Source organism: Natrix helvetica, assembly GCF_964273705.1.
Source record: "Natrix helvetica genome assembly, chromosome: 1".
Taxonomy (NCBI): Eukaryota; Metazoa; Chordata; class Lepidosauria; order Squamata; family Natricidae; genus Natrix; species Natrix helvetica.
Window position 1 is genome coordinate 1,890,336 of NC_138548.1, and position 70,072 is coordinate 1,960,407.

General features: G+C 49.5%; 3 protein-coding genes across 8 annotated transcripts in view; 2 read left to right on the forward strand and 1 right to left on the reverse strand.

Moving 5' to 3' along the window:
* The first annotated feature begins 20,707 nt into the window (after positions 1-20,707).
* Positions 20,708-40,304, forward strand: ACER1 (alkaline ceramidase 1). The gene is made up of 7 exons (XM_081936399.1): positions 20,708-20,876; positions 27,895-28,044; positions 32,063-32,177; positions 32,877-33,015; positions 34,777-34,914; positions 35,264-35,401; positions 35,938-40,304. Exons 2-7 carry the CDS (start codon positions 27,952-27,954, stop codon positions 36,104-36,106), a joined length of 792 nt encoding a protein of 263 aa, XP_081792525.1. The 5' UTR covers positions 20,708-20,876; positions 27,895-27,951; the 3' UTR covers positions 36,107-40,304.
* Positions 40,305-52,787: 12,483 nt separating this feature from the next.
* On the forward strand, positions 52,788-56,939 carry PRR22 (proline rich 22; the record flags this gene model as incomplete). The annotated part of the gene is made up of 3 exons (XM_081938409.1): positions 52,788-52,917; positions 53,986-54,042; positions 55,789-56,939. The coding sequence occupies 3 exons, from the start codon at positions 52,788-52,790 to the stop codon at positions 56,937-56,939; spliced, it is 1,338 nt and encodes a 445-aa protein (XP_081794535.1).
* Positions 56,940-60,546: 3,607 nt separating this feature from the next.
* Positions 60,547-70,072, reverse strand: part of RFX2 (regulatory factor X2) — a 49,883-nt gene continuing 40,357 nt past the window's right edge. For all 6 annotated transcript variants that reach the window (XM_081936281.1, XM_081936284.1, XM_081936285.1 and 3 more), the window contains 9 exons: positions 69,892-70,010; positions 69,594-69,712; positions 68,677-68,828; positions 66,120-66,217; positions 64,414-64,563; positions 63,111-63,319; positions 62,401-62,554; positions 61,194-61,236; positions 60,547-61,083 (listed from right to left, as the gene is read on the reverse strand). In XM_081936281.1, the coding sequence (XP_081792407.1) occupies positions 60,986-61,083; positions 61,194-61,236; positions 62,401-62,554; positions 63,111-63,319; positions 64,414-64,563; positions 66,120-66,217; positions 68,677-68,828; positions 69,594-69,712; positions 69,892-70,010 (1,142 nt within the window). In that variant the 3' untranslated portion in view covers positions 60,547-60,985. The remainder of the gene's footprint in view (positions 61,084-61,193; positions 61,237-62,400; positions 62,555-63,110; positions 63,320-64,413; positions 64,564-66,119; positions 66,218-68,676; positions 68,829-69,593; positions 69,713-69,891; positions 70,011-70,072) is intronic.

The window sequence follows — 70,072 nt, forward strand, 5'->3', positions numbered from 1 at the left end:
CAAGGACAAAACACCCAGGCACACACTGAGCAGCCTGGCCAATGCAGGACAATGCAGCGAGCCCTGTGCTGGTCTGGGCATTGGGGAAACAAAACAGCCACTTCACCAACACATGGCACAACATGGGAGAAGAAACCCATCAGGACTAGATTCAGCAGATTCCGTCTGCATTTAAGAGACAAAGGCCACGCATTTCAAGACAGCAGAGTCCACATGTCACGGCCCGGCGTTCGTCTTGAATGCAACCAGAGAGTCAGTTTGTTTGGTGAAAAACTTTATCTAATATTACGTGATAACCAGCACTGAATGACAATGATACGAAGGTAAGGAAATCCAAGTCAGTTCTAACCAAGTTAACACCATCACCCAAATATATGTATATACCATTACCCTACCCAGCTCCACCCACAACTCCACCCAGATGACACCCACCCACCATCCCCAATCCCCATGGCCCTCAGCCACACCCCCACTCAGGGTCACCAGAGCCTCCTCCCTGGTCAGCCACAGAAGAGTTACGTCAGAGTAGGCAGTTGCACCTGAGCAGAAGAGTTACTTCGGAGGAGGCTCTGAAGTGCAGCTGTGCTCCAGGAGGAGAGCCTGCAGAGTAGTGAGGGAAGCGTGGTGGCGTGTCAGCATGGCCGAGCGGGTGTGGCGATGGACGGGCTCCCCCCTGAATGGCAGCCTGAGGGCTGGCAGCACATCTTTGGACTGCTTGTTTGAAAGAGGGGTCAAAGAGGTCATCTATGTCAAACTTAGACAGGCCTCCCTCTACAAAGCGGGAGGGATGCAACATCAGCTCCCTCCCATCTACAACACAGTCCTTTCAACAGCTCCAAGGAGGCCCCAGCCCCATTTACCCCACTCAGGCGACCCTGAGGACACCGACCAGGCAACCTCCAGGAGTCCTTAAAAGAATCCAAGTGACCAGCTTTGTCTGAAAGGAGCAGACACCCTTCCCTTCCCCACTAGGCAGTCAGAACTGAAGAAGCTTCTTGGATGAGAAGCAAAATGTCTTCAAAGAAAAACAAAGGAAGTCCAGTTGCCTCTTGGGGAAAAAAAAGCACCTTTGGGGCAACCCCCCCCCCAGCCCCCATGGCTGTGAATCTCCATCAACAGTTATCAAATCTCTAAAGCGTTTCCCCCTCTTTAATCAGCAGGGGGAGCCAACCTCTGGAGGAGGATGGAGAAGTGGCTGCAGTGTCCTTAAAAACCTCTAGTGAGCACCCACAACCTCTGGTGACAAGCAGTTCCACTGGTTAATTGTTCTCACTGTCAGGACATGTCTCCTCAGTTCTAAGTTGCTTCTCTCCTTGATTAGTTTCCACCCATTGCTTCTTGTTCTGCCCTCAGGTGCCTTGGATAATAGCTTGACTCCCTCTTCTTTGGGGCAGCCCCTGAGATATTGGAAGACTGCTATCATGTCTCCCCTAGTCCTTCTTTCTCTTAAGCTAAACATACCCAGTTCCTGCAACCGTTCTTCATATGTTTTAGTCTCCAGTCCCCTAATCCTCTTTGTTGCTCTTCTCTGCACTCTTTCTAGAGTCTCCACATCTTTTTTACATCGTGGCGACCAGAACTGAATGCCGGATTCCAAGTGTGGCCTTACCAAGGCCTTATAAAGTGGTATTAAAGCTTTATTTGATCTTGATTCTATCCCTCTGTTGATGCAGCCTAGAACTGTGTTGGCTTTTTTGGCAGCTGCTGCACACGGCTGGCTCCTATTTAAATGGTTGTCCACTAGGACTCCAAGATCCCTCTCTTAGTTACTGCTATTGAACCAAGCGTGGTCAAAGCTGTCTCTGTTGAGAGGTCAGAAGCACTGAAGGCCAACAAGAGCAAGATGGAGTGGATCCACAGACAGAAGAGCAGAGCAGAGCTGAGCAGAATAGAATAGAATAGAATAACAGAGTTGGAAGGGACCTTGGAGGTTTTCTAGTCCAACTCCCTGCTCAGGCAGGAAACCCTATAGCATTTCAGACAAGTAGTTTTCCAATCTCTTCTTAAAAACTTCTGGTGTTGGAGTATTTACTACTTCTGGGCGTTAATAGTCCTCACTGTCAGGAAGTTTCTCCTCAGTTCTAAGTTGCTTCTTTTCTTGATTAGTTTCCACCCATTGCTTCTTGTTCTACCCTCAGGTGCCTTGGAAAATAGTTTGACTCCCTCTTCTTTGTGGCAACCCCTGAGATATTGAAACGGCTGCTCTCCTGTCTCCCCTAGTCCTTCTTTCTCTTAAGCTAAACATACCCAGTTCCTGCAACCGTTCTTCATATGTTTTAGTCTCCAGTCCCCTAATCATCTTTGTTGCTCTTCTCTGCACTCTTTCTAGAGTCTCCACATCTTTTCTACATCGTGGCGACCAGAACTGAATGCAGTATTCCAGGTGTGGCCTTACCAAGGCATTATAAAGTGGTATTAACCCTTCACGTGATCTTGATTCTCTCCCTCTGTTGATGCAGCCTAGGACTGTGTTGGCTTTTTTGGCAGCTGCTGCACACGGCTGGCTCATGTTTAAGGGATTGTCCACTAGGACTCCTTTTACGACAGTTTGTTTACTGATCGTTCACAGTTACAACAGCAACTGAGAAAAGGGACCCTTTTCCACACACGTACCACAGATGCAGCATCCCTATCCAAATTCAGACCCTGGGCAACTGTCTCCTCTTTACGACGGTCGCAGTGTCCCCGGACTCACGGGATCCGCTTTTGCAACCTTCTGACGAGCAACGTCCACAGGGAAAGCCAGGTTCACTTAACAACCTCGTGACTAACTTAACCACTGCAGCGATTCGCCTAACGACGGTGGCAAGAAAGGTTACAAAACGGGGTGAGACTCATTTAATGTCTGCCTTGCTCAGCAACAGGACTTTCGGGCTGAGTAGTGGTCGTAAGTCAAGAGCTGCCTGTATTTCCCACCCGGCTCCTGCGAGTGGAGGATTTGTTCTGGTGGGCAATGCGTTTTCCCGCGCCTCTTAGCTTCTGGGTGCAATGCAGGCGTTAATTCCACCGGTAGAGACACACAGACGCCAGAGGGAGGCAGACAAGTTTCATTCTCACCGTCCTGGAGCTTGCTTTCCCCGTCTGATTGTGGAAAAGATCTGGGGGCAAGTTGACAAAGTTGCATTTTTCTTTTTCCAGGGGCTTTTGAGTGCCAGAGAAGAATGGCGGCCTAGCAGGATAACCAAAAATGCAGCTCCTTGTTTGGAGTTTTTTTTTGTACAATCCACGCCCCCTTTTCCTTGTCCAGAGCACCCGATGTTCCATGCTTGCAAATACATGGACTTCAACATGAATGGAGCATGGTTTTCTTAAATCAAAGAATCAGGGAATTGTGTGGGCGGAAGAGGGAACCCAGGGATCATCTAGCCCAACCCTCTGCAATGCAGCATCTTAATTAAGGCACCGGGCTAGAAACTAGGAGACGCTGAGTTCTATTCACAGCTGAGGGACGAAAACCAGCTGGGGAACTTTGGGCCACTCACCAGGAGATGGGGAATTCTAGTCCCCCCTTAGGCATGGAAGCTGGCTGAGAGACTTTGGACCAATCATCAGGAGACAGGGAGTTCTAGTCCCACGTTAGGCACGGAAGCTGGATGAGAGACTTTGGGGCCAATCACAGGGTGACAGGGAGTTCTATTTTCACCTTAGGCACGGAAGCTGGCTGAGGGACTTTGGCCAATCACTGGGAGACAGGGAGTTCTAGTTCCTTAAATATGGAATCTGGCTGAGGGACTTTGGGCCAATCACTGGGAGACAGGGAGTTCTAGTCCCGCCTTAAGCATGGAAGCCGGCTGAGGGACTGGGCCAATCACTGGGAGACAGGGAGTTCTAGTCCCGCCTTAAGCATGGAAGCTGGCTGAGGGACTTTGGCCAATCACTGGGAGACAGGGAGTTCTAGTTCCTTAAATATGGAATCTGGCTGAGGGACTTTGGGCCAATCACTGGGAGACAGGGAGTTCTAGTCCCGCCTTAAGCATGGAAGCCGGCTGAGGGACTGGGCCAATCACTGGGAGACAGGGAGTTCTAGTCCCACGTTAGGCACGGAAGCTGGATGAGAGACTTTGGGGCCAATCACAGGGTGACAGGGAGTTCTATTTTCACCTTAGGCACGGAAGCTGGCTGAGGGACTTTGGCCAATCACTGGGAGACAGGGAGTTCTAGTTCCTTAAATATGGAATCTGGCTGAGGGACTTTGGGCCAATCACTGGGAGACAGGGAGTTCTAGTCCCGCCTTAAGCATGGAAGCCGGCTGAGGGACTGGGCCAATCACTGGGAGACAGGGAGTTCTAGTCCCCCCTTAGGCATGGAAGCTGGCTGAGAGACTTTGGACCAATCATCAGGAGACAGGGAATTCTAGTCCCCCCTTAGGCATGGAAGCTGGCTGAGAGACTTTGGACCAATCATCAGGAGACAGGGAGTTCTAGTCCCACGTTAGGCACGGAAGCTGGATGAGAGACTTTGGGGCCAATCACAGGGTGACAGGGAGTTCTATTTTCACCTTAGGCACGGAAGCTGGCTGAGGGACTTTGGCCAATCACTGGGAGACAGGGAGTTCTAGTTCCTTAAATATGGAATCTGGCTGAGGGACTTTGGGCCAATCACTGGGAGACAGGGAGTTCTAGTCCCGCCTTAAGCATGGAAGCCGGCTGAGGGACTGGGCCAATCACTGGGAGACAGGGAGTTCTAGTCCCGCCTTAAGCATGGAAGCCGGCTGAGGGACTGGGCCAATCACTGGGAGACAGGGAGTTCTAGTCCCCCCTTAGGCACGGAAGCTGGCTGAGGGACTTTGGCCAATCACTGGGAGACAGGGAGTTCTAGTTCCTTAAATATGGAATCTGGCTGAGGGACTTTCGGCCAATCACTGGGAGACAGGGAGTTCTAGTCCCGCCTTAAGCATGGAAGCCGGCTGAGGGACTGGGCCAATCACTGGGAGACAGGGAGTTCTAGTCCCGCCTTAAGCATGGAAGCCGGCTGAGGGACTGGGCCAATCACTGGGAGACAGGGAGTTCTAGTCCCCCCTTAGGCATGGAAGCTGGCTGAGAGACTTTGGACCAATCATCAGGAGACAGGGAGTTCTAGTCCCCCCTTAGGCATGGAAGCTGGCTGAGAGACTTTGGACCAATCATCAGGAGACAGGGAGTTCTAGTCCCACGTTAGGCACGGAAGCTGGATGAGAGACTTTGGGGCCAATCACAGGGTGACAGGGAGTTCTATTTTCACCTTAGGCACGGAAGCTGGCTGAGGGACTTTGGCCAATCACTGGGAGACAGGGAGTTCTAGTTCCTTAAATATGGAATCTGGCTGAGGGACTTTGGGCCAATCACTGGGAGACAGGGAGTTCTAGTCCCGCCTTAAGCATGGAAGCCGGCTGAGGGACTGGGCCAATCACTGGGAGACAGGGAGTTCTAGTCCCCCCTTAGGCATGGAAGCTGGCTGAGAGACTTTGGACCAATCATCAGGAGACAGGGAGTTCTAGTCCCCCCTTAGGCATGGAAGCTGGCTGAGAGACTTTGGACCAATCATCAGGAGACAGGGAGTTCTAGTCCCACGTTAGGCACGGAAGCTGGATGAGAGACTTTGGGGCCAATCACAGGGTGACAGGGAGTTCTATTTTCACCTTAGGCACGGAAGCTGGCTGAGGGACTTTGGCCAATCACTGGGAGACAGGGAGTTCTAGTTCCTTAAATATGGAATCTGGCTGAGGGACTTTGGGCCAATCACTGGGAGACAGGGAGTTCTAGTCCCGCCTTAAGCATGGAAGCCGGCTGAGGGACTGGGCCAATCACTGGGAGACAGGGAGTTCTAGTCCCCCCTTAGGCATGGAAGCTGGCTGAGAGACTTTGGACCAATCATCAGGAGACAGGGAGTTCTAGTCCCCCCTTAGGCATGGAAGCTGGCTGAGAGACTTTGGACCAATCATCAGGAGACAGGGAGTTCTAGTCCCACGTTAGGCACGGAAGCTGGATGAGAGACTTTGGGGCCAATCACAGGGTGACAGGGAGTTCTATTTTCACCTTAGGCACAGAAGCTGGCTGAGGGACTTTGGCCAATCACTGGGAGACAGGGAGTTCTAGTTCCTTAAATATGGAATCTGGCTGAGGGACTTTGGGCCAATCACTGGGAGACAGGGAGTTCTAGTCCCGCCTTAAGCATGGAAGCCGGCTGAGGGACTGGGCCAATCACTGGGAGACAGGGAGTTCTAGTCCCCCCTTAGGCATGGAAGCTGGCTGAGAGACTTTGGACCAATCATCAGGAGACAGGGAGTTCTAGTCCCCCCTTAGGCATGGAAGCTGGCTGAGAGACTTTGGACCAATCATCAGGAGACAGGGAGTTCTAGTCCCACGTTAGGCACGGAAGCTGGATGAGAGACTTTGGGGCCAATCACAGGGTGACAGGGAGTTCTATTTTCACCTTAGGCACGGAAGCTGGCTGAGGGACTTTGGCCAATCACTGGGAGACAGGGAGTTCTAGTTCCTTAAATATGGAATCTGGCTGAGGGACTTTGGGCCAATCACTGGGAGACAGGGAGTTCTAGTCCCGCCTTAAGCATGGAAGCCAGCTGAGGGACTGGGCCAATCACTGGGAGACAGGGACTTCTAGTCCCGCCTTAAGCATGGAAGCCGGCTGAGGGACTGGGCCAATCACTGGGAGACAGGGAGTTCTAGTCCCGCCTTAAGCATGGAAGCCGGCTGAGGGACTGGGCCAATCACTGGGAGACAGGGAGTTCTAGTCCCCCCTTAGGCATGGAAGCTGGCTGAGAGACTTTGGACCAATCATCAGGAGACAGGGAGTTCTAGTCCCGCCTTAAGCATGGAAGCCGGCTGAGGGACTGGGCCAATCACTGGGAGACAGGGAGTTCTAGTCCCGCCTTAAGCATGGAAGCCGGCTGAGGGACTTTGGCCAATCACAGGGAGACAGGGAGTTCTAGTCCCGCCTTAAGCATGGAAGCCGGCTGAGGGACTTTGGCCAATCACTGGGAGACAGGGAGTTCTAGTCCCGCCTTAAGCATGGAAGCCGGCTGAGGGACTGGGCCAATCACTGGGAGACAGGGAGTTCTAGTCCCGCCTTAAGCATGGAAGCCGGCTGAGGGACTTTGGCCAATCACTGGGAGACAGGGAGTTCTAGTCCCGCCTTAAGCATGGAAGCCGGCTGAGGGACTTTGGCCAATCACTGGGAGACAGGGAGTTCTAGTCCCGCCTTAAGCATGGAAGCCGGCTGAGGGACTGGGCCAATCACTGGGAGACAGGGAGTTCTAGTTCCGCCTTAAGCATGGAAGCCGGCTGAGGGACTTTGGCCAATCACTGGGAGACAGGGAGTTCTAGTCCCGCCTTAAGCATGGAAGCCGGCTGAGGGACTGGGCCAATCACTGGGAGACAGGGAGTTCTAGTCCCCCCTTAGGCATGGAAGCCGGCTGAGGGACTGGGCCAATCACTGGGAGACAGGGAGTTCTAGTCCCCCCTTAGGCATGGAAGCTGGCTGAGAGACTTTGGACCAATCATCAGGAGACAGGGAGTTCTAGTCCCGCCTTAAGCATGGAAGCCGGCTGAGGGACTGGGCCAATCACTGGGAGACAGGGAGTTCTAGTCCCGCCTTAAGCATGGAAGCCGGCTGAGGGACTTTGGCCAATCACTGGGAGACAGGGAGTTCTAGTCCCGCCTTAAGCATGGAAGCCGGCTGAGGGACTTTGGCCAATCACTGGGAGACAGGGAGTTCTAGTCCCGCCTTAAGCATGGAAGCCGGCTGAGGGACTGGGCCAATCACTGGGAGACAGGGAGTTCTAGTCCCGCCTTAAGCATGGAAGCCGGCTGAGGGACTGGGCCAATCACTGGGAGACAGGGAGTTCTAGTCCCCCCTTAGGCATGGAAGCTGGCTGAGAGACTTTGGACCAATCATCAGGAGACAGGGAGTTCTAGTCCCGCCTTAAGCATGGAAGCCGGCTGAGGGACTGGGCCAATCACTGGGAGACAGTGAGTTCTAGTCCCGCCTTAAGCATGGAAGCCGGCTGAGGGACTTTGGCCAATCACTGGGAGACAGGGAGTTCTAGTCCCGCCTTAAGCATGGAAGCCGGCTGAGGGACTTTGGCCAATCACTGGGAGACAGGGAGTTCTAGTCCCGCCTTAAGCATGGAAGCCGGCTGAGGGACTTTGGCCAATCACTGGGAGACAGGGAGTTCTAGTCCCGCCTTAAGCATGGAAGCCGGCTGAGGGACTTTGGCCAATCACTGGGAGACAGGGAGTTCTAGTCCCGCCTTAAGCATGGAAGCCGGCTGAGGGACTTTGGGCCAATCACTGGGAGACAGGGAGTTCTAGTCCCGCCTTAAGCATGGAAGCCGGCTGAGGGACTGGGCCAATCACTGGGAGACAGGGAGTTCTAATCCCGCCTTAAGCATGGAAGCCGGCTGAGGGACTTTGGCCAATCACTGGGAGACAGGGAGTTCTAGTCCCGCCTTAAGCATGGAAGCCGGCTGAGGGACTTTGGCCAATCACTGGGAGACAGGGAGTTCTAGTCCCGCCTTAAGCATGGAAGCCGGCTGAGGGACTTTGGGCCAATCACTGGGAGACAGGGAGTTCTAGTCCCGCCTTAAGCATGGAAGCCGGCTGAGGGACTTTGGCCAATCACTGGGAGACAGGGAGTTCTAGTCCCGCCTTAAGCATGGAAGCCGGCTGAGGGACTTTGGGCCAATCACTGGGAGACAGGGAGTTCTAGTCCCGCCTTAAGCATGGAAGCCGGCTGAGGGACTTTGGCCAATCACTGGGAGACAGGGAGTTCTAGTCCCGCCTTAAGCATGGAAGCCGGCTGAGGGACTGGGCCAATCACTGGGAGACAGTCACCCACTCCCTGCCCAGTTCACCTTGCAGGGTTGTTGTTGTTGTGGGGAAAAGAGGAGAAAGGAGGATCGGGTGGGGTGTTTACATAAAAAAACTAAAGGTAGGATATGAAATGGGCAGGAAATCTCCCCAACCACCCCTAAGAGGTATCACCCCAGCCCCTTCCTGGAAGCCTCCAGAGGTGGACTTCCCCAGAGAGGCTCTTCCTTTGTGATACCGATCGGCCCCTGGAAGTGGTTATGTCGTCTTTGTGCTCCTGGTTTCTGGGGCAAAGCAATTGTTATGAACGAATGAATGAACGAACGGACGGATGTTATTCTATTCTAATTGAGACTCCCCTCCATCCTCCTGTCTCCATCTGGACCAGCCCAAGTTCCAGGATGGTTCTGAGTGCCTCCATTGGAGCAGCGTAGCCCAAATCTCAGCAGCTCCTTGCAGCCCACAAGAGCTCAGTGGAGCCTGGCGCTTGGAAATGCGGCTCCCGAAACAAGCGTGCTGGATCGGCCCCAGGGAGTCCTGGGTTCTAGTTCCTCTTGAGCCCTCTTTCAGAGTGGCTCCGTCTGAACCAAGCTTACGTTGAGAGGGTAGGCCTCTGCGGAAGCAGCACTGAGGAGGTGGCTCTAAGGTCCTCTAAGGAAAGATGGGAAGGAAGGAAGGAAGGAAGGATGGGAGGAAGGGGGGAGGAAGAAGGGAGGAAGGAAATAGGGGAAGGATGGAAGCAAAGGAAGGGAGGGGGAGGAAGGAAGGAAGGTAGAAAAAAGGTAGTAAGAGAAGGAAAGAGGGAGAAAATGAGAGTAAAAGGTGAGAAGGATTGAGAGAAAAAAGGAGGAAGAGAGGGAGGAAGAGAGGGAGAAAAAGCGAAGAAAAAAAGGGAGGGGGTAAAGGAAAAGAAGGAGAGAGTGGTAAGGAAGGGAAGGAGGAAGAAATAAATGAGAGAGTAAAAGGAAGGATGGAGAAAAAATAAGGGAGGAACAGAGGGAGGGAGGGAGAAGAAGCAAGGAAGGAAAAGAAAAGAAAGAAGGGAGGGAAAAGAAGGAAGATGGCAACAGAAGGAAGGGAAGGAGGGAAAATGAGAGAATAAAAGGAAGGACTGAGAGAAAAAAGAAGGGAGGAGCAGAAAGAGGGAGAGAGGGAGAAGAAGCAAGGAACAAAAAGAAAGGAGGAAGGAAGAAGGACAGAGGGAAAAGAAAGGAGGGAGGAAAAGGAAGAAAGGGAGGGAGGGAGAAGAACTAAGCCAAAGGAAGAGTAGATTTTAGAACATGGTGAGCACAGAAATACCGAGCGTTGCGTGAGTTTCCCACTTGTCGTCTCCAGCAAAAAGTGACTCCAGACAGTTTCCCTTCCAGGCTAAATATATGCACAGAAGCTGCCTCCATCAGTAGATGCAGATGTGAACGTCTATGGATGGAGATATTGCAAGCGACTGTAAGAAAATGAGAGTCAGTGAGAAAAGACTAATAACAATGGATTAAAATTAATTGCCTGTACACGTAAGATCACGTCTGCAAAATTGTTGCTCTGGAGCTGCACTTTCCAAGCCTTCTCTTGCACGCAGGAAACGTGGCCCTTTTGTAACCATTTCTGAAGGAGGAGGAGGAGGAGGAGGAGATGGAGGAAATGGAGGAGGGGGAAAAGACAGGGATGGAGTAACAGATGGAGAAGACTGGAAGTCTTTAAGAAGATGCAGGATAGCCATTTGTCTGGAACGGTATAGGGTTTCCTGCCTAGGCAGGGGGTTGGACTAGAAGACCTCCATGGTCCCTTCCAACTCTACTATTGTATTATTGTTAAGATGGAGAAGAAGGAAAAAGAGGTGGAGAAGACAGAGACGGAGAAGGACAAAGTGGAGGCAAGAAGGCATGATGCAGATGGAGTAGAGCAGGGGTGTCCAAACTTGGGAACTTTAAGACTTGTGGACTTCAACTCTCGGAATTCTGGGAGTTGAAGTCCACAAGTCTTAAAGTTCCCAAGTTTGGACACCCCTGGAGTAGAGCAAGGGAAAGGAGGAAGGGAGGAACAAAACAGATCAGAGATGAGGGAAGAGATCACCGAAGAAGGAAGGAAAGAAGAAAGAAACACCTTGTTTAGAGATGACACCAAGGATCAAGACGCAGCAAGCCAGCATCCCTTCCCAAACCATCTTCAAAAGGACTTATGGGCTCAATAATGTTCTTTCTACTCCTCCTGGTGAGTGATTTTCAACCAGGCCTGGTCTTCTCCAGACGGAAGACGACCTTGCTCATCCAACTGATGGTTAATTTGAAGGGCTTATTTGGGGTCAATGTAGTCCTTGAGTCTCTGACTGCTGACGGTTGGCACCGTGGGCACCTCCTGCAACTGAGGCAATGGTGTATGTGTGTGTCTATCAGCTTTGGAAGAGGCTGCATCCATGGGGAGGGGCCTTGGCTCATCCCTAGGGACTGGAGGCATCTAGTCCAACCCTCTGCTCAGGGAGGAGAGCCTATCCCATTTCAGACAGGTGGTTGTCCAGTCTCTTCTTAAAAACCTCCAGGGATGGAGCACCCACAACTTCTGGTGGCAAGCAGTTCCACTGGTTAATTGTCCTCCCTGTCAGGGAATTTCTCTTTAATTCCAGGTTGCTTTTCTCCTTGATTGGTTTCCATCCATTGTTTCTTGTGCTGCCCCTCTATGCTTTAGTTGCTCTTCTCTGCACTTTTTCCAAAGTCTCAGCATCTTTTTTGCAATGCGGTAATCAAAACTGGATGTAGTATTCCAGATGTGGTCTTACCAAGGCTTTATAAAGGGGTACTAAGCGTCCACATTATTTGGATTCTATGCCTCTGTTTATACAACCAAGGATTGTATGACCATATTTTTTGGACTATAAGACACACTTTTTTGTCTCCCAAAAGCGGTGAAAATGTCTGTGCATTTTATAGACCGAATATTGCCGAAGCCCCTCCAGCCACCGGCCATTTTTTGGCCTCTGCACGACCCTTTTTTCGGATCAATTTTTGGCTTTTTTCAGCCCATTTGGGGGGATTTTTTTGGCCTGTTTTCGAGGATATTTTAGCCCATTTTTGAAGCTTTTTTGGCCCATTTCTTTGTGGGGGAAAGCCAAAATAACCCTCGAAAACAGGCCAAATGAATCCCCCAAAATGGCCCAAAAAGCATTGAAAAGGGGCTGAAAAAAGCCTCGGGAATGGGTAGAAAGAAGGCTGGAAAAGGGCAGACACCCCCCCCCCAAAAAGGGCCAAAAATGCAGCGCTTGGAGGCCAAGAACCTTTTTTTGTTGTTGTTTCCCTCTTCTAAATTTAGGTGCGTTTTATAATTATAATAAAAGTACGGTAGCTTTTTGGGCTGCTGCCGCACGCGGCTGGCCGGTGTTTAAGGGGACTCCCCGGTCCCTCTCCCAGTGACTGTTTTTGGGCTAGTTCTGGCCTCATCCGTCCTTCTTCCTTTGGCTTTTTCCTGCCTAGGGGTCAAACCTCTGTGTGCAAGGGTTGGGGCTGCAGAGGTTGAGGGGGAGGGGGCATTCCAGCAGCCGTGGGGAGGGCACCAGGCTCTGGCAGTCGGGGTGTGTGTCTGTGTGTGTGTGTTAGGCAGCCCTCTGGAGCCATGATGGCTGGGGAGCCTCTTCCCACCGACGACGACGGGAGCCTTGATCCGTCTCATTTCCCTTTCTGCCCTGCCAGCGTTTCTCCTTCCGCGTGTGGGTTGATGCCTTGCGCTGGCAGACTGCTGCCTGGGCAGATTGGTGGGAACTGCTTGCCACGCACTTGGCACTTCTCACCCGCCGCTAATCCGGATGTGCTGGAGATGCAGCATCTCCTGCTCTGCTCAGCCCTTCAAGGTTGCCCCCCCCCCGCATTTTTTCTCCCGAGGGCTGATGGTGCTGGCCACTGCCGCTTACAGACACAGATTAACAGAGTGGAAGGGACCTCGTAGCTCATCTAGTCCAACCCCCTGCCCAAGCAGGAGATCCTACCCCCATTTCTGACAGATGGCAGTCCAGTCTCTTCTTGAAAGCCTCCAGGGATGAAGCCCCCACAACTTCCGAAGGCAACTTCTCTTCCATCGCTTGATGGTTCTCCCTGTCAGGAAATTCCTCCTTATTTCCAGGTTGAATCTCTCTCCTTGGTCAGTTTCCATCCATTGTTCCTTCTCTGGCCTTCGGGTGCTTTGGAAAATAGCTTGACCCCTTCCTCTCTGGGGCAGCCCCCCCAAATATTGGAAGATGCTCTGATGTTTCCCCTGGTCCTTCTCTTCACTAGACTAGACAGGCCCAGTTCCTGCAACTATTCATCGTATTTTATTTATTAAATTTATTTATTAAATTTGTTAGCCGCTCCCTCTCCACAAAGGGACTCGGGGCGGCGTACAATAAATAAAACACATATTATAAAATTACACATTGTACGGAGGAGGTATAAAACACAATACAATCATTATAATAACATAGAAATATTAAAATAAGTTAAAATTAAAACCCCAATGGAAATTACAAGTTTAAAAATTGCCAGGAGGAATAAAATGGAGCTATGGTTGAGCCAGGCCTGCTAGTTGAAAAAGGTGGGTCTTGAGTTTTGAACGGAAGGAGCGGAGGTCGGTGGTAATCCTAATATCCGGGGGGAGGTCATTCCAGAGGGCTGGGCCCATCACAGAGAAGGCCCTACTCCTGGGCGCCGCCCTCTGGCACTGCTTAGTGAACGGCACCCGGAGAAGTCCCTCTCTGTGAGAGCGAATTGGTCGTAGGGATGTATGGGGCAGGATGCGATCCCGCAGGTAGCTAGGTCCTGTGCCATGGAGCGCTTTGAAGATGGTAATCAATAGCTTGAAACGCACCCGATAGACCACAGGAAGCCAGTGCAGCTCACGCAGGAGAGGTGTTATATGGGAGTATCTCGTACTCCCCATAATCACCCGCGCGGCCGCGTTCTGGACCAGCTGCAGTCTTCGAGTGCATCTCAAGGGAAGCCCCATGTAGAGAGCATTACAGTAGTCTAGGTGGGACGTCACCAGCGCGTGAGTGACTGTGCGAAGGGCATCCCAGTCCAATAGGGGGCGCAATTGGCGCACCAGGCGAACCTGGTGGAACACCCCCCTCGCCATGGCTGCCACATGGTCAGCCATGGACAGCCGGGCATCCAGGAGGACGCCCAAATTGCGCGCCCGTTCCATGGGGGGCAGTTGTTCGCCCCCAATGGCCAGTGTTGGAATTAGCTGGTTGAACCGGGGGGCCAGAAGCCACAGCCACTCCATCTTGGAGGGGTTGAGTTTGAGTCGGTTGTCACCCATCCAGACCCGTACGGCTTCTAAACACCGGGACATCATTTCGACGGCCTCGTTGGGGTGGTTCGGGGTGGAGATGTACAGCTGTGTATCATCAGTGTACAGATGATATCCCACCCCAAAACCACGGATGATCTCACCCAGCGGTTTCATATATGTGTTGAACAGGAGAGGCGAGAGGACTGACCCCTGCGGCACCCCACAAGTGAGAGGCCTCAGGGACGACCTCTGCTCTCCTGCCAACACACGCTGCGTCCGGTCGGAGAGGTAGGAGCAGAACCACCGTAGAACGGTGCCCCTTACCCCCAGCCCCTCCAGCCGGTTCAGGAGGATACCATGGTCGATGGTATCAAAAGCCGCTGAGAGATCTAATAGGACCAGGATAGAGGAACAACCCCTATCCCTGGCCCTCCAGAGATCATCTACCAACGCGACCAAGGCGTCTCTGTGCTGTGCCCGGGTCGGAAGCCGGACTGGCGCGGGTCTAGATAATCATTCTCCTCCAGGTGACGTGGGAACTGTTGGGCCACCACACTCTCTACAACCTTCGCTAAGAAAGGAAGGTTGGAGACAGGACGGTAATTGGCTAGCTCCGTTGGGTCCAGGGAAGGCTTCTTGAGTAAGGGTCTCACAACCGCCTCTTTCAAGGCAGCCGGTAAGAACCCCTCGCCCAATGAAGTATTCACTAGCACCAAGAGCCAGTCTCGTGTAACCTCCCAGGATGCCAGTACAAGCCAGGAGGGACACGGGTCCAATGAACATGTGGTGGCTCGTAGTCGCCCGCGTAACCTGTCCAAATCCTCGATGGCAACCGAGTCAAACTCCTCCCAGAATGGTCTCTCAAGATTCGCCTGGGGCATCCCTCCTGGCCCACTGAGGGGGACCCATTCCCTCCGGATTTGAGCGATTTTATCCTGCAGATATTTCCCAAATTCCTCTGCCCTGCCCTGTAAAGGGGCTTCCCGCGGTCTCTGCGAAAGAAGAGAGCGGGTCACCCGAAACAGGGCGGCAGGGCGGTTATCTGCGGATGCAATAAGGGCGGCACAATGTCGACGTTTGGCCGCTCTTATTGCCACAAGGTATGTCCTTAAGTAGGTTCGTACCTGTGTTCGGTCAAGTTCGGAACGGGAGGATCTCCATCGGCTCTCTAGGCGTCTCTTGTGGCGTTTCATCACCCTCAGCTCCTCGGTAAACCAAGGGGCCAGGGTGGTTCGTTGCCGCAGGAGAGGCCGCAAAGGCGCCACCCGGTCTAAGGCCCCGGCAGCCGCATTATTCCAGGCGGCTACTAGGTCCTCTATCCGGGGGCGGGTCAGGTCTACAGGAGGTGGCCCAAGCTCCGTCTGGAACCTTTCCGGTTCCATCAGGCGCCTGGGGCGGAACCACCTAGGATATTCCGGTTCCGCCTCCCCGCGGCGGGGGGTAGCACCAGGGAAGTCAAGTCGGAGAAGTGAGTGGTCTGACCATGTTATGTTTGTTTGTTCGTATGTTTTAGCCTCCAGGCCTTTGATAATCATAGATAGATTCAGATTAACAGAGTTGGAAGGGACCTTGAAGGTCATCTAGTCCAACCCCCCTGCCCAAGCTGGAGACCTTGACAAATGGCAGTCCAGTCTCTTCTTGAAAGCCTCCAGGGATGAAGCTCCCACAACTTCCGAAGGCAACTTCTGTTCCACGGGTCGATTGTTCTCCCTGTCAGGAAATTCCTCCTTATTTCCAGGTTGAAGCTCTGCTTGACCAATTATTCCTTGTCTATTTTGGAGACCAGCTTGATCCCCTCCTCTCTGTGGCAGCCCCTCAAATATTGGAAGGCTGATATCCTGTCTCCCCTGGTCCTTCACTAGACCAGCCATTCCCAGTTCCTGCAACTGTTCATTGTATGTTTTAGTCTCCAGTCCCCTAATCCTCTTGGTTGCTCTTCTCTGCCCTCTTTCTAGAGTCTCAAACTCTTTTCTATAGTGTGGTGACCAAAACTGGATGCCGTATTCAAAGTGTGGCCTTACCAAGGCTTTATAGAGAGGTATTAGTCCCTCCCTTGATCTTGATTGTACCTTAATGCAGTTTGGGCCAAGGGTGGGCTCTGGCACTCCCGACGGAGAAATGGTTTGGGGACATGGCATGCCTGGGCCGCTGCTGGTTCTAGCGACCCAGGCCCCCAAATCACTACCAGTTCGGCCGAACCAGTCCAAACCGGTAGGAAGCCACCACTGGTTTGTCTCCCCCCCCCCAAACTTTCAGATAAGTTTTGGAACTTTTGGACAAAACTTTGAGACTTCCATGCCCAGCATTCATCCGTGGAGGTTTTTAAGAAGAGACTGCACAGGCGCTTGTCTGAAAGGGTAGAGGGTGTCCTGCATGAGCAGGGGGCTGGACTAGAAGACCTCCAAGGTCCCTTCCAGCTCTATTCCGATTCTGATTCAGTTAGAGACAGGCTAGGGAATTCTGGGAGATGAAGTCCATTCATCTAAGATTAGGCTTTGACCTACAGCACTACAGTACTTGACTTGCGACAGTTCATTTAGGGACCGCTCAAAGTCACAACGGCACTGAAAAAAGTGACTCACGACCACTTTTCACACTTACGACCGTGAACCGCAGCATCCCCAGAAGTGATCCAAACTCAGATGCTGATGGGACTTTTATGACGGCCGCAAGTGTCACACGGTCCTCTTTTTTGACCTTCTGACGAAGCAAACCCGTGGGGAAGCTTCACTTAACGTGTGACTCACTTAACAACTGCGGCAAGGAAGGTTGTAAAATAGGGCAAAGCTCACTTAACAATGGTTTCTCTTCTCACACAGATAATTTGGGCTGAGTTGTGGTCGTAAGGCGAGGATCACCCTGAAAATTTGCAACCTTCCCGTTGCATAAACTCACCTGCAGGCTTTGGCTTCTGGGGTTGGCCTTGAGGGGTTCTGGCCCGCCTCCCCTCGAGTTATGGGGCTCAGTGAGGAGAGTCCCCCCTGCAAATCCTGGTGGATGTAAGGTCGGCCAGCCTCTGATGCCCTCCAGATGCCCGAGCGGTTAGCAAGCTGATTTGGGGGTTGTTGTTTTTTTAAAAAATATTTTTTTATTTTAAAACAAACAAAAACATACATATAACATAAAAAATATCATCAATTACATATCTATTTAGCATGTTATTTGGTCACAAACATTTGTGCATCACCACTTTCAGTTGCATATAAAATCAACAGTTTTCAACCCAATATACATTAATACATTGATTATTATTATAAATCATATATATTCAGTTTACTCTTATAATTTCTTCCTTTTAAACATATATTTTAAAGATTGTATTCATATGTATGCTAGCTATCTGTTACATCATTGTAAATCTATTTAATAATAACATATCTTTATGGTGTCATCTATCTTATTCTGGTATTTCTTGCAGTATATAAAAAAAAGGTTTACCAACATTTTATATTTGTGTATCATTACTTTCAGTTAAATGTAAAATCATAAAATATCTATCAAATGCATATAAATACATCTTTATCATTGTATCTCATATAATCAACTACAATTATTGTTTCTTCATTTTAAACAAAATATTCTAAATATTCCATTCATATATATATATATATACCAATAATCCATTACTTTGTTATAAATCTATAGAATCTATATATTCAATTCATATATATACCAATATCTATACAGTCTATATAAAAGTAATATGTCTTTATAGTATCTCCTATCACATTTTATTATTACAATTCAAAATTATGGTAATTGTATCCATTGATAAAACAAGTCCCAAATCTTATAAAATTGTTCGTCTTCTTGTTCTCTGATTTCAAATGTCAATTTACTCATTTCAGCACATTCCATTGTTTTTCGAATAACTTCCTCCTGCATTGGTATTTTCTTATTTTTCCAATTTTTTGCAAATACAATTCGGGCTGCCGTTAAAATATTTAAGATCAAATATTTCAAGTCTTTATTGTATGTATCTGGTATAATACGCAATAAAAAAGTCTCTGGTTTAAAGTCTATGCGTTTCTGTGTCATTTTCTCCAACCACATGTGGATTTTAGTCCAATACATTTTAGCTTCTGTGCAAGTCCACCACATGTGGTAGTATGATCCTGGTGTCTGATGACATTTCCAACATTTTTCCGATTTGTTTTTGGAGATTCTTGCTATTCTTGTTGGAGATAGGTGCCACCTGTAAAACATCTTATACAAATTTTCCTTATAAGCTGTTGACATCATCATTTTATAATTTTGGGACCACAATTTCTGCCATTTCTCTAGTTCAATCCCATGTCCAAAATTTCCCCCTCCCCCAGCTATCATAGATTCTTTAACTTGTTCTTCTTTTAGCTTAACCTCTAGTAAATGTCCATATAGTTTTTAAATTACTTTTTCATCAGTACCGGTCAAAATTTTATCTAACTCAGGTTTTTTAATCATAAAAACCTTCCATTTTACAGTCTTTATCATATCTAGATTGTATTTGCACACATGAAAACCAATTCATTTCAATTCCTTCCTGTTTCAGCTCTTGCATAGATTTGAGTTTACCCTCTGCATTCAATATTTCACCATATCTAACCGTTTGTTCCTTTTTGTATATTATTGGATATGAAAAGGCTTCCATAGTTGATAGCCAGACTGGTATTTTTAGGTAATATTGCTTTATAATCTTCTCCCAATTCAATAACAAAGCCTCCCTTAAGTAATGTCTTCTAAAATAACCCCGTGTTTTGGTTCCTTTATACCATAAAAAAGCATGCCATCCCAACAATAGGTCATATCCTTCTAAGGTCAATAGTCTGGAATTCCTTACTGTTATCCACTCCTTAACCCACATCAAGCTAGTTGCCTGGTGATATAATTCCCAATTGGGTATGCCTCCTCTTGTTCTAGCATCTTGTAACGACTTTAATTTTATTCTTGCTTTCCCCCCCTACCAAATGAACTTCAATGCTATTTTATTTAATTCATCAAAATAATTTTTCCCTAGTCTAATTGGGATTGTCTGGAACAGATATAAAATTCTAGGTAAAATGTTCATTTTGATTGTAGAAATTCTCCCTATCATTGATAATTGTAAATTTTCCCATTTGTTTTGGGGGTTGTTGATGTTTTAAGACATGGGTTCGAAAGTGGCGGGACGTGTGTTCGAGTCCTGCCTTAGGCGCCCAGCTGACGCTTTCAGCCCCATTCTGAAAATATTGCCAAGAAAAACGGCAGGGGCTTCTCTGTGGGGTCACCCCTGCTTTGAAGGTGTTCCCCAAAAGATGCTAAAGTTGAAGTCCAGAATGTGGAGATTCATTCAGCCACCCAGGTCCCGATTGTCCCAAAGGTGCTTTCTTTTTTTCCCCAAGAAGCAATTCGACTTCCTGGTTTTTCTTTGAAGACGTTTCACTTCTCATCCAAGAAGCTTCTTCAGCTCTGACTGTCTCCTAGAGCTGAAGAAGCTTCTTGGATGAGAGGCGAAACCTCTTCAAAGAAAAACCTCAAAGTTTGGAAGTCTGAAAGTGGCCAAAGTTGAGAAATGCTATGCTAAAAATCACTTAGGGTCTCTCTCTCTCTCTCTCTCTCTTCTCTCCCTTCCCCCCACCTCCAAAATGAGCTCTAGGGATCCCCGCATCCAGAGTTGGGGCAGTTTTGCAGCTGTCCATCCCTGATCCCCACTCCTGGCCTGCGGGGATGGAGGAAGAAAATGGGGAAAGGCATCGGCTATGGGTTCAAAGGCAGATTATTCTCCCGGATTGGGTTCGCCCCAAATGGGCACCTGAGGGCAGAACAAGAAGCAATGGGTGGAAACTAATCAAGGAGAGAAGCAACCTAGAACTGAGGAGAAACTTCCTGACAGTTAGAACAATTAATCAGTGGAACAGAAGTTGCCTCCAGAAGTTGTGAATGCCCCAACACTGGAAGTCTTTAAGAAGATATTGGATAGCCATTTGACTGAAACGGTATAGGGTTTCCTGCCTAGGCAGGGGGTTGGACTAGAAGAGTTACGTCCTTATTACGTCCTTTCTCGTTCACCATGGCTAAGCGAACCGCTACTGTTATTAAGCAAGAAACACCACCATTAAGTGAATCCACCTTCCCTGTAGACCTCGCTTGTCCGAAGGTCACCAAAGGGGACCCTATGACCACCACCACCATTCAGAGACACTGCGACCGTCATAAATACGAGTCGGTTGGCCAGCGTCCAAACACAACGGCGAAGAAAACAGCAGCGAGTCCCCTTTTGCGGCGCCCTGGTCCCTTTGAACGGTCACTAAATAAACAGTCGCAAGTCAAGGCCTGCCTCTAACTTGCCCGAAAGAGGGCGAGCCACCTGCCGTCAGCTGCAAAGCTTTAGCTGGCACACAGCCCTTCGTAGCTTCGGGGCAGCAGAGAAGATTCAGCCCGGTGTGACGAAATGAAACTCCCCGAACGGGTCGGGGTGCGAGGAGGAAGGAATCGCTACCTCAGCGGCTGGAGGAAAGATGCTGCTTCAGAGGACGGGGAGGGGGCCCTCCTGCCACCCCCCCAACCCTCCACCCCACCCCCCCGTGATGAGGGCCACCAGTCCTCCCCTCCCCTCGCGCCCAGAGGTGGATTTATTTAAATCATTTCTGGCACCTGCTGAAAGAGCCAGCCTTAGTGGTAACAGCCCGGCTGTGCTCTCGGCTGCCTCAGTTTCCCCTTTGACCTCCTCGGGGCCGGTTCCTTCCATCCCCAGGTGGCAAAACAGGTTGGAAGGGTGAGGTGCCTCTGAACACCTGCCGGCACAGGGGACAATACTCCAAGGCGACGGTTGGGAAGAAAGCGGAGACTCCAAGAGAGGTAGGAAAGAAGGGGAATTCTCCACCGGTCCTCCTTGGGCTGCAAGGTTTGTGGGGTGATGTCTTTTTTCCCCTTTTCTGATCTCTGTGCATGCTCAGGGGCACTGCTGTGGCTGCGCCCGAGAAGCCAAAACTCAGGACTTGCCTGGCAGGGGGTGGCTGCTCACCCTTGGCATTCCCCTGGCACAAACTTCTCAAGCGTTGTCGCAACTCTGCCTCTGATGCAAGAAATGGCTAAATGGACAAGGAAGGATGGAAGTTGGAGAGAGTCACACTGTTTGTGTGTCTCTGTGTGTGTCTGTGTGTGTGTGTCTGTGGAGAAAGGAAGTGAGGGAGGGGACAGATGGCAAGCCCCATATCAATTAACCGGCTCCGTGAAAAACCCTGTATGTTTTTTTGAGAAAATCAGACACAAGTAACTGGTGGAACTGCTTGCCACCAGAAGTTGTGAGTGCTCCATCAGCGGAGGTTTTTAAGAAGAGACTGGATAGCCACCTGTCTGAAATGGAATAGGGATTTCTGTCTGAGCAGAGGGTTGGACTAGGAGACCTTCAAGGTACCTTCCAACTCTGTTCTTCCCTCCTCTCCTCTTCTATCTTCTCCACTCCTCTCTTCTCCTCTTCTCTTCTTGTCTATTCTCTTCTATCTTCTCCTCTCCTCTTCTATCTTCTCCTCTCTTTTCCTCTTCTATCTTCTCCTCTCCTCTTCTATCTTCTCCTCTTCTCTCCTCTTTTATCTTCTCCTCTTCTCTTCTTGTCTATTCTCTTCTATCTTCTCCTCTCTCCTCTTCTCCTCTTCTATCTTCTCCTCTCTTTTCCTCTTCTATCTTCTCCTCTCCTCTTCTATCTTCTCCTCTCTTTTCCTCTTCTATCTTCTCCTCTCCTCTTCTATCTTCTCCTCTCCTCTTCTATCTTCTCCTCTCTTCTCCTCTCTTCTCCTCTCCTCTTCTTGTCTATTCTCTTCTATCTTCTCCTCTCCTCTTCTATCTTCTCTTCTCCTCTTTTTTCTCTTCTCTTCTATCTTCTCCTCCTCCCCTCTCCTCTTTTATCTTCTCCTCTCTCCTCTTCTCCTCTTCTATCTTCTCTTCTCCTCTTTTTTCTCTTCTCTTCTATCTTCTCTTCTTTTCTCTTCTCTTCTATCTTCTCCTCCTCCCCTCTCCTCTTTTATCTTCTCATCTTCTCCTCTTCTATCTTCTCTTCTCCTCTTTTTTCTCTTCTCTTCTATCTTCTCTTCTTTTCTCTTCTCTTCTATCTTCTCCTCCTCCCCTCTCCTCTTTTATCTTCTCATCTTCTCCTCTTCTATCTTCTCTTCTCCTCTTTTTTCTCTTCTCTTCTATCTTCTCTTCTTTTCTCTTCTCTTCTATCTTCTCCTCCTCCCCTCTCCTCTTTTATCTTCTCCTCTCTCCTCTTCTCCTCTTCTATCTTCTCTTCTCCTCTTTTTTCTCTTCTCTTCTATCTTATCTTCTTTTCTCTTCTATCCTCTCCTCTCATCTTCTATCGTCTCCTCTCTTCTCTTCTATCTTTTCCCCTCCTCTCCTAGCTCTTCTTCTCCTCTTCTATCTCCTCTTCTCCTCTTCTATCTCCGCTTCTCCTATCTTCTCCTCTCCTCTTCTTCTGTCTTCTCTTCTCCTCTTCTATCTCCTCTTCTCCTATCTTCTCTCCTCTTCTTCTATCTTCTCCTCTTCTATCTCCTCTTCTCCTCTTCTATCTCCGCTTCTCCTATCTTCTCCTCTCCTCTTCTTCTGTCTTCTCTTCTCCTCTTCTATCTCCTCTTCTCCTATCTTCTCCTCTCCACTTCTTCTATCTTCTCCTCTTCTATCTCCTCTTCTCCTCTTCTATCTCCGCTTCTCCTATCTTCTCCTCTCCTCTTCTTCTGTCTTCTCTTCTCCTCTTCTATCTCCTCTTCTTCTATCTTCTCCTCTCCTCTCCTCTGTTGTGTGAACCTGCTTCATTCGGGAAACCCTCCTTTCCCCTCGGTGGATAATGACAAGGAAAGAACCGATGACGATTTTTAGAGTAAGAAAGATGGTTAGGGGACTGGAGGTTAAAACATATCAAGAACGGTTGCTGGCATTGGCTTTAAGGAAAAGGACCAGGGGGGAAATGATAGCCGTCTTTCAATACTTGAGGGGTTGCCACAAAGGAAGGGGAGGAGGCGTGTACCCAGTGGTGGGATTCAGCCAGTTGGCATCACTTTGAGAGAACCGGTTGTTAACTTTCCGAGCAGTTTGGTGAACTGGTTGTTGGCAGAAACCATTAGGCCAGAGAACCAGTTGTGAAATTATTTGAATCCCACCAGTGGGTCCACCTGTCCTCCAAAGCCCCCGAGGGCAGGACAAGAAGCAACGGATGGAAACAAGGAGAGAAGCAACTGGGAATTAAGGAGGAATTTCCTAACAGTGAGGATAATTAATTCACCAGTGGAACAGCTTGCCACCAGACGTTGTAAGGTTTTCAAGAAGAGACTGAACAGGCACTTATTTGAAATGGTATAGGGTCTCCTGCTTGAGTAGTGGGCTGGACTAGAAGACCTCCAAGGTCTCTTTCAGCTCTATTCTGTTCTATTCTATTCTAAATTCTCTTCTCTTCCCCTCTTCTCTTCCCTTTTGTTCCCTTCCATTCTACTCTAAACTCTCTCCTCTCCTCTCCTCTCCTCTCCTCTCCTCTCCGTTTCCCTTCCCTTTTATTCTATTCCTGTCCCAGAAGCTGTGAGCTTTCAAACTCCTGATGATCCTTGATCGACTTCCCCAGCCACCTTTTCTTTTACATAGCTAAGAGGAGAGGTCTCTGCCCCCAACCTCTCAATTTTTATAATCTACTAATGCAGTCAAAAGGCAAGCTGGAATGAACCACGAAAGGCGTAACCCTCGTTTGAAGGACGGAAAGCCCGGAGGTCTGAGGGATGGCATCTTTGAAAAGTACAAAAAGCAGATTGAAAGCAATCCTCTCTACTCAAGCAGGAGATTGCATACCAAGACAAATGACTGTCCATTCTCTTCTTAAAAACCTCCAGTGATGCAGCATCCACAGCTTCTGGTGGCAAGCAGTTCCACTGATTGTCCTCTCTGTCAGGAAGTTTCTCCTGAATTCCAGGTTGCTTCTCTCCTTGATTAGTTTCCACCCATTGCTTCTTGTTCTGCCCTCAGGTGCCTTGGAGGATAGTTTGACTCCCTCTTCTTTGTGGCAACCCCTGAGATATTGGAACAATGCTATCATGTCTCCCCTAGTCCTTCTTTCTCTTAAGCTAAACATACCCAGTTCCTGCAACCGTTCTTCCTATGTTTTAGTCTCCAGTCCCCTAATCATCTTTGTTGCTCTTCTCTGCACTCTTTCTAGAGTCTCCACATCTATTTTATAGTTGGTGACCAAAACTGGATGCAGTATTCTAGGTGTGGCCTTACTAAGGCTTTATAGAGTGGCATTAGTACCTCCCTTGAATATAAAATAGAATAACAGAGTTGGAAGAGACCTTGGAGGTCTTCTAGTCCAGCCCCCCACTCAGGCAGGAAACTCTATATCATTTTGGACAAATTTCTATCCAATCTCTTCTTAAAAACTTCCGGTGTTAGAATAGAATAGAATAATAGAGTTGGAAGGGACCTTGGAGGTCTTCTAGTCCACCCCCCTGGCCTAGGCAGGAAACCCTACACCATTTCAGACAAATTTCTATCCAATCTCTTCTTAAAAAACTTCCAGTGTTGGGGCATTCACAACTTCTGGAGGCAACTTCTGTTCCACTTATTAATTGTTCTGACAGTCAGGAAATTTCTCCTTAGTTCTAAGTTGCTTCTCTCCTTGATTAGTTTCCACCCATTGCTTCTTGTTCTACCCTCAGGTGCTTTAGAGAATAGAATAATAGAGCTGGAAGGGACCTTGGAGGTCTTGTAGTCCAACCCCTAGCCCACGCAGGAGCCCCTGTACCAGTGGTGGTTAACCTTTTTGGCAAAACTGGAGTGCATGAGTGAATTCAATTCAATTCAATTTCAATTTATTTGTGCTTCTAGACCGCCCCCTCTCCCAGAAGGGACTCGGGGCGGTGTACAGTCCATAGAGAATATCACAAAAATACAATAAAAAATTAAATATGTACAGTTTGGAGGAGGTTAAAATGCAATTAAAAGAACTGTACAAAGCTAAATAAATATATATTTTTTTAAAATCCCTAAAACAGACACAACAGATTAAAAAACCCTAAAATAACCAGATAATAATACATGCTCCAAAGCACCAGAACCTGGAAGAGCAGCTGGCAACTGCGCCCATGCGCACGGAGAAGGCTCTGGGTGCCACTTCTGGCACATGTACCATGGGTTCGCTATCACGGCCCTCTACTGTTTCAGGAAAATGGCTGTCCAGTCTACTCACCCAAGTAGGTGACATTGTCTGAGTTAGAAGGGAGTGAGGTTTACTCTCTGTTTAGATACAGGTGGGTTGCCCTGTCAGTGTAGGTACGCTAGGAGTATTGGTTTCTTCTCAGTAGTTCCTAGGAGAGACCAAAATACGCTAGAGAATTGTGTGAGACTCAGACAAACCAGCCATCAACTGGCACAGAGAGATAAACAGCGTGTACCCACCATTGGAAAAGCTAACATGGAAACCACAAGACCGAAAGGGGGATTCTGGGAGTTGGAAGCCCACCCACGTTAAAGTAGCTGAGACTGAGAAACCCCGCCAGGGCAAGAACCTGCATTTCGGTACCTTTCGAACCTCTGGTGGCAAGCGGTTCCACTGGTTTATCGTTCTCACGGTCAGGAAATTTCTCCCTAGTTCTAGGTTGGATTTCTCTTTGATAAACTTCCATCTGCTACTTCTTGTTCTGCCCTCGGGTGCTTCGGAACATAGGCTGATCCCTGTGTGCACACGTGTGTGTGTGTGTGTGTGTGTGTGTGAGAGAGAGAGAGAGAGAGAACATGGGGGAAACAGCTGGTCAGCTGGTCACTTCTGGAAACTGCCAATTTCCTCTGATTGTATCCCTCTGTTACTGCAGTTTAGGATTGCATTGGCCTTTTTGGCTGCCCCTGCACACGGCTGGCTCCTATTTAATTGGTTGTCCTCTAAGACTCCACGATCTCTCTCACAGTTACTGCTATGAAGCCTCGTTTCCCCCAGTCTCTGTGTGTCCTTTGGGTTTTCTTGCCTAAGTGCAAGACTTGACTTTTCTCTAGGTTGAATTTCATTGAGTTTAGACAGGGCCCAGGGTTCAAGTCTATCCAGATCCTTCTGTATCTTTAGCCTGTCTTCTGGAGTGTTGGCTATTCCTGCCAGCTTGGTGTCATCTGCAAATTTGATGAGTTCCCCATTTATTCCCTATCCAAATCATTGATGAAGATGTTGAAGAGTACTGGGCCTAAAACAGAGCCTTGGGGTACTCCACTGCATACTTCCCTCCGTGTAGATGTAGACCCATTAAGGACGACTCGGGTTTCCGTCGCTGGACGTTCCCAAGAGGAGACTGGACAACCAGTTGTCCGGAACGTTACAGTGTCTCCTGCTTGAGCAGGGGGTTGGGCTAGATGACCTCCCAGGGCCCTGCCCACTCTGTTCTCCTGTTACTCTTACCTGTGGGTCAGGATGCGGTATTGCAGAGGGCTGTAACCACAACACAAGGAAGGCTTAAATGTGCGTTACCGCAAGCCGCCCTTTAATCATCCCCGGGAGGATGGATGATTCGACCAGCGTGCGAGCCATGGCACGCCACTGCAATCCAGAGAGTGTGCCTGTGAAACGCCTCCAGAAACCACATCCTGAGTGTGTGTGCACGTGTCCCTGGGTCTCTGTGTGTGTCTTATCCCCTGCAAATTGTTGTCCCAGGTGCGATCTCCCTTTGCCAGACCTGCAGAGGGAAGCAGAGGTGGCGGTTTGACAGTCAGACTTTCCCCAAAGGCACCCCCCCAAGGCAAGCAAGACCCACCTCTGTCCAGGCAGCCCCACACATCTGGGCCACACTGGGGGGGGGAAGAGAGAAGACCTCTCCCCCCCCCTTGAATGACCCAGTTATTATTATTGACTCAAAAAGTCAAGAAGACTTCTGCAGCTACACCAGCAAAGCCCCCACCGATGCTATTTTCAAGGGGGGGGGAAGATGCTTTGGAACCCCCAGGGAGCCCCCTACTCCTCCCCCCCCACATTGCAAGGGGGTCTTTCTTTTGCCTCTCCGTTGCCAGAGCTCTTAGGAAAGCAGCCTTTGCAATATTATTTTGGTGTCAAAGGAGGGAGTTTCCTCTCTTCCCCCAGACAGGTTGTCCCCGAGAGAGAGAGAGGTGAAGAGGACTAGAAACATCCTGGAAAAAGCACAGGCGTGTCTGCGCACGCGCGCACACACACACACAGCAACTTTCCCCCAATCTCATTCTAGGCAAGTGGGGAAATTTTCCCCCACCGAGAAAACTTATTTTCTTTCTTTCTTTCTTTCTTTCTTTCTTTCTTTCTTTCTTTCTTTCTTTCTTTCTTTCTTTCTCTTTCTTTCTTTCTTTCTTTCTTTTTCTTTCTTTTTTTTTCTCTCTCTCTCATTCTTTCTTTCTCTTCCTTCCTTCCTTTTTCTTCCTCTCTCTCTTTCTTCTTCCTTCCTCTCATTTTCCTCCCTCCCTCCCTCCCCTTTTCCTTTTCTTTTCTGGTTCAAATCCGAATGGAGAATAATTTAGTTTTCTAAAAAAATTAAGGGTGGGGGGGAAGGACCAGGTGAGACGGACAGGAATTGGCCCTTTCTGGGGTCCAAATGGAAGCCTTTTTGGGGAGGAACAGCCTGCCCAGGTGAGGAAAAGGAAACCTCCTCCTCCTCCCAAAGGGACAATTACCCTGTGGAACTCATGGCCACCAGATCTGGGGATGTTGCCCGAAGCAGAATAAATCAAGGATGTGAAGAATTAGTCAGGCACGGCACTCAATCAGGCATCTAATAATAAAGTTAATTTGGCATGCTTCTAGCGGTGCAGGTGATACGTGGGCTGGGCACTATAAAAGGCAGTCGGAAAAGCTGGACAAGCAACTTTGCTTCCCTTCTTCCCTCTTTTTCCTTCACAGACGGTTTTCCCTCTCTCTCTCTCTCCGTGATTGAGTGGCATCGCTGGAGGCGCCAAGATGTTGCACATTTTCTCCTATCTGAGCTCCGAGGTCGACTGGTGCGAAGCCAACTTCGAGCGCTCCGAATATATTGCTGAATATTACAACTCGGTAACTCTTCCGTGGGAGAATTTCTTGGCATAAGGGTGGATGCGCCATTCCCCCCTCCTCCTGCCCATCCACTGTGTGTGTGTGTGGGGGGGGAATTAGGGTGCCGGGTGGGTTCTACTTGGGCAGGGGGTTGGACTAGATGACCTACGAGGTCCCTTCCGACTCTGTTAATCTGTAACCTCCGAGGTGACTTCCAGCCCTAGGGTTCTAGGAATATTTTATGGATTGGCTGTGGGCAGAGAGCAGGTCCCCAGTCGGCTGTGGCGCAGGTCTCCAAAGCATTCGGGATGAGTTGCTGCCTCTGCCTCCATTCGTGCCCCCCCAGCAGTCGACAACAGCCCCCCCCAGCCCCCTGTAGGGCAAAAGGGTTTCCCCCATCGGCTTGGGCCATCGGCTCTCTGGGGCTGGACCAAGATGGCCCCCAGGCTGGAGCTCAATGGGGAATCAGCAAATGGGGGCTTGAGCCGTGTGCAGGCCAGGCAATTATCTGGGAACGCCAAGCCTCAGCAATGAAAGGAAGGGAGAAGGAGGAAGAAACACAGTTAATAATTGATTTATGGCCATTTGCTAGAGTTCTCTGCCATTGAAGTCCCCTTGCAACCTCTTGAACCTCTTTGCCCTGAAGGCAGGATGAGGAGCAACAATGGGGAACGAACCCAGGACAGAAGAGACCTGGAAGGAAGGAGACATTTCCTGATAGGGAGAACAATTAATACCACTTTATAAGGCCTTGGTAAGGCCACACTTGGAATACTGCATCCAGTTCTGGTCGCCACGATGTAAAAAAGATGTGGAGACTCTAGAAAGAGTGCAGAGAAGAGCAACAAAGATGATTAGGGGACTGGAGACTAAAACATATGAAGAACGGTTGCAGGAACTGGGTATGTCTAGCTTAAGAGAAAGAAGGACTAGGGGAGACATGATAGCAGTCTTCCAATATCTCAGGGGTTGCCACAAAGAAGAGGGAGTCAAGCTATTCTCCAAGGCACCTGAGGGTAGAACAAGAAGCAATGGGTGGAAACTAATCAAGGAGAGAAGCAACTTAGAACGGAGGAGAAAATTCCTGACAGTGAGAACAATTAATCAGTGGAACAGCTTGCCTCCAGAAGTTGTGAAAGCCCCAACACTGGAAGTCTTTAAGAAGATGTTGGATAGCCATTTGTCTGGAACGGTATAGGGTTTCCTGCCTAGGCAGGGGGTTGGACTAGAAGACCTCCAAGGTCCCTTCCAACTCTACTATTGTATTATTGTATTGTAATTGTATAATGACGGAACTGCTTGCCACCAGAAGTTGTGGGTGCTCCAGCAATGGAGGTTTTTTAAGGAGAGATTGGACAGCCGTTTGTCTGGAATAGTGTAGCGTCTCCTGCCTGAGCAGGGGGTTGGACTAGATGACCTCCAAGGTCCCTTCCAAACCAACTTTGCTTCCCTCCAGTGGCCGTATCCATGCAGAGGTCTATCCAGGTTAAGCAGACTCATGGGTACATGTCACACCTAGATTTCTGGGCCAAGATGACCCAAGAATCTGATGCTTATCCTTTAGATGTAGACACAACTCAAGTTGCAATGCCTCGCTGATCCTAGAGTAAGCAGCATTTCGAAATCTGGTGCTACGACTTCAAAATAGAACTAGAGCAAAAGGTTCGAAAAGCTACCAAATTGGTATCGGGTAGAAACAGAGAGTCTGCCAGGTGGGAAGGGTAGAATCCAAGTCTGGGTAGTGGAAAATGGATTGTTGATATAAAAATTAAAATTAAAAAAATTATATATTTATAATATATAATTTATAAATTTATTAAAAATATATATATTCAAATCCCGGTTCAAATCCCAGTAAGGGTATGGCTAGCTGATGAGAGCTAATTAGCTCGAAATAGATCTATACTAGTCTCCCTTTATTTATTTATCAGTACAAATACAACACAAATATAAAAAGGCAACATTAAAAATCAAAATATGGTTTTCTGCCTGGATGGTCCTCTGTGATGAGCCGAAGGACAGAAAGAGGGAGTAGTGAGCTTCCTCCCATATTTAGGCATACCAGGGGTTGTAACACAAATACATATATATATATATATATTTATTTATCAGCACAAATGCAATATATATATATATATATATATATATATATATATATATATATATATATATATATATATATATATATATATATATATATATATATATATATATATATATATATATATATATATATATATATATATATATATATATATTGCATTTGTGCTGATAAATAAATAAATAAAGGGAGACTAGTGGAGATCTATTTCGAGCTATTTAGCTCTCATCAGCTATCCCTACCTTTACTGGGATTCGAACCTGGGCTGACTTTTACATATTAAGCAGTTATATTAGCCTCTAAGCCACAAGTTCTCCTCCCTTACCAGCTTATCAGCACAAATGCAACGCAAAAATGGTTTTCTGCCTGGAAGGCACACACACACACACACACACACACACACAAGGCTGGGAAGGACCTTGAGATCTTCTAGTCCAACCCCTCTTCCCAGGGCAGCCATCCTCAGTTCAGCCAATCCTTTCCGGAGAGCTTCCCCGGGATGGAGCCCGGCGACTTCAGGTGGCAGGCGAGAGAGGCCTACGGTGAATGCTTCTGGCCATGGGGAAATTCCTCCTCTGGGTTTGGAGGCTGCCCTTTCCAACACAGACCTCAATCCCAAGGCCTTCCTGCGGCCGGAGCGCGCGCACGGCCAGTTCGCCCTGAGAAGGAGTCGCGTGCCGTGGGAACAGCTTCTTTTCCTCCTTCCATTCACTCTTTGCCAATTCTCGGAGGCTGCCCAGACAAGTCCTGGAGGTTTTCTTGGCAAGGGTTCTCCAGACGTGGTTTTCCCTCGACTTCTCCCTCCTTCTCCTTTCTAGAACTGAGGAGGCGGGAGAGGCACACGGTGACCCAGCTCAGCCGGCTTGGTGCCCAAGGGAGGACTCGAACCCACAGTTTCCGGTTTCTGCCCTGGTGTCATCAACACGAGGCCAGACTGGCTCTCCAAACAGCATAGCATAACACATAAGATAACACATAACACAACAAAACACAACGCATCACATAATCATAATATTGAACAGATGGTGAGACTTTGGAAAAAGAGAAGAGCAACGAAGAGGATCAAAGGCCTGGAGGCTAAAACATAGGAAGGACGGTTGCAGGATTCGCATTTGGCCACTCTGGAGAAAAGAAGGACGACGGGGGGGGGGGGGGGGGGAGGATTGCAGCCTTCCAGCATTTGAGGGGCTGCCCCAAAGAAGGGGGGGGTCAACTTATTCTCCATAGCCCCTGAAGGCAGGACGAGAAGCAACGGATGGAAACTAATCAAGGAGAGAAGCAACTTAGAACTAAGCAGAAACTTCCTAACAGTGAGGAAAAGTTAACCAGTGGAACTGCTTGCCATTAGAAATTGTGGGGGCTCCATCTCTGGAGGCTTTTAAGAAGGGACTGGGACAGCCATTAGTCTAAAATGGCCGAGTCTCCTGCTTGAGGAGGGGGCTGGACTAGAAGACCTTGAAGGTCCCATTCCTTATTCTGTCCCGGTGGCTCAATAGTTCCCGGGGGTCAAAGAGTGATTTTGCCTCTTCTGACATATTTGCCCTGTGTGGGTTTCTAACATTGTTAATCCTTTTTGTCTCTTTCTCTTCTTCCTTCCTTCCTTCCTTCCTTCCTTCCTTCCTTCTTTCCTCCCTCCCTCTTCCTTCCTTCTTTCTTCCCTCCCTTTCCTTCCTTCTTTCCTCCCTCCCTTTTCCTTCCCTCTTTCCACCCTCCCTTTTCCTTCTTTCCTCCCTCCCTCCCTTTCCTTCCCTCTTTCCTCCCTCCCTCCCTCTTCCTTCTTTCCTCCCTCCCTCTCTCCCTCCCTTCCTTTTCCTTCCTACTTTCCACCCTCTCTTCCTTCCTTTTCCTTCCTTAATTCCTCCCTCCCTTTTCTTCCTCCCTCCCTCCCTTTCTCTTCCTTCTTTCCTCCCTCCCTCCCTCCCTCCTTCCCTCTTGCAGATCACCAACGTGGCCTTTTTCATCCTGGCCCCCATGATGTTGTGGCTCAACACCGATTACATCGGCTATCGTCCTGTGCCCATCCGGGGTTTCGTCATCTTGCAGATGTTTATCGGTAGGTGGCTATGGAGGCTCCGGCGTCAGCCCTGCGAGGTAGACCAGCCAAGCATCAGCATCAAGAGGACTAGTCCCCTCTTTATTTTAAGGCTAGATTATCTTCAAAAAGTCCCAAATGTCCATTGCCAAGCAAGACAGGTGAGCTTTGCCCCATTTTACAGCTCTTTCTTGACACCGTCGTTAAGAGAATCACTGCAATTGTTCAGTGAGTCGCACGGTTGTTAAGCGAATCTGGATTCCCCAATGGACTTTGCAAAAGGGGGGAATCACGTGACCCCTGGGACGCTGCGACCGTCATAAATATGAGTCAATTGCCAAGCATCGTAAAATGAAGCAAAGCTCCACCGTCTCCCTTAGCAACCTAAATTTGGGGCTCAATGGCGGCCGTACGTTGAGGACAACCTGTAGGAAGGACACTTTGGAGAAAGCACAGTCCTCATCTTATGACCGTAATGGAGCCTGCCTGCTACGGCCATCAGCCACGACGGTCATAAAGCAGGTCATCAGGCCATTGATCTGATTTTATGACATTTTTTCCCCAATGGTCGTTAAGGGGTTCTGAGGATGGGCGTCAAGGGCAGCCCAGATGCTTTGCTGGCGAGAAGAGGGCCTGTTGGAGCAGGGGGTTGGACTAGAAGACCTCCAAGGTCCCTTTCCAACTCTGTTATTACATTAAGTCGCCCCTCTTCCTCCCCAGGCGTATTCTCCTTCTATTACCACGTGACCCTGAGTTACGCTGGGCAGCTCCTGGACGAGCTGTCCATCCTGTGGACCCTCTGTGTCTCTTACGGCTTCTGGTTCCCCATCCGATATTTCCCTTCTTTCATCAAAAACAGGTAAGGGAGACCCCGCCCACCCATCCACCCCCGGCAGCTCTTCCCTTGCCCCCCCGAAGGGCAGGGGGCGGAGGGTGGGGAGGGGGGTTTCTCTGGACCCCAAAGTTCAGAGTCTGGGACGGGGGATCAAAACTGCAGCAACCTAGAACTAAGGAGAAAAATCCTGACAGTCAGAGCAATTAATCAATGGAACTGCTTGCCACCAGAAGTTGTGAATGCTCCAACACTTGAAGAAGATGTTGGATAACCATTTGTCTGAAGTGGTGTAGGGTTTCCTGCCTGAGCAGGGGGTTGGACTAGAAGACCTCCAAGGTCCCTTTTGACTCTGTTATTCTTTTCTGTTCTGTTCTGTTCCTCTTAGTCCTATTCTATTCTATTCTTTCATATTCTATTCTCATTTCATATTCTATTCTATACTTTTATTCTATATTCTATTCTATTCTATTCTCATTTCATATTCTATTCTATTCTTTTATTCTATATTCTATTCTATTCTCATTTCATATTCTATTCTATTCTTTTATTCTATATTCTATTCTATTCTCATTTCATATTCTATTCTATTCTTTTATTCTATATTCTATTCTTTTCTCATTTCATATTCTTTTCTTTTCTATTCTATTCTAATATCATTCTCTCTGCTGGAGGTGTTGGATGGTGGGGAAGCATCTGGAGCCAGAGGTGGGCAAAGAGATTTCCCAAAGTGGCTCCCTTTAGGTGATCATGGAGGCCAGCTTTCCTCAATCTTGGCAACGTTAACATGTGTGGACTTCAACTCCCAGAATCCCCCTGGGGTGAAGTCCACTCGCCTTAATATAGCCAAGGGTCAGATCCGAAACCCAGGCCAAAAAAGGGGCGGACCTTCAGAGAACACTTAGCCCCCTGCTCCCCCTGACCCACACAAAAGTTAGCCCTAAAAGAGTTTGGTGTCTCCTTCCAATGTGCTGCGCAACCTCAGGTGCATCAGACCACACACAGAGCCTGGGCATTGCCCCCAACCACAGTTGTCCTCCAAAGCCAAGGGGGCAGCCAAGAGGGAGTCATTCAACTTGTGCTTTATGGGCATTGGCAACTTTTTGGGATGGCGTGTTGTGGATCTTGCTGGGGGGGGGGAGAAGGGAGAGGAGAGAGGAAGAAGGACAGAAGAGGAAAGGAGGAGGAGGAGGAAGAGGAGGAGGAGGGAGAAGGAGAAGGAGGAGAGGAGGAGGAAAAGGAGGAGGAAGGAAGAAGGAGAGGAGGAAAAGGAAAGAGGAGGGGGAGAGAGATGGGGAGGAAAGGAGGAGGAAGGAGGAAATGAGGAAGAGGAGGAGAGGGAGGGGGAGGAGAAAGAAAGAAAGACAAACAGAAAGATGGTTGAGGGGGAGGAAAGGAGGAGGAGGAGGAGGAAGGAAATGAGGAAGAGGAGGGGAAGGAGGAGAAGAGAGAAAGAAAGATAGAAAGAAAGAAAGATAGATGAAAGAAAGAAAGAAAGAAAGAAAGAAGAAAGAAAAGAAGGTTGGGGAAGGCAAGGAGGAGGAAGAGGGAAATGAGGAAGAAGAGGAGAGGGAGAAGGGGGAAAGAGAGATGGGGAGAAGGAGGAGGAAGAGGAGGAAGAGGAAATGAGGAAGAGGAGAAGGGGTGGATGGGGACAAGGAGGAGAAAGAAAGAAAGACGGTGGAGGGGGAGGAGAGGAGGAGGAGGAAGAGGAGGGGAGGGGAAAGGGGAAAGAAGGAGGTACCGTCTCCAGGGTCAAGGGCCTGAACTTGGCCGTCCCTCCCTTAGGGAGCAGTTCCTCACCTTTGTGGCCACGGTGACGGTCACCAGCACCTTGATGTCCTTCGTCAAGCCGGCCCTCAACGCCTACGTCCTCAACTGCGTGGCTTTCCACTTGCTCTACTTGGCCTTTGTGGAAGTGCGCAGGTAAGCGGGGGGGGGGGGCATCCTCGCAGCGCTGCCTGGTGGCCGCTGACCCCCCTGAAGGGAAGAGGGAGGGCAGCAGAGGTTTGGGCCCTGAGTCACTTTTCTCGGGGCCGTTGTAATTTTGGCCAATAAAACAAACGGTCGTAAATCAAGGACTCCCTGTCTTCTGTCGGAAAGCCCTTGCAGGAAGCCAGGCCCAGGGGGTGGGGGTGGGGGAGGGGTCCATCTTTGCAGGGTAGCCCAGAGCAGGGACTCGGGCAGGGACACGGCCGGGAGGCTCCCTGGGATGGGAAGCCAGTGGCCTTGACCCGCCGGCTGAAGGACCGCTAAGCCTTCCCCCCTTCCGCAGGTGCAACAGCCCGGCCGTTAGGCGCGCGGCATGGACCATGACCTTCTGGTGGGCCATCGCCATCAGCTGCTGGCTGGTGGACAAATTTTTCTGCGGCTTCTGCCAAAGGCTCAACTTTTGTTACCTCCACAGTTTCTGGTAAGAGGGAGGAAGGGAGGGGGGGAGAGAGAGAGAGAAAAAGGGAGAGAGGGAAGGAGGGAGGGAAGGAAGGAAGGAGGGAGAGAAAGAGGGAGAGGGGGAAGGAAGGTGAGAGAGAGGGAAAGAGGGAGAGAAGGAAGGAGGGAGAGAAAGAGGGAAAGAAGGAGAGGGGGAAGGAGGGAGGGAGAGTAGGAAGGAGGAAGGGAGAGAGGGGAAGAGGGAAGGAGGAAGAGGAGAAGAGGGAGAGAGGAGAGCAGGAAGGAGGGAGGGAGAGAGGGAAGGAGGGAGAAAGAAAGAAAACAATGGAGAAAGGAAAGGAGGGAGAAAGAGAGAGGGAAGGAGGGAGGGAGAGAGAGGGAGAGAGGGAAGGAGGGAGGGAGAGAGAGGGAGAGAGGGAAGGAGGGTGGGAGAGAGGTATGGTTATGAGTTGGGCGTGGCGAGTTGCCCTAGATCACCCCCAGGGGGGTGGGGGAGCCCAGAGGGCGGCAGAGGGGATGAGGTGGAAGTGACTGAGGCTGCCCTGCTTCCCTCCACAGGCACGTCTTAATCAACATGGCCCTCCTGCATTGCATCACCCTCATCCTCTTCTTCGACATCCACTACGACCTGCCGGGCAGCGAGCCCTCCATGGAGTACTGGCCCAGCAGCAGCCTCCCCTTCGCGCTGCCGTACGTCAAGATCCAGAAGCCCCTGAAATGGTGCTAGTGGGTGGCAAGCGGCCACAGCCACCCCACTGGGTCCTCCAGGATTGGACCTGGCAGCTATTTGTGGGGGCCTCGGAGAGCCCGGGAAAGAGGCGGCAGGGACCGTCTGCAGGCCGCCCCACCCCTGCCCCGTGCCCTCGATCGCTTGTGCACCCACTCACCCAAAAGGAAAAAGACAAACTAAAGACCGGAAGTTCACCAGAGACTCCGTTTTTCTTCTCCAAAAATGTCTCTGGAGATTCTCCGTCCCGCAGGTGACACTTGTCCCAAAGGTCTTTTTTCTCAAGAGGCAGCTGGACTTTCTGGTTTTTTCTTTCAAGACGTTTCGCTTCTCATCCAAGAAGTTTCTTTGCTCTCTCCAGAAACACGTTTAAGAGCATTTTGGTACCTTCAGATTCGAACATAGGACAACAGGGTTGGAGGGGCCTTGGAGGTCTTCTAGTCCAGCCCCCTGCTCAAGCAGGATATCCTATCCCATTCCAGACAAATGGCTGTCCAATCTCTTCTTGAAAGCCTCCACTGATGAAGCACCCACAATTTCTGGTGGCAAGTCATTCCACTGGTTAATTGTCAGAAAGTTCCTCTTTATTTCTAGGCTGAATCTCTCCTTGGTCACTTTGCATCAATTATTCCTTGTCTGGCCTTCGGGTGCTTTGGAGAATAGCTTGACCGCCTTCTTCCTCTCTGGGGCAGCCCCTCCAATATTGGAAGATGCTATCCTGTCTCCCCTGGTCCTTCTCTTCACTAGACTAGCCATGCCCAGTTCCTGCAACCGTTCTTCGTACGTTTCAGCCTCCAGTCCCCTTGATCATCCTGGTTGCTCTTCTCTGCACTTTCTCCAGAGTCTCAATCTCTTTTTTTATAGTGTGGTGATCAAAACTGGATGCCGTATTCCAAGTGTGGCCTTACCAAGGCATTAGAGAGTGATACTAACACTTCATGGGACCTTGGTTCTATCCCTCTGTTAATTCATCCTTATTCAGAATAGAGCTGGAAGGGACCTTGGAGGTCTTCTAGCCCAACCTCTTGCTCAAGCAGGAGACCCTGTAGTATTTCAGACAGGTGACCCTCCAGTCTTTCCTTAAGTACGGTGTGTCAGCCAGATAGAAATCCATCTGGCGGTGATGCTGTCCTTCCCGCATTTTCCTAGCTGAGCGAGAAGTAGGTTTTGTGGTCTGCTTTGTCGAAGGCCTTGCTGAAGTCTAAGTCTACTATCTCCTCCGCGTTTCGCTCTTCTACTCATTTGGCCACTTTGTCTAAGGATGAGATGAGATTGGTTTGACCCGACACGTTTTTAACCAACTCCTGCTGGCTGCTAGTTACAACTTTATTTGTTTCTAGAGCTTCACAAACCCGTTTATTGACTTTGTTCCAGTATCTCCCCAGGCAGTTTTCTAAAGTGTTTTTTTTTTTAAGTGTCGTGCCCGGAGAGAAAAGCAGGCTGGTACCCTCTTCAAACTCAATTAAGGAAAAGTTTGTTTGATGAGGCCATTCAGTTTAAAGGGATAAGAACTCAAGCAGGAGACCTTATACCCATTATGGCGAACCTATGGTACGCATAGCACAGGTGGCACATGGAGCCATTTGTCAGGGCATGCGAGGCATTGCCCTGTAAGCTGACCAGCGCGCAGGTGCGCCCTGGCCAGCTGATTTCGGCCTTTTGAGGAACAGACTTCCGGTTTGCTTCTATGGCCAGTTTTAGCCCTCCGGAGCCTTCAGGCGGCTTCCCTGAAGGCTCTGGAGGGCAAAAAACAACCCCACGCGCAAACCGGAAGTCACTTCCTGGTTGCTCGTAGGGCCTGTTTTAGCCCTCCGGAGTGCTCAGGGGCCTTCAGGAGGGGTCGCTGGGGTTTTGCGCAAAGCATTATGGGTGTGGCAAGCCTGCACACGACCCCCCTGCGCTCCCCCCGCTTTTGACACGTGAGCCAAAAAAGGTTTGCCATCACTGCCCTATATCAAGGGTGTCAAACTCAAGGCCTGTGGGCCGGATCCAGTATGGCCCGCGACCTCCCCCTCTGGTCCATGGAAAAACCCCTCTCCGTGGAACTGGGCCCTGGTGCCCAAAATGTTGCTTCCAATTGCCTGCCTGGCCTCCTTCCTTGATTGGTTTCTTTGGTCCTTCTTAACACAACTCAAAATGTATGTAGCGCCGTATTCAGGGCGGAGGGAATCTGACGAATGCACAATAAAAAGGAACAAATTTCTTTTTTCTCAGAAAATTTCGTTTTGTTGCAGTTGCCCGGAATTGCAGTCGCCTTTTTTTGCAGCCAAATTGTTAAGTAATTAAGCTCCCCGTTAGGAGAGCGAGTATGCTGAGAAGTGTAATGAGAGTGATATGGAATAACATGCACAAACCAGCATACAGAGACACTGAATAGTATAAAAATATAGTAGTTTACTATGTAGAAATATAGAGGTATTCAGAGTCTGGTTATCAGTCCAAGTCATACACGGTTCAGTCAATCAGTTATCAATATTCTCAGTCTAACACACAAAGTATAGCTAAACGGTAGCAAACCACAATACCTCAAAATACACCAACCAGGGTCTAACAAAACAGAGAGCTAACAGCCATTCTGGCTCCCTCTTATGGCTGCTTGAGGTAACAAACCAATTACATCTCTGAATCATTTAAAGTAACAGTAAAGTAATCATAGCTTATATACATTGCCAAGCCAAGCCTAGGGTTACATCCCTAACATTCTCCCCTCTTGGGTTGTCAATGTATTTACACACAACTTCACATTCTCAATCCATAAACATCACAACCATTGTTTATAACACACAATGCAGTACATAATGTAGGTTCAAGATGCAATTCATAATGCATCCCTTATCACACATAGAACCTTTTATATCAACAATCATCTAACTCATCGGGGTTTACGTAATTTCCATCCATAATGGTTTACATAATTCCCATTCACTCCAGTTTTACGCTTATATACCCGTTTGCGTCCCCTTGCATATTTACTTGAAGGTAAATCAGTCTTGTCAAGGACTCCCAAATCCTACAATGACTTAAACTCACTGTTCATTTCAGCTTGCCCTACTTTTTTATCCTCAGTTGGATAAGTAGTCAGTTCATTGTATGTAGCAGGTATCTTATCCACCTTACATGCAACAGATGCCTGATACCTATCAGGTGGCCGCGTTACATGGGTTGACCTTCTGGGTAATTCAGGGCTTATAGGTGGACTATCCTGAACGTCCTCCTGCTTTATCACTTCATCCTGACTTTTCACTTCCTCCTCCTGAGTAGACTCCTTCCCTTCATCACACGTTTCTGGTATTCCTGATACATTCTTTTGATCTACTCGGGTTTCAATTACTACCTCATCATTGCTTATTTCCAGTTTATCCCAACCAACATGCTCTAAAAATTTAGCATTTGCATTGTGATGGATCTGAATTGTCCCACGTTCCCAGAACCTATAAGATCTATGGTTTGAGTCATAACCAACAAATATTAACTGCCTTGCACGAGTTTGGCCCTTTAATCTGGTCTGTGCTGGAATATGCACCCATGCAGGAACTCCAAACGTGTGCAAGTAGCTCAAATCAGGTTTCCTACCATGCCAACGAGTAAATGGTACCTCTCCAGTAGAAGCATTTACTACGTTGTTCAGTAAATGATTAGCACACATCATGGCTTCACCCCATAATGTTTCAGGCAATCCTGAATCGGCTAACATGGTTCTAGTCATAGCTTGTAACGTTTGCCCTCTTCGTTCTACAAACGAATTATGTTGAGGTCTATAAGGAGCAGAACGTTTATGCTCAATACCAGCTGTTTTAAACATAGTTTGGAACTTATACTTTGTAAACTCCGTCCCATTATCAGTTACTACAGTAATAACCTTGGCTTTTATCTTCCTTTCCGCAAATCTCAGCCAATTAAAAAATTGTTGAAATGTTTCTGTCTTGTCTTTCATTATGTAGCAGAAACCATATCTTGAGTAATGATCCATGATACTCAAAACATAACAGGCACCTCCCAAACTGGGTTTTATAGGTCCAATTAGATCAGCAAAAACAACTTCTAAAAGTTCCTTCATTTTAAACCCATTATATCTATTTGCTGGAGTAACCCTGCTCTTTTCCTTACTACATACATTACAATTTAAATACTTACCGCAAGGTTTTAATTTCACTCCCTCTGACAACGTTACAGTTTGTTGCAGCGTCTTGAAATTAATGTGCCCCATACGCCTATGTAGCAGATGTATACATTCGTCATGGGGCTTCACATTGTCATACACTGAATTTGCAGTATGGTCATCAGTTATAATATATAAACCATTTGTTAATTTTGCAGTAATCCTATTACCTTCTTTTTCTATGATACATTTATCTCCCCTAAAGGTTATTATGTAGCCAATCTTAACTAGAGCTCTTACTGATAACAAATTAAATTTCAGTTTAGGTATATACAACATGGATAAATGCTCATTTACAAATGAACACCTTGCCATACCTTCACCAGATGCTTTCACCCTCCATCCATTTGCCAAAGATACATGTTGCTTGCTGGCAGACATTTTTATAAAACAATTCTTATTTCTAGTAATGCACTGTGATGCTCCACTATCAACAACCCATGAATCATGGCTTAATGGTGCATTTCTAGAGATAGTCAAAGTAGACATACCTAAGTTGACTTTATCATGTTTCTTAGCATTTCTAGTATTCTGTCGTTTAGCATTTTTACAGAATCTAGCTATATGCCCCTTTGCCCCACAAGAAAAACATTTTCTAACAGTCTAGGCCAGCGATGGCGAACCTTTTTTGGCTCGCGTGCCATAAATGGGGGGAGCGCGGGGGGGGTCATGTGCGGGCGTGCCGCACCCATAATGCAACGCGCCCCCCAGTGCGCATGCGCGCACAACGCGCTTATTTTTGCATGCTTTTCTCACCCTCCCCAGGCTCCAGAGGCTTTATAGGAGCCTGGGGAGGGCGAAAAGAGCCTCCCCCGACCCCCCGGAGGCCCTCCAGAGGCTTCAGGGACTGTCCGGAGTCTTCCCTGAAGCCTTCGGAGCGCTTAAAACCACCCTCCGAGCAAACCGGAAGTGACTTCCGGGTTGCTCGGATGGTCGTTTTAAGAGCTCTGAAGGATTCAGGGAAGCCTCGGGAAGGTCCCTGAACAGGCACGAGACGTGCATCTCGATTGCCCGGGCTCGGATAGCCTCCGCCGCACGGCGCCTCGGGCCCGGCGTCCTTGTACCGCTCCGCCCAGCCTCTGCGCACTCGCAAGTGTGGCGCGCAGCCGCCTCGATCCCTTGCGCCACTCCGCCCAGCCTCTGCGCGCTTGCCCGGCCTTCACATCGCTGCTGCCACCGCCGCCGCGGCCGCCAATCGCCCGCCCGGCAGAGTTTATGTAACATTGGCTGGGTCTGAGCGAGGGAGCCCAGCGCTGCTGCGAGAGGCGCTTCTGCGGCTGGGCTGGCAGGCGGGGGTGCCCAGTTGCAGAAGCGCCTCTCGCAGCAGCGCTGCGCTCCCTCGCTCAGACCCAGCCAATGTTACATAAACTCTGCTGGGCGGGCGATTGGACACCGATGCCCGCCAGGCAGTTGGGGGGGCGAAGGGGGGCCGGCTATGCAGTCAACACACGCAGTAGTTTTCGGCCACTCTGAGCCCAGCAAGGGAAGGACGCGGGGAGTCGGCAGAAGTTTGGGACGGAGGGAGAAAGGCGGCGGGGGGAGGCCCAGCATCCAGCCCCAGGCAACTGCCGCCTCCCCTTTTCCTCTGGACCTCCCCGCCCGAGCCCCCCTCCGCATGACGGGTCTCCCCATCTCCCCAGCGGCACCTGCACTGCCGCCATCCCCTCCCCACTGCCGGTTGCTGAAAGGTGGGGAGCTCATGGAGGCAACGCCCGGGAAGCAGCCCCCCTGTCCTACGGCGTCGCAGCCTCCCCCCCCGGGCGACGGAGCCCCCGAGCTTCAGGCTCCCGGCCTCCCGGAGGAAGGGGGGCAAAGGGGACTTCTCGGCCAGCGCAGCCCAAGCGGGCAAAGAAGAAGGGAAGCCCGGGGACGCAGCCACCCCCTCCCCATTTAGTGGAGCCAGCGGGCGGCCCCCGTCCGGGAGGCAGGAGGACAGCCCCGCGCACCCCTCCCGCAGCTCCTGCCTTTCCCCGCGGGGCCCTGGACCCCCCGCGACCCTCGCCTCCAAGGCCCGGGTGATGCGCTGGCGGGGCAGGCGGAAAGTTTGTCCCCTCCCCGGCAAAGTTGCCTCCCCCGCCCCCCAAGACCCGGCCCAAACTTGCGTGCCGGGGAGGCAGCCGGAGCCCACGCGAGGCGGCGCGCCTGCCCCGTGGAAGAGCAGCGTAAGGTGTGGAGGCGCCCCCGAGCGCCTGTCCTCCCCCCCCCAGTCGCCTCTCGCCCAGGCGGCTCCCAGCCAGGAAAAGTTTGCCGGGCGTTGCGTGGCGCCTCCTGCCCTGCCTGCCTCCCCCGGCCCGCCCCCTCCCCCCACGCTTACCTCCTCCGCCTCCGCCGCCGCCTCTGTAGCAGCTGTGCCTGCTGCGGTTGGGAGGCGGCGGCGCATCGCCTTTCCGCGCTTGCTCCGCGCTGGCCGGGGAATCTCGAGCTGCCGCCGCCGCCGCTTCTGCCTCTCCGGGGCCGGCGCCTCTGCAGCCACCGCCGCCGCCCGCTTCCTTCGGAACGCTTAAAATGACGCTCCGAGCAACCCGGAAGTCACTTCCGGTTTGCTCAGAGGGTGGTTTTAAGCGTTCCGAAGGCTTCAGGGATGGTCCCTGAAGCCTCCGGGGGGGCGGGGGAGGCTCTTTTCGCCCTCCCCAGGCTCCTATAAAGCCTCTGGGGCCTGGGGAAGGCGAAAAATAGCTTTTAGAAAGGTGAACTCAGCTGGCCAGCGCGCGCATGCGCACTGGCCAGCTGACAGGGCAGAGCCTCGCGTGCCCTGACAAATGGCTCCGCGTGCCACTTGTGGCACGCGTGCCATAGGTTCGCCATCACGGGTCTAGGCAGTTGAAGGGGACTCTTCATGTTGTGGTGGTTTCTCTCTCAGTTGCTCTCTTTCCAACCTTCTCCTGGACTCTTCCAACAGGAGTGCAGTTATGTCAGTCAATGTTAGTCATTTGGGGTTAGGACTTCGAGGGACGATACAAAATCATCATAACTCTCATTCAGTGATGACAGAATGATGTAAATTTGATGTAACTCTGAGAAAATAAGTTCTTTTTCATGTAGCTCTTGGAAAACTCCTTTTATAAAGTTTAAATGAGATAACATATCTCCACCCTTCAGAAGACGTGCCCTAAACCGTTTGCGGGTAAGATGTATATGTGCACCTACAGTGTCACGTACATATATCTTCTTCAAATTCTCCCAACATCTTGCTGCAGAATTCTCCCCACGAATATGAACTAACTGTTGGTCAGACAACGTTAGACCAATTATACACAATGCTCGTTCGTTGCATCTTTGAAACTCTGCTATCTTCTTGGCATCATCCTCGTCATCTGGATTCCTAGAAGTCACGTCCGGTGGATTCTGCACAGCATCCCACAATCCTTCAGTACGCAGGAGTAAGCTGCACTTCACTGACCAGGAAACATAGTTTGTTCCATCCAACCAGGTTATCAGTGATAAATTTGCTGATGGTGCGTGTGCCATCTTCTCCATAATAGTAAACACTTACAAACTAAACAGCTATCTGTATACGGTATTGTGTATCAACACCAACTCTCTCTTTCAGCTACGTCTGGAACACTCTGGGCCCATAACCAGTGTTAAGTAATTAAGCTCCCCGTTAGAAGAGCGAGTATGCAGAAAAGCGCAATGAGAGTGATATGGAATAACATGCACAAACCAGCATACAGAGACACTAAATAGTATAAAAATATAGTAGTTTACTATGTAGAAATATAGAGGTATTCAGAGTCCGGTTAGCAGTCCAAGTCATACACGGTTCAGTCAATCAGTTATCAATATTCTCAGTTTAACACACAAAGTATAGCTAAACAGTAGCAAACCACAATACCTCAAAATACACCTGATCAGCTTCTAACCAAACAGAGAGCTAACAGCCATTCTGGCTCCCTCTTATGGCTGCTTGAGGTAACAAGCCAATTACATCTCTGAATCATTTAAAGTAACAGTAAAGTAATCATAGCTTATTGTTGTGGCCCAGGAGGAGCCGTTGTCGCTGCCACCAGACTCCGAGAGTGAGGGTCCCTATGAGTCGGCTCAGGAGGATGTGGAGGACCCTGGACAGGGTTCCAACTCTGAGCAGGGATCAGAGAGTCTGGTCGGCCACCAGGAGGCGCCTGAGGCATGGAGCAGCGGTGAGAGCCAAAGGAGGGGGCTCCTGATGTCATGCCTTGGAGCAGTGGGGAGGAGTCATGAGACAGTGAGTCAGAGAATAACAGGGAGTTCCTGGACGCTCGTTATCGCCGCGCCCATAGACGCAAGGAGTGTGGGCGTAATTATCGGCGGTAAGGGCTCTCAGCTGTTGATCAGGAGACTCCTCTCCAGGCTATAAAAGGGTTGACTGTGGATACGCCCTTTGCAGCAGTCAACAAAGGACTCCTGCAAGAAGTCTTGGTCTTAAAACATAGCCAGCTGCATAGCTGCTTTCGTGTCTTGTCATTGTGAGCTTTGTCTTGGTGGTTTACTGCCACGGAACTTTCTGTCTGTTTGTAAAATAAACCCTGTTCATTTGTATTGTTCCGGAGCGTGTTATGTGTGGGCGAAGGAGGAAGGGGGGGGGTCAGAACAGCTTATATACATTGCCAAGCCAAGCCTAGGGTTACATCCTTAACACAAATGACAGTGATGGCTCTCTGTGTTTCCAAAACTCTTTTTCATGCAACGCAGTTGCCAAACTGAACATCTCTTTTATCTTGCATGCAATTGATTTGAATTGTCTTGGGAGAAGGGAGGGAATAGAGTAATGGAGAGTGGAACATAGAACATAGAATAATAGGATTGGAAGGGACCTTGGAGGACTTCTAGTCCAACCCCCTTGGTGCAAGAAAGAAACACTATACAATTTCAGGCAAATGGCAGGGAAGAAGGGAGGGAGGGAGGGAGGAAGGAAAAAAGGAAGGAAAAAGTGAGAGAGGAAAGAGAAAGGGAGGGAGGGAGGGAGGGAGGGAGGAAGGAAGGAAGGAAGGAAGGAAGGAAGGTAAAAGAGAGAGGAAAGGGAGGGAGGGAGGAAAAAGTGAGAGAGGAAAGAGGGAGGGAGGAAGAAAGGAAGAAAGAAAAGGAAGGAAAATGAGAGGAAGGAGGGAAGGAAGGAGGGAGGGGAGAAGAAATGAATCAATCAATGAATCAATGAATGAATGAAGGAAGGAAGGAAGGAAGGAAGGAAGGAAGGAAGGAAGGAAGGAAGGAAGGAACTGACTGATGAACCCAACCAAAGCAAGCACGGCTGAGACGATCCAATCTCTTAATGCAAAACTTTATGAGTACATCATTTTCGCACAGATGAGGGCAAAACCAGATCTGGCTAATTCCTGCGTAAGCCCACAGAATTAAAGTATAGATTCTGCCTCACCCTATTAGACCAGGTCACATTGTGCAATTGAGTCTCATTATATTGTTATGAGAAAAAGCCTTTGGCTCTGGCAAACACCTGCCCAAGTGACCTTGGTTCTCACCGCTGTCTTCTTGATATCTGGAGCCTACATTCCATTTTCCTTTTCCCTCCCCCCTAGTTCGTTTGTAAGCTGAGAAATAATGGCTGCAACAACAACAACAACAACAACAAAAGCACACTTTGGAAGTTGACAGGCTCCCCTCCCCCCCAAAATGAAGGAGATAACTGCAACAGTTGTTAAGTGAATCTGGCTTCCCCATGGAAGGTCGCAAAAGGGGATCATGTGATCCTGGGACACTACGACCGTCGTAAATATGAGTCTTTTGCCAAGTGTTTGAATTTTGAGCATGTGAGCATCATAAGTGTGAAAAATGGTCATGCCACTTTTTTTGCAGTGCTTTTTATAACGTTGATCACTAAACAAAGGGTTGTAAGTCAATTATCTGTAGCTTCACAAAACGCAGTGAATTGATTGTGATTTAATTAATAGGACACCCAACTCGCAAACAACTTTGGATGGCTTACAGACATGGAAAGCATTTTAGGGACACAACTGATAAGAGGAAAATATTTGTAGCTCAGAGTTGAGCTGTGAGGTCCTTAGTAACATCCTTAGCTATAGCCCCGGTGATATTACCTAGATGGGTAATGAAACGCCTGCAACAGAACCACCAAGCTCAGAGATCACCAAAAATTCCATAGAAAAAGAAGCTCATGAGGGGAGGAGCCAATGTCCCAATGGTACGGATGTGCGGTCTCGATGCCCCGAGTCTGCCACTGGGTGGTCCAATCGGACCTAAACCGTCCCGAAGAGACGGTGAACAGGAAGACCATGTCTTGCTGATCTCAGGGACCCTGCAAAGTCCCTGATCGATCCAAGAGAAGGCCTTCAAGCTGGCGACAAAAGGCAGCCTAGGCTGATGAAGTTGGGGCGGCTCTGGAATGGAAGGAAACGGAAAGAGAAAGTGTGTCCATCTGGTGAGGAATCCTTTCTGTTTTGAAAAAGACTGCCCAAAAGAACTTCTTTTTTTATGCTAAATTAAATCGTTAAGCAGAAGACGTAAGGGTGGAATTGATCTCCATTGGATTGTTTGGGTTAGTATGCTTTTTTATTTTGTAATTACACTTTGTGGATTGAAGTGCTCGCAACTTTTTTTTTCTCTCCTCTTCTTAAAGTGAACGGTTTTTCTTCTTTAAGTTTTTCTTGCTTTATTTTTTAACTTAAGGATTAAAATCTCCTTCTCTAACAAAAATCTTCTATTATTTGCTATTAAACTCCATTTAAGAACTTTGTTTCCCCTAAACCTGAGACAACATCAGAGAGTGAAAGGAAGCAATAATGCCGCTCGGATGCTAGAGGCTAAAGCAGCGATACTCAACCTGTGGGTCGCGACCCCTTTTGGGGGTCAAACGAACTTTTCACAGGGGTCGCCGAGGAGCCTCCCACAGAGAGGCTGGTGAGAAGCTGGCCCAAAGGGAAGGAGTGGCTTGGGTTCCCCACGTGGCAGAAGGAGATGGGTGGGTGTGTGGGTGGGTGAGGGGAAAGTAGGAGCTGGAATGGAGCTGAGGAGGGGGAGAAGAGAGACGCTGGGAAAGCAGCTTGCTCCGAGTGATGGAGGTTGATGGGCAGAGCTACGGAAGCCAGGAGGTACCATTTCTGAGGCGTAAAACAAGGCAGGGAAAATAAAATAAAATAAAATAAAGAAACGTGGGATGCACGTATGCTGAGATTCCCTATTAAGACAGTTACCCATGCTTAGCATGGGTAACAGTCTTAATAGGCTTTGGCCCCTCTCCTGCAGCTCCCTGCTGACCCAATCGCACAATCTGCTCTCCGCCCTGAGAAGGCACGAGCCTCTCGCCTGCTTTTGCGATTCCGTGTCTTTTGCAGGCAACTCAGTGTCAGGAAGAGCTCCAGCCCTTTTCTTGTGCTCATCTCTTGCGTGCGTGCGTGTGTGCAAGCAAAATATCAAGGCGGAGGGGACAACGACTCCTTTCCCGCTGTCGCCACTGCGCAGTGAGGTGAGTAACTGTGTACGAGCGCAGGAGACTCCTCAGCGCCAGACTCAGGTCAGCGCAAGCCGCGGTCCCCTTCGTGTTGGCTCAGGAAGGAGGAGAATGGGGAGCAGCAGCAGCAGCTGGTTGGGTGCAGGGAGGGAAGAGCTCTCCTTGCGCAGGGCTCTGGAACTCTGCATCCAGAGATGACTGTCCGGCTCTTTCCTTAGTCAACACGAAGGGGACCAACCTGAATATGGTGTTGAGGAGTCTCCTGCGCAGCGCAGCCAGCTACTCACTTCTCAGTGGCGGCAGTGGGAGGAGTCACTATCCTCGCCGGCATGATCCTGGCCCAGGAGGGTATTTTGCTTGCACGCGCAAGAAAGAGATGAAAGAGAAAAGGGAAGAAAGAGAGAGAGATAGAGAGAGAGAGAAATGAAAGAGAGCTAGAAGGAGAGAATGGGAGAGAGGGAAAATAAAGGGAAACAAATTACAGGGAGAAGGGGGAGAGGGAGAAAGAAATGAAAGAGAGCTGAAGGGAGAGAATGAGAGAGAGGGAAAAGAGAGGGAAACAAATCAGGGGGGAAGAGAAAAGAAAGAAAGAAACTAACGTTCTCAGATCTATGACGAAAGCAATGGCAAGCTAGATCTCTTGCCAAGAAAACTGCAGTTTGCCAGAAGGCACAAATTGGAAGCAAGTCTGATTTTTTAAAAAGAAAACAACAGAGACAGCAAAAAAATGCATTTGAAAATAAGATTATTTATAATTTTGGATAACGTATTATATTGTCAAACTCAAAAGAAATCAAAATATATACCCTATTGCTGTTAGTACAATCTTGCCAGCTTCTATCAACTTAGAGTTCACTATAAAAAGATTACAGAGAAGCCATTTCCTACAATTAATAACTTTATTTTGGATTTGCTATCGTATTCAATGAGAAAGAAAGAAAAAGAAAGAGGGAAAGGGAAGGAAGGAAAGAAAGAAAGAAGAGAACGGGAGAGGAAAAATAGAGAAAAACAGAAATGAGAGGGAGGGGGAGAGAAGAGAGACCCTATTCCCACAGAAAACACTGAGCCATGAAACCTTGGTAGGCATGTCTGGGGATGTCATGTGACTGGGTGGGAGTGATGTTGAGTTGGCCACACAAACTCCAGGTTTTGTGGCTCCCAGTGTTACCTAGTAGCAACGAAAATAATTTTATGGTTGGGGGTCACCACAACATGAGGAACTGTATTAAAGGGTCGCGGCATTAGGAAGGTTGAGAACCTCAGGGCTAGAGTTTCTGAAACCACGCATTCGTTCCTGTTTCTCCCTTGATTTCACTGTCTTTGTACTTCAAAGTTCTGTAATTAAAAGTGATAAGAGCCAAGGGCACAAAGTGTTTACACAGCTGTCCCTTGAGAGCCTTATGGGCACTGGGAGAGGGCAAAAAATGGAACCTCTTTCTTGTGAAGATTACAAAAGATTTTGTGTTTAAGCTAAATTATATATATATATATATATATATATATATATATATATATATATATATATATATATATATATATATATATATATATATATATATATATATATATATATATATATATATATATATATAATGATTGGTTGTGTGATTGTATCATGATTGGTAGATTGGTGCTGATTGGTGCTGGCTGTGTGTTCGTTTTTCTTTTGTATTGTAATGGCCTGGGTGGTGAGTAGGGTTCGTTTGTTGATTAGGGCTGGTTTCCAGATGTTTGGTAAGCGGGAGGTATCATCACGTTTATTCATGTTGTGGGGGTGTTTCTCTATTTCGATGGCTTCCATAATTATTCTCTTGTTGAAGTGTTCTGTTTTGGAGATTAACCTGGCTCCTTCAAAGTTGATTTCATGTCCTGTAGCTTTAAGGTGCTAGAAAAGGGAAGAAGTTTTTTCTTTTTTTCTTACTGCGTTCTTGTGTTCTGTGATGCGTGCATTTATTCTCCTGTTTGTTTGTCCTATGTATATTGCCGAGCAGATTTTGCATGGCATTTCGTAGACTCCTTGGTTTTCTAGCTGGATTTTGTCTTTGGGGTTTCTTAAGATGTTGGCTATTTTTGGTAAGTGGTGAAGGCTGTCTTGATATTGTGCTTGTGGAGAATTTTGCTGATTTTATCTGTGGTGCCTTTGATGTAAGGGAGGAGGGCGATGCCATGGTCCTGTTCTGTGCCTTGGTTTTTTTTTGGGGGGGGGTCTCCTTTTGGATTAGGTTGGTGATTGTTTTTCTTTGGAATCCATTGGAGATTAATACATTTGTGAGTTTGTGTAATTCAGTTTTCAGGTGGTCTGTCAGCTAGGCGTTTGGTTCTGGAGATGAGGGTCTTGGCTACAGAGTTGATCTGTGCAGGGTGGTGATGGGATTATGCATTTAAGTAATGGTATATATATAAAGAAAAAAGTCTGGAAAGCTAGAGTGGCAGTAATTTACAATTTGAAAACATGGATCAATTTTCAGAAGAGGAAACTTTAACTTTGCAAAGGATTTGGGATGGAATTCAAAATTTATTGGAGGTAACTGGGAGAATTGAGAAGAAGATGGAGTTTATACTAGAAAAACATGATGGAGATGGAGCCCCAAAAATTGAAGAGAAAAATGAATACAAAGATAAGAAAACTAATGATTTGATTTGTGGAGTGAAGGTGGTTGAAAGCGAAAAAATGGGAGTATGGAAAAGGGAATATGATGGACTGGAGCTCCACCCCAAATCTCAAGGCACAGAAGAAGAAAAAAGAGAAAAATGATGGTTTTAAGGAGAGAAACCTTATCAGAAGCACAATCGACAACCAAAGATAAATTAATTAAAGTAGCAAATGGAGGGCACCGAGATTACCTGAGAGATGCAACAAGTAACAAGGTGCGGAGAGATGTCCATAAAAACTTTACCAAGGAAATAAACAGAAGATTAACTCCACAAATGGCAAAAGAAATAAGACTATATGCCTTCTGGAAGGATACAGGTTGATATATGAAAGTTGATAATAAAAAGGTAGCTAACTTTGGTGATTAGTAAGTAGGAATTTAGTAATTTTTAGATTGCTTTGTTAAATAAATAGTTGATAATGGTAACAAGGTACATATTTATGTTGGTTGGAGGTGAGGAAGTTGGATATAAGTAATCAATGATTTTGTTAACAAATATTAATGACAACAATAATAATGAAATGATAAGAAATATAGTTAACAACATGTATATGTACTGGTTTAATGAAAGGAATTTGGATATCAATTGCAAACAGTGATTTGGGAAAAAAGATTTAAAAATTTGTTAATTAATTCTTATTTTGAATATGTTATAAAGGTGTAATGTTATTGGGTATATGAAAGTTGATAACAAAAAAATTAACTAAGTTTTATAAATAGTAAGTAGTAATTTAGTAACTTTTAGATTGTTATGTTAAATAAATAATTGATAATGGCAATAAGGTACACATATGTGTTGGTTTGATGAGAAGAAAATGGATATAAACAGTAAAGGATCTTCTGTTAACCAATATTAATTATAACAACTACTGTAATAATGGAATGATAAGGAAAAGGAATACAGTTAATGATATATATATGTACTACCATAACAAAAGGAACCTGGACACAAATTGTAAACAGTGACTTGGGAAAAAAAAGGCTTAGAAACTTTGTCAACTAATCTTTATTTAGAATATGTTATAAAGGCTTAAGGCTCTTGGATGATTTTGTAATAACTAATGAAATGCCATCAGGTGGTTGTGTTTTTAACTATGGATTATTTTAGGCAAAAGGACACTAAAACAACTTCAGTCAAACGAGAACTATGCTATCTTGATAGTAAGACTCATTAAGAATCTTTGACTTTTGATATGACTATAAGTAATGACTGTGGAAGAGATGCACGAAAGCTAATTGTAACCAATTGACACACTTTCTACAAGATGTAATGTAAGATGATGATTTTTTTGTGTTGTTTGTTTAATAAAAATAAAAATTTCTTGCAAAAAAAAAAGAAGCAGCTCAGATAAGCAGGGATTAACACCAGACAAACAATCAAGCAACGCCCTAATCAAGGAACTATCAAGAGAAAAACTGCTCCCCCACCAACACGGACAGGAGAAGCCACAGTATGTAAACAGAGAGCAAAGCCCACACTCTCTATCACCACTGATGATATTACCCAGTTGGGTCATGAAACGTCTGCAAGAAAACCACCAAGCTCAAGGAATTCACAGAAAGAGAAATCCAGATAAACGGGGATTAATACTAGACAAATAATCAAGCAATATCCTAATCAAGGAGGCAAAAACAAACATTCCTCCACCAACACTGACAGGGCAAGCCACCAGTACATAAACAGAAAGCAAACCCCACACCGCCTATTAACACTGATGATGTTGCCTAGTTGGGTAATGAAACATCTGCAGGAAAACCCCAAAGCCCAGAGAGCAGCAAGGCCCCCACAAAGATGCCGCTGATTGAAAGGGCAAAGCATTCAAAACAAGACCCAAATAAATCATGGCCCCATGGATACTCTGCCCCTTCCCCGTGACAAGCAAGGACCCAAATGGGTGTGGAGATGTTGTTTTGAGGTGGGGGGGGGAGGAGAGAGCAGAGAGACCCAGAAGGGGCCAGCCATGGACTGATCCTAACCGCCACATAAAAGGCAGAGCTTCAATTAGACCGTCAGGGTGGCCATGTTGCCTTTTTCGATTGTCCCTGCAGGTTTCAGGGATGGGGGGAACTGGGAGGACACACCTAAGATTTGGGGCAAGGCCTCTTGGTGCCCACATGATTCTTTCCGTCTATAAACGTGATTCCTGGAACATCCAAAGGAGGACAATGGGTCCCCTGGGCCTTCTGCCCACCCCCAGAGACCCTTGGCCCCATCTTGGTTCTTTCACTTACCTTTCTTGCCCACCCTTCCTCTTTCTCCCCCACCCACCCCGCTGTCCGTCTATCCACCCACCTGTCCCACAAGGGTCAAGGGATGCAGAACCTTAAAGGACCCGCCTGGAACCCGTTCCTGAGTAACCACGCAAACAGAAGAAGGGTGCCCATGGCAACGGACTCCAGAAAGCCACGCCCCTCCCTCCACGGGGGTCCAGGTGGGAAGACGGTCCTTCAGCCCCCAGAAGGAGCATGCAGCAGCCCAAAGTCTTCTACCCCCAGCACGAGACCTACGCCTCTCGACCCTTAGAGCGACTGGACGGGCAGCAGCACAACCGAGGTTTTCCGACGTTTGTCCTGCCCGAAAACCTTGCCTCTGTAGGTAGGCATCCCTCACTCGACCCATAGCCAGAGTGGCAGCCCTGGGGAGGGCTCGTCTATGCCAGGGATGGAGAACCTTTTTTGGCACTGAGTCCCCAAACCGGAACACACGCGCACCCATGCGCCCCAGCCAGCTGGTCTCTGGAAACCCAAAGACCATGTGGCCAGGACACAAGCACATGCCAGAAACCAGAAGAACTGCTGGCAACGGTGCCCACAGAGAGGACGCTGTGTGCCACCTCTGTCACCCGTGCCATGGGTTCCCCATCACGGGTCTATGCCTTCCCTGGCTTGGACCCTGATCTAGGAGGGCACAGTGCCCCGTTGCAACTTCCTGGCTGACATCCTCTGCTGCCCAAGGAAAGGAATTAATCTGTTTTATGGGTTGACCCCCCTCCTGGGTTCATTCTTCATGGGGCATCCTTGCTTTCCTGCCCCATTGAAGGGGCAGGGGTGCAATCCCCCTCTTTTACTGCTTGGACTCCCCCGAGGGGATGCCCGGAGAGGTGAAATTCTCGGCTGGGCCAGGGGTGGTTGATTTGCACCAGACCCCTCGCTCTCAAATGTGACGCCTTTTGAAATTGCCTGGTGGGATGCGGGAAGGGGGGGTTTAAGATGCCCCTTCGCCCAGGATGTAGCTGGTTTCCTACCACCCCCTCCCCAAAATTCAGTCCTGGAAGGAGACACAAAACTTCTTGCAAACATCTGCGGGGTTGAGAAAACCTTTAGTGGATGCAGCCTTCTGTTCCATGTTTTTTCCCCAATTGTCCTCCTGGGGAAAGCAGGGTGAGGAATTTGGAATAGCAGTTGCAACCTTCGCTTACAACCCAAACCTACATTAAACTGTTATCCAGCACAAACAGGAGGCCAGCGGGTTAAAAATGAACTCCTCAAGCCATGGTCAAGCTAAGCCAGGATTCGCGACCCCTACAAGCTTGCAGCCAAAACCTCTACGGCTTAAAATGGAAAATCCAGAGTTTAAACAGTGGTAAACGAGGAGAAGCCACCAATCCTGGCTTAATCGAAGAACCCTGGAAAGGAGCTGAATCGTCTTGTGTTATCGTTACAGGGACGCCCAGTTTGTACCACCCGCCCAGTCAAGATCTTTGCGCAGCGCCCCCAGCAGGTAAATTTTGTTGTGGTGCGTAGAAAGTAGCCATTGTGGTAGAGCGGCATTTGTGCAACAACACAAGGATGCTGGCTTGTCCTTTTTTTTTTTTTTTTTGCCCGCTGTTGTGGTTAACGTCCCATCTCAAAAAAGTTTTCATCCACCGCAGATGCAATCCCTCGGTGCAATATTTTAGGGTCCTTGTGGAGCAGGGACATAAAAATCACGATTATGGGCTAGGCACATCAGTTCACAGAGCTTGGGGTCAACTATAAGCCTCAGCCTAATTGTTTGTGGAGGCGGGTGTGAAGAGCGAGTAAAAGCAGATGTGATCAATGGGTGCACAAAACTTTAAAAAAAAAGGGGGGGGAGAAGAATAGTTATTACTGTAAAACCCAGATGTGGAAACGGATGGAAGGAAAAGGAAATTAAACTCATTTTTTAAAAAAAGGTTCTTGGCAGGAAACCGGAAGAAGTTGGACAGGCATTTCCTAGGGGTCCTGAGGATGGGTGGGGGATGGTGGGAATCACCCTCCCCATTATGGAGGCAGACCTGCCCCTCCTCCCGGTCCAGGGGAAAACATCAGGATTGGACATTGTGGTGTCCATCAATATTCCTCTAATGCACAAGATGGATGGTTCATGTTGCAATTACCTCTCCGTCCCTCTCTCTCATCTATCTATCCATCCCTCCATCATCTTCTTCTCTCTCTCTCTCTCTCATATCTGTCTGTCTGTCTATTATCTATCTATCCATCCCTTCTCCATCTTTCCCACTCTCTCATCTCCCTCCCTCTCATCCATCCATCCATCCATCCATATCTATCTTCTATCTATCCATCCTCCATCCATCTTTCCCAGTCTCTCATTTCCCTCCCTATCATCTCTCTCTCTCATCTCTCATCAATCATCTATCCTCCATCTTTCCCACTCTCTCATCTCCTTCCCTCCCTCTCTCTCATCTATCATCTATCCATCCATCCTCCATCTTTCCCACTCTCTCATTTCCCTATCATCTCTCTATCTCATCTCTCTCTCTCTCTCTCTCTCTCTATCTATCTTTCTATCTATCATCTATCTATCATCTATCTATCTATCTATCTATCTATCTATCTATCTTTCTATCATCTATCTATCTATCTCTATCTCTCTATCTCTCTATCTATTATCTATCTATCTATCTATCTATCTATCTATCTATCTATCATCTATCTATCTATCTATCTATCTATCTATCATCTATCTATCTATCTATCTATCTATCTATCATCTATCTCTATCTATCTATCTATCTATCTATCTATCTATCTATCTATCTATCTATCTATCTATCATCTATCTATTATCTATCTATCTATCTATCTATCTATCTATCTATCTATCATCTATCTATCTATCTATCATCATCATCATCATCATCTATCCTGTCTTATCTATCTCATCTATCATCTATCCTCCATCTTTCCCACTCTTTCTCATCTCTCTCCCTCCCTCCCTCCCTATCTCTCCATCCTGCATCTGCCCCTCTTCGGTGCCAACCTAGTGCAGCATGTGGGAATGGTCCACATAAAGCCTTTCTGTGCCCCACATGTGGGCCTCTGTGCCATGCTTTGGCCGGGCAAGGCCTTCCCCAGACTTCAGGGCAATTCTGCCCCAAGGGAAGCCATTTTAGACGATTCCCAGCCCCCCCCCCGGAAATTGGGGCTGGGCCCTCCTTGGACGGAGCTCCTCTGGCTGTTTGTGACGTTTTGCCTCTCGTTGCAGGCTTCCACATGGCCCCCTGTGGCTGCTTCTTTGACCCCCGCATCTACCGCATCGAGTGGGCCACGGCCAACTTCGTCCAGCCCTCGGTCTACAAACTGTCCGGTGGGCCCAACCCCCAAAACTCCTACCTCCTGGACAGCCAGAAGTACCTCAAAGGCTCGGTCCAGCCGCTGCCCTACGCCCCAGCCTACCAGCCTGTGGCTGGCCACCCCCCATTTGCCATGCCCTTCTTCAAACCCGAGGGGTCCCCCGCCAAGCTGACTGACCACGTCGGCTTCGTGGCCAACCTGGCCCACGGCCCCCCATTTGTGGAGGTGCCCCATCTGCCGGGCGAGAGCCTGATGCCCGTGGAAGAGCACAAACTGTTGGCTGTGGTTCCAAGTTCGAGTCTCAAAGAGCAGCAGCAGCAGCATCACAGCCAGGTGGGCCCCTACCAGCCTCTCGACCCCAGGGCCGGCTTGGCCTACCCAGTCTTCAAGGGTTTCCGGGCGGAGGAAGTTGACTTCAAGGTCAGCGAGATCTCCCTGGGGATGGGGGAGCCACACCTGAACCCCGGCACCCACCCTGAAGAGGTGGTCACCTGCGGGGGTATGGAACAGCTGGAGCCTTGCGTCAACCTGGAGGGGATTCTGCCCCGGGAGACCCCCTTGCTGGAGGAGCCGGGTGAGGCCTTCCAGCTGCTGGACCAGGTACCCCTGGAAGATGCCATGAAGCTCTTTGACTGCTCGCCCATCCATTCGGACACCGAGCCCCCACTGGACGAGATGGGTGCTGCGGGCCAGGCGGCCCTTCCAGGGGAGGCTGCCATACGGGAGGGCTGCTTCTCCAGCGAGGACTCATCCAGCGACATCCGGTCCCTCAATCTGCCGGACGAGCTGCTCTCTTTCGACTACAGTGTGCCGGAGATCCTCAGCGCCGTGACCAGTTTGGATTATCTCTATGATGTGAACTCCTTCGGGGAGGGCCCCCCCTGGGAGAGCAGGCTGGGCTCTCCGCCGCCTCTCCCGAGACTCCTCCGGTCTCCCGCAGGCCTGGAGGAGAAGAGGAGGAACCTGGGCCCCGGCAACAGAGCCAGGAAACCCGAACGGGCATCCATACAGGGGGGCAACAGGGAGACTCTGGAGGGAAACGCCGCCCTGCTGGCCCTCTGAGACGGGCAGGAGAGGGCAATCTGGACATATCTTTGATCACAGAGAATTGGATTCGGATAAATCGGGTGCATTAAAAAAAAACATGTATCCTGAAACGGGGCGGCCCCTGCGATGCATGTGACTTTTCTGTTGGTCGGCTTTGGCTTCACAGGAATCTGGGTGACCCATGGGAATTGTAGTTGCCCTGGAATCCTGGAGTGGTAGGGACCCCTCCCCGCTTCCCCGAGGACATCTAGTCCAACCCCCTGGGTTGGTAGAGGGATCCAAGTGGCAGTTCCCACGGGAGGGGGCTGCCCATCTGGGAAATGGGGCATTTTATCACTCAAGGGAAGTTTCACTCACGGCCTTTAATCCACTAACGCCACAGGTGGGGCTTGACTGGATGTGCCGGGGAGGGAGGGAGACCCCACCCTGGTGGGGGGCATTCAGCGTGGGAGTGCAATGGAAGCGCCGTGCATGATGGTTTTAATATTCTCGGCTTGTTTAATTTCCCGTGTTGCTGATGTGAGCCACCCAGGGATATCATAGAAGTTTCATTCATTCATTGATTCATTCAAACGTTTACTTTGAATGAGGAGTTTCCCCTCGGTTTCCACCAGGTATGTGCCAATAGGATGCTTCCATTAAAAGTAAACTTTGAGGAACTGAAGGGCCTCGGAGTCTTGCTTGCAATGGATTTATTACTTGGAACCCAGACCCATTCATTCATTCCCAAAAAAAAAAGTTATTTTTCTTTCTTTCTTTTTCTCTTTCACTTGATATGCCACCCATGCCAATAGCAGTAGCGCTCAGACATGTATACCACTTCACAGTGCTCTGCAGCCCTCTCTAAGCGGTTTAGAAAGTCAGCCTCTTCTTCCTCCTTCCTTCCTTTGGACTTATATACCGCTTCACCGTGCTTTACAGCCCTAAGCGGTTTACAGAGTCAGCCTCTTCTTCCTTCCTTCCTTCCTTCCTTCCTTCCTTCCTTCCTTCCTTCCTTCCTTCCTTCCTTCCCTTTTCCTTACCTTTTTCCTTCGGACTTATATACCGCTTCACCGTGCTTTACAGCCCTCTCTAAGCGGTTTAGGGACAACCTCTTCTTTCTCCTTCCTTCCTTCCCTTCCTTCCTTCGGACTTATATACCGCTTCACCATGCTTTACAGCCCTCTCTAAGCGGTTTAGAGTCAGCCTCTTCTTCCTCCTTCCTTCCTTCCTTCCTTCCTTCCTTCCTTTGGACTTATATACTGCTTCACCATGCTTTACAGCCCTCTCTAAGCGGTTACAGAGTCAGCCTCTTCTTCCTCCTTCCTTCCTTCCTTCCTTCCTTCCTTCCTTCCTTCCTTCCTTCCTTCCTTCCTTCCTTTGGACTTATATACTGCTTCACCATGCTTTACAGCCCTCTCTAAGCGGTTTACAGAGTCAGCCTCTTCTTCCTCCTTCCTTCCTTCCTTCCTTCCTTCCTTCCTTCCTTCCTTTGGACTTATATACTGCTTCACCATGCTTTACAGCCCTCTCTAAGCGGTTTAGAGTCAGCCTCTTCTTCCTCCTTCCTTCCTTCCTTCCTTCCTTCCTTCCTTTGGACTTATATACTGCTTCACCATGCTTTACAGCCCTCTCTAAGCGGTTTACAGAGTCAGCCTCTTCTTCCTCCTTCCTTCCTTCCTTCCTTTGGACTTATATACCGCTTCACCATGCTTTCCATCCCTCTCTAAGCGGTTTACAGAGTCAGCCTCTCGCCCCCAACAATCTGGGTCCTCTTTTTACCGACCTCCGAAGGATGGAAGGCTGAGTCAAGCTTGAGCCGGTCAGGATCGAACTGCTGGCAGTTGGCAGGGAGTTAGCCTGCAATACTCCATTCTCACCACGGCATCACCAGGGCTCTTGCAAGAGAAAAGAAGGAAGAGAAAGGAAGAAAAGGAGAAAGAAAAAGGAGGGTGAAAGGAAGGAGAGGAAAGAAGAGATAGAGCAAAAGAGAAGGGAAATAAGAGATGGAGGGAGCAGGAGAGAAAGAAAATATGGAGAAAAAGGGAAGGGAGGAGAGTGTAGAGGAAAGGAAAGAAAGGTAGAAAGAAAAGGGCATGAAGGAAGGAGGGAGAGAGAATAGCACTAGCACTTAGACTTATATACTGCTTTCCATCCCTCTCTAAGCGGTTTACGGAGTCAGCCTCTTGCTCCCAACAATCTGGGTCCTCGTTTTACTGACCTTGGAAGGACAGAAGGCTGAGTCAACCTTGAACTGGTGAGAATCGAACTGCTTGCAGTTGGCAGAATTAGCCTGCAATAACGCATTCTAACCACTGCGTCACCACAGCTCAACATTGAACGATTCTCTGGGCTGCTTAAATCTTTTAAATTATTATCTCAATTATGAAAACAAACGAACAAACAAATGAATGCACCCAACTAATAAACGGCAGCAATATTTTGCACGCCGCTTTGTTGCTGCACTCCAGTAGTGGGTTGCAGGCGGTATGCCCTGGTACGGGTGTACTGGTGACTGCCCGGAGCACTGGGTACCGTTCCAGTACGGTGCTCTGGAGGGCCCACCCTCTTGCCCGTCACCCTTACCTGTCTTTAAGTTCTTCGGTGCTTCCGCGCAAAGCGCGTCTAGAGCCTGCGTGACGCTCCGCTGAGCAGCTAGAGCGTCGCGGAGGCGTCGCTGGAAGGTAGGGTGCGGGCACTGTGCGCGTTCATGTGGAGGACGCCGGGCCCTGCTGCAACTGTACCGGTTGCAACGGGATCCAGAATCCACCACTGCTGCATTCCTAGCGCAGCGCGTCACTTCGGGGTCCCCGGTTTCGGCTGTAACTTGCACCCCCGCAATTGAAAGCTGTGTGCAGTTTGCCGAAGAGAGGCCCAACCTATGAACAGGGTCAGCAGTTGCCACAGGGGCACCCGGGCACCTAGAGGTAACCTTGGCATGCTGGGGTTGGCCTTTCCAGCTTGCTGAGGATTGTGGGAAAACCTGCAGGAGGATCTTGGCTCGACAACCTGGGGAATTCTGGGAAGTTTGCTGCCATTCTGCCAACAGAGGGGCTGTTTGCCCTGGGAGCACCGGTAGTCCTCGACTTAACGACCACAGCCGAGGCCAAAATTTTGAGACACTTGTTCAGCGAGTTTCGGTGCCCGTCCTGCTGCCATTGTTAAGTGGATCACTGAAGTTGATTGGTTGTTAAGGGAACCTGGCCCTTCCCCGTTGACTTTGATTGGCAAAAGGTTGCAGGAGGGGATGACCAGGGACAGTGCGTCCGTCATAAATAGGGGTCGGGGATGGCCTCAAGCATCTCAGTTGGATCCCGTGACGGTGGGGAATGCCGCAACGGTCATAAGCCTGGGAGGGAAAAAGGTCCTGAGTGTCCCTTTTTTTCCAGTGGCCATTGGGTAACTTTGAACAGTCGTGAAACGAAACCGTCGCAAGTCGAGGACTACCGGCATTTCTCAACCTGGCTGGGGGGGATTTTAGGAGGTGAACGTCCACCCCTCTCCAAGCGGCTCGGGTTGAAAAAAGCTCTCCCAGGATATCCCACCTCCGTCGGTGGCCCCCGAGGGCCCAGGAGACGGTGGCGCTTAGTCAGGCGAGGCGACAGGCGAAGAGGAACGGAAGGACAACGATGGATGCCAGCGGTTGGCCACAAGTGTCCGTTTATTGAGCAAGAGTCGGAGTGGATGCCAGGAGGCCACCCTTCCCCTTCCTTCGCCAGGCGCAGAATTGACCAGCGGCCCAGGGTCACAGTGGCATCTCGGCAGGTTGTTCCCCATCGGGGGAGTGGAGTCAGTTAAGGCAAAGCGTAAGAGCAGGAGGGAGGACGGGGAGTGGGCCGGCTGGGGGGAGGGTCCTTGCAAAGAGAAGGACCGGCCGATGGTCAAGGACCTTCTCTGTCTTGCCGGACACCAGCCCGTCTTTGGCGAAGACCCGTAAGCACGAGGAGGAGGAGGAGGAGGAACGTAGAGGCACGCCGTCGTCCGGGAGGGCCAGGAGTCCTCGCAGGGCGTCGTTTGGAAAGCTTTGGCACTCTCGGCAGAGTTGGGGTGGAGGGGGCGGGCACGCGGCCTGCACCACCTGCCTAGATCTCCTGCAAGGACGGCCCAGGGTCACTGTGCTCGCGCTTCACCCGGGGCTTCACCCGGGCGCCGGCTTCGTGGCCCAGGGTGCCGAAGGCGTCTGCGGGAAAGGAGAAAGATGGGCCCAGCCTTAGCCCGGAGTGGGGGTGGCTAAACACCCCATCGGGCTGGGCGATGCCTCCCCATGGAGGAAAGGCAGGGGGTCCGTACCTTTCTCGAGCACAGCTGGGGACAGGGAGGCCAGGTCGCTGAACTGGAAGAGAGAAGACGGCGGATGTTCAGGGCGGATGTTTCCCGAGACCGGGAGAGGGGGGGGGGCGAGGACCAATTAGCCAAGAAGCCAAAGGGAGGGGGTCTCTGGAGGGTCTCCCAGGGCCAACTCCCCCTAGGACAATGCAACCATTCAATTTCATTATTTAAAATAAATGTGCAAAATAGAAGGTCCTTTTTTGTGGTTCGCATTTCATTCGGTCCCTCCTTTTGCACCCGTTCTTTAGTAGCACCAGCATTTAGGCTTATATGCCGCTTCACAAGGGCTTCTACAGCCCCCTCTAAGCCGGTTACGGAATCAGCATTTTGCCCCCCACCCTCAACAATCTGGCTCCTCATTACAGGGGCTGAGTCAAATTGAGTCGGTCAGGATCGAACTGCTGCCAGTGGAATGCAGAGTTAGCCTGCAATACTGCATTCTGACCACTGCACCACCTCCTTCCTTCCTTCCTTCCTTCCTTCCTTCCTTCCTTCCTTCCTTCCCCTCCCTGCCTCCCTTCTTCCTGCCTGCCTCCTTCCCCTTTTCCTCCCTCCCGCTCTTCGCACTTAGACTTATATGCCACTTCTCAGTGCTTTTACAGCCCCCTCTAAGCGGTTTACAGAGTCAGCCTCTTGTTCCCCCCAAGAATCTGGGTCCTCATTTTACCGCCCTCGGAAGGAAGGACGGAAGGCTGAGTCAACCTTGAGCCGGTCAGGATCGAACCCACACGGCAGAATCAGCCTGCAATGTTGTATTGTAACCACTGCGCCACCATTTCTTTCATGCTAGTGTAACTCTTGTCCTGCGGTGCATTTTCCCGCGGCATAGACCCTCCCCCCCCAAGCAGGTGACCCATGTTCCCCTGCCTCACTGGCCACGATTACATGTCCTCCAAGGGCCTCTGCCAACCCCCCCCCCCCAATGACAGGAAAGAGAAGGTGCCTCCCCCTGCTTGCCTCCAGAAGTTGTGAGTGCTCCAACACTGGAGGTCTTTAAGAAGAGGCTGGAGAGCTCGTTGTCCAGAACGGTCCAGGGTCTCCTGCTCGAGCAAGAGGCTGGACTAGAAGACCTCCAGGGCCCCTTTCAAGCCTGTTGTTCTGTTACACACCCGGCCAGCATCCCACGTGCTCCCTGCAGGGCGGAGGGGAAACTGTGCCCGGTGCTCACCTCTCCCATCACGGCGATGGGCGTTTCCCCCGTGGCTTCGGCCACCCGGTGCTCCACCAAGTAGAACATGTACTCGTCGTACAGGAGGCGGATCAGGTGGAAGGAGCCGAAACTGGCGGCACTGCGCAAGGTGAGGTCTCGGATCACCATGGAGCTGGGGGGGGGGGGAAGAAAAGGGACGTCTGGTGGCTCAGCCTGAGACCTGGGTGGGTGGGTGGGTGGGGGGCAGAGGAGGAGCAGGAGACCCTTCCTGCCTTCAGAATGGCCCTTTTCCTGCCCTGGGAAGGGCTCTTGGCAAAGCAGTGTGTGTGCGTGTGTGTGTGTGTGTGTGCTGATAGAAGGGAATATTTGTAGGGTTGCATGGAGAGTTCCTTGGTGCTCTCTGAGCTGGGTGGTTTTCTTGCAGACGTTTCATGACCCAGCTAGGGAACATCATCAGTGCGAGAAGGGAGGGGGGGTTGTGGAGAGGAGGAGGAGGAAAATAACTGTGGGGTCCTTGGTGGTCTCTGAGCTTAGTTGTTTTCTTGCAGACGTTTCATGACCCAGCTAGGTAGTAACACCACCACTGTGTGTGTGTGTGTGTGTGTGTGTGTGTGTGAGATGGCCCCGGTCAGTTTCTCCCCCCCCCCACTCGGGCTGAGGCTCTGGGCCCTCTGGCCCCGGAGGAGGAGGAGGAGGAGGTGGGGATGGGGAGGCGGAGGGCTCCTTACCTGTAGAAGGACCACTTCAGCAGGAACTGCCGGGCCGCCCGGGGGAAGCTGGCCGCGCCCTCGTGGGGCTTCAGCACCTGCGTGACCACCTCGTCCAGCCACCGCGCCCACTGATCCAAGGAGCTCTGCTGCTGCAGCGTCACCTTGAAGTCCTGCTCCAGTTTCTGCACCAGGCCCTCCTCGCACTGGCAGACCCAGGAGGCTTGCTCCTGCCCAGGGAGGGGAGAGAAAGGCTGAGGCTGGGGGCTGACATGGGGGCTGCGGTGTCCTTGGGGCTGGGCGGTTTTCTTGCAGGCGTTTTATGACCCAATTAAGTAACATCATCAGGGCTAGAAGGGAGGAGGAAGAGGAGGAGGAGGAGGACAGTGGGAGTCTTTGGTGCTCTCTGAGTTTGATGGTTTTCTTGCAGACATCTCATGACCCAGTTAAGTAACATCATCAGTGCTAAAAGGGAAGGGGTTTGGAGGAGGAAGAAAGGAGGAAGGAGGAGACGGAGGAGGGGGAGAAAGGGAAGAAAGAGAAGGAGGAGAGTGGGATCCTGGGTGAACTGTGAGCTTTGTGGTTTTCCTCTGGCCTTTCATGACCCAACTAGGTAGCATCATCAGCACTAGGAGGGAGTAGGTGTTTGTGGAAAAGGAGAAAGGAGAGGAGGAGGAGGAGGAAAGGAGGAAGAGAAGGGGGAAAGGAGGAGGAGGAGGAGATGAAGGAGGGGGAGAAAGGGAAGGAGGGGGAGGAGGAATGGGGGGGTCCTGGGTGCTCTCTGAACGATGGTTTTCCTCCAGACTTTTCGCTACCCAACTAGGTAGCACCATCAATGCTAGGAGGCAGAGGGGTTTGCTCTCTTCTTTACATACAGTAGCCTTGCCTTGCCAGGGTTGATGGGACATTGTTTTCTGCTGGATGGTTTTTCTGGTGTCAATCCCTGCTTATCTGGGTTTCCCTTTTGGTGGGGCCCTTGGTGATATCTGAGCTTGGTGGTCTCCTTGCACTACCCAATGTGGTAACATCACTTACCAGCATTAATGGGGAGTGTCGGTTTTCTCCTTGGTAAGCTACTGCACCTAAAGAAGGGAGCCCACCCCACATTCACTAGCACTGATGATGTTGCCTAGTTGGGTCATGAAACGTCTGCAAGGAAACCTCCAAGCTCAGAGAGCACCACGGACCCCCTACTCTAAGTTCAACATTCTAAATATCTGTGGCAAACACAAACTCCTATGTATTGCTTTTGGGTGGCATCCTATGTCCGCGGCACCCCTCCCTGCTCCCCCTCCCTCCAGGAGACCCCGAGACCTGAACTGACCTGGACGTTGGCGAAGTCCACCCGGTTGAGATCGCTGAGCATCTGGTTGATCTGGGAGGTGTTCTGGAGGACGGCCCGGGCGGCCTGGGCCAGGTGGTTGAGAGAGGTGTACCTGCGCAGGGTCTGGGCAAAGGCACTCACCACGCTCACCTGGGGGAAGAGAGAGCATGAGGCTCCCCAGGAAGGAAGCCGGGGACCCTTTTCAACCAACAAGGGATCCTCCCACAGGTATTTATGGTAAACCTGCCAGGATATTTCAAACTGACATTCTAATTCAAAGGAAATTTGTGTGTGTGCCCGAGATGGAATAAAAAACATATGAAACTAGCTGATAACCCAGCATTGCCCAGGTATTTATTTATAGGGGGAGAAATGTCCGGACCAAAGGTAATTTCTAATGTTGGATTTTCCCCCTTACCAGAGGGAGCCCCCTGGTGGAGTACTGTTACCAGTACAGTACTGTACACTAGAAGCCATTTTACAGCAGTACAGTAGAAGCCATTTAAAGGCACAACAGGCTGCATCTTAACAGAACAAACGCACCGAGGGGTTTTAGGGGTGTCTCACCCCTACAATATTTTTCTCCAGAGGGTAGGCCATCTGTGTACCAAGTTTGGTTGAAATTGCTCGAGGCGTTCCAGAGTTATGTTGGAACACACACACAGGCAGCCATTTATATATATATATACAGTAAACTTTCAACTTTGGGTGTTGCTGATTGGCTAAATGAGTTGTTACAGAAACTGCTAGTGCATATTAAATACAGGCTGGTTGATAAGATTAATAGTGTATCTCTTCTCTCTCCCCTCCTTATCCTACTCGCTCCCTCCCCGTCTTGGAGTTAGGGCCGAGTATTTGGATTCCTAGAGTGTTTCATTCATGGTGCCCGTGGGTTTTGTATAGTTTTATCTTTGTAATATTGCAAGCCACCCCGTTACCCTGGGGTCAAAAATGGGTGGCGAATAAATTTATTACATAAATGGACAAGCATATTTGAGGCTCTGATGTTTTATTTGAGTGCCCTAAAAAGATGAGGATGTTACTTGTCTTATTCTGGAGTGTTAAAAAGAGCCAGAAGAGGAGGGGAGTTTGCAGCAGACAATGAGTTCAATTCAACAGGGTGAAGAACTGCTCCCGACTTCTTGCCAAGGAATTGCTGCTACAGCGTGGCGTTTAGAAGATTATCGGCCTGGCCGCTCTCCAAGCCTGATCAAGGTCTCTAGTGTTGAAATCTCATGAAAGACTGTTGGCTGGGACTTTGCTGGAGAGGAATCCCCTTTAACCTTAAATAAAAGGGGTTTTATCGGGACGAGGAGTCGGCTTCGTGCTCTTGGGAAGCCTAGGTCAGAATGGGCCCGATCCACGCCATCATCTTGACTTTTTTGACTGCATTGCTCCACCCCAGCTAAGAGCGGAGAAAGGGGCAAAAGAGGGGCAGGAGATGGACAGAGAGCCTGAACTGAAAGGATGAAATCCAGGACCGGCCACAGGGCATCCAAGGAGGGGCCACGGCCATGGGCCCGGCCAAGCTTTAGGGTTGGCCTTTGAAGTGCCAAGGGAAGAAGGGGGCTCAAACGTTCCAGCAAACAGGCGGCTTGTGGGTTGGAATTTTCTTCCGGGGGGGGGGGGGGGAGGAGATCGCAGCTCTTCCCACAACCCCACCCTGAGGCCGGGGAGGGGCTCTGCCTTTGTCCCTGTTTGCTTACCTTGCTCTGGACCACGGATCGTGGGAACTCACTCATGGCGCTCACCAGCCAGCCCTCCAGGCTCTTGGCAAAGTTGCGGATGGCTTGGGTCAGGGTGCCTGCGGGGGAAGAGAAGGGGGAGCCTCGGCTGAGCCGGGGAGCTAGAAGCCCCGGCTAAAAGACCCAAAGGTTCTTTTTTTCCAAGAAGCAACTAGACTTTCTGGTTTTTCTTTAAAAGACATTTCGCTTGTCATCCAAGAAGCTTCTTCAGCTCTGACTGAATGGTGGAGGATGGAAGGATTTATACTCCTTGCAGGCAGCTGCAAGGATCTTCAGTCAACACAACCTAAGCGCACACTTCCAACCCAAGAATGCACTAAGGCACAAGCTTGTCCATAAAACACCCAGACACAAACCGAGCCATGTGGCTTATGCAGCCCAATGCAGTGGGTCACGTGCCGGTCTGCGCATTGGGGAAACAAAACAGCCACTTCACCAACACAGGGCCCAACCGAGGAGAAGAAACCCATCAGGACTAGACTCAGCAGATTCCGTCTGCATTTAAGAGACAAAGGCCTCTCTTTTGAAGACAGCAGAGTCCACATTTTGGACAGACATAACCTCTAGTTTGGAAGAGGGGTCAAAGAAGCCAGCTATGTCCAAATTAGACAGCCCCCTCTCAACAGAGGGGAGGGATACAACATCTATCTCCAGCCTAAAACACAGTCCTTCCAACAGTTCCAAAAAAGGCTCCACCCCCATTTCCCCCACTCAGGTGACCCTGAAGACACAGAGAAACCTCCAGGTGGCCTCAATGGCTCTATAAAAAGGATGCAAATGACCAGCTTTGCCTCCAAGGAGTGTAAATCTTTCCCTTCCCCAGCCATCCAGTCAGAGCTGAAGAAGCTTCTCGGATGAGGAGCGAAAGGTCTTCAGAGAAAAACCAGAAAGTCCAGTTGCCTCCTGAAAAAGCACCTTTGGGACAACCAGGACCTGGATGACGGGAGAGCCTCCATGGACACAGACTGGAAGACTTTCACCCAATCCCCCACCAGAGCTACAAGTCTGCCATGCTGGACTTTGGAGCCAACAGAAGGTGCTGCAGAAAAAGGAAGCTCTGAGCTGGAGCACCGTGTGCCTGGACTAAGCCAGCCTCCAAAGCCTTGTGAGTTGCACCCACCAGCCAGGTTCAAGAACAGGCTTACAGCCCTTTCTAAGCGGCTGACTCAGCCTACTACCCCTTCCTTCCTTCCTCCCTTCCCACTTAGCACTTAGACTTATATACCACGTTAACAGTCCTCTAACCGCTTTACAGAGTCAGCCTCTTGCCCCCAACAATCTGGGTCCTCATTTTACCGAACTCTGAAGGATGGACGGAGGGCTGAGTCCACCTTGAGCGGTTCAGGCTCAAACTGCTGGCTGAGGGCAGAATTAGCCTGCAATGCTGCTTTGTAACCACTGCGCCACCACGGCGCCCCTTAATTAGGGAATGTCTTCAGTGCTAGAAGGGAGAGGGTTTTGTGGAGGGGGGGAGGAAAAAAAGGAAGAGGAGGAGGAGAAGGAAGAGGCCATGAAGAGAAGGAAAAAGGGAGGAGGAGGATTGTGGGATCCTTGATGCTGACAGATATTTCATGACCCAAGTAGGTGACATCATCAGAGTTAGAAGGGAGTGGGGTTTACTCTCTGTTTAGATACAAGTGGGTTACCCTGTCAGTGTAGGCACAATGTATGCATTGATTTCTTCTCTGTAGGTTTCTAGAACAGACTATTTTCAGCAAGTCCAAAATACGTGTGAGACTCAGACACTCCAGCCATCAACAGGCACAGAGAGATAAACAGCATGTACACATCATTCAAAAAGCTAACATGGAAACCACAAGACCAAATTCTGGGATTTGGAAGTCCACCCGTTTTAAAATAGGTGAGACTGAGAAACCTTGCCAGGGCATTTCGGTACCCCCGAGAAGGGTGGCCACCCAGCTTTTGTCTAAACCCCTCCCCATTAAAAGAGTACCCACCACCGCCCAAAGCAGTATTTTTCCACTGACGAATGGTGCTTTCTGCCCCCGGCTTGTTATTTAAACCCAGTTTCTTCCCCTACCCTCTGCAACAACCCTGAGGTTTTCCAGGCTAGCGAGAATCTCAAACTCTTCATTGTGCCCCGTGGCCCAATCCCTTAAAGAAAGGGAAGCTTAAAAAAAAGGCCGCCAAGGATTAGCGGACAGGGAATATATGACTGAAAAGGTGATGACGGAGGAGTGTGAGAACTGAATGGGGAAGAGGAAGAGTGGGGTGGTGGTGGTCGTGCGAAGGCGGGTAGAGAAATGGTTTGGAAAGAACGTCCACCCGCCAGAGGTGGGTTCCTACCGGTTCGGCCCAGTTCAGCTGAACCGATAGTGGTATGCCGCCTTGGGTCGCAGAACTGGCAGTGACCCAGGCTGGCCACGCCCCTGAACCGGTTCCTGATCGTCACCATTTCCATTGAATTGCGCATACACGCACAGCACCCACGAGCGAACTGGCAATAACACCGGCTAGAATCCACCCCTGGCACCCACCCCGGGTCCCTTTTACGCACCGGGAACAGGCCGGAGAACGTCCGGGATGAGAACCTCCACCAGGGTTTGGTACAATAGGTGGTCGCAGCTCCGCATCCAGGCCAGGATGGGCTCGTGTTTGCAGAGGGCGATCAGCTGGTGTCTGGGGAGGATGGCTTCGTAGGACTCTTCACTGCGGGAGAAGGGGAGGCGGGAGAGGCTTTCGGTAAAAGGATCCAGGCCGCCCCTCTTCCTAAACACCCGTCAAAGGACTCGTCTCTGCACTCGGGGCCAGCACTTCCAGGGCAGAGTTGAAATTACAGGTGGACCTCGCCTTACGACCGCTTGCTCAGCACCCGTTTGAAGTGACAACAGCGTTGAAAATTAAGTGACTGATCAGCGTTTTTCACACATATGGCCGTTGCGGCATCCAGGTGGTCAGGTGGTCAACATTATTATTTCCATTTTTTATTATTTTTATTTCTTTTATGTTGTAGTTTTGATGCCCTGTAAGCTGCCTTGAGCCTCCATGTGTGAGCAGGTGGCAAAATAAAATTTTAAAATAAATGTAATAATAAAAATACAATAAAATAATAAAAGTAAAATAAATAAAATAAAAAATACAATAAAAATAAAATAAAATAAAATGTGGAGGCTTGGCAACTGACTTGTATTTATGATGGTCACAGTATCATGGGGTCAAGAGATTCCCCATTTGTGACCTTCTGGCAAGCAAAGTCCATGGGGAAGCCATGTGACTAACTTAACGACTGCAGTGATTTGCTTAACAACCGTGGTAAGGAAAAGTCGTTCAACGGGGCAAAAACTCTCTGAGCCCCTCTCTTGCTCAGCGGTGGAACGTTTGGGCTCAATTGTGGTCGTACGTTGAGGGCTGCCTGCACTCACTTTAAGCCCAACTGTTAGGGGAGGCGGAGAGGCCACCTGACTGTGGCGTTACCTGGCTGCTCCGGCAGTGGCAGCGCCTGTCCGGCTGGGGAGGGATTCGGAATTCCAGAAAGAACGCCAAAGTTTCTCGAGGAACGGCAGCTGGAGGCTCATCACTACCTCAACGTTGGCCTGCAGGGACAGACGCCCCCCCATCAGATCAGCTTCCAGTGGGGCAGGCAGAGGTGCTCCCGTGGTCGCCAAACGGTTGCTTCAATGGTGAAGCCAACGTGGCAAGGCTCCCAAGCAGGTCCCCTTCAAACCTGGACCCTTCCAGGAAGGGGGGGGGGGCAACAGCACGTGAGAATCACCTCGCAATGCCGGCGGTAGAACAGCTGCAGAGCCTGGAGGTCGCGTGACTCGATCCCCTCCTGAAGGTGGATGCTTTCCGGATTCAGGACCGGGAATTCGGGCAGGACGTGAATGACGTCTGCGGGGCAAGAAAAAAAAAATGTTTGGGAGATTTGTTTTATGTTCTATTGTCGTTATCAG

Bases quoted from the DNA above. Each gene is read 5' to 3' on its own strand.
- ACER1 (XM_081936399.1), top strand. From the start codon at position 27,952: ATGTTGCACATTTTCTCCTATCTGAGCTCCGAGGTCGACTGGTGCGAA. The intron at 34,915-35,263 runs GTAAGCGGGGGG...CCCCTTCCGCAG, and splicing joins GCCTTTGTGGAAGTGCGCAG to GTGCAACAGCCCGGCCGTTA. The intron at 35,402-35,937 runs GTAAGAGGGAGG...TTCCCTCCACAG, and splicing joins TGTTACCTCCACAGTTTCTG to GCACGTCTTAATCAACATGG.